Here is a 51,969-nt window from a genome sequence, read left to right as displayed (position 1 = left end):
CACCTGCAATAGTACGGAGTAGTTGTATAGAAGAATGGGGCGATGGTTTGAGTCTTAATAAACATGACGAATTTCCAAGTAAGAAGGCAATTCAGGAGATGGTGGATAGAGCTGCATATTGTGAATGTTATCGTTATGTCACTAAAAAGTCAGATCGAAATCGATTGGTGATAACATGTTCGCAAGCTGACTGCAAATGGGTAATACGAGCTTCAAGGATTGCTGGGACAGAAATTTTCTCAATAAAAAGCTACACGAAGATGCATACATGCTCGCGGACACAACAAAGTGACAGCAACGACAAGAGAAGAGCGTCAGCAGAAGTAGTGGCAAGTTTTTTGAATGAGGAATTCCCAGGAGATGTGCAAACTCCAACTCCAAAAGATATTAAGGCTCTGGTTAAGTCCAAACTTGGTGTCATGATATCCTACTCCACAGCATTGCGTGGAAAGAATTTGGCTTCTTGTGATACACGTGGTAGTCCGGAAGATAGCTACAGGATGATGTATAGCTATTTGTTCATGTTAGAGAAAATGAACACGGGAACAAAAACTAGTGTGAAATTGGATGACTCAGGTAAATTCAAGTACCTCTTCATAGCGTTGGGAGCTTGCATTGAAGGGTTTGCAGTTATGAGAAAAGTGATTGTTGTCGATGCAACATGGCTGAAGAACGGATATGGGGGTGTTCTAATTTTTGCCAAAGCTCAAGATCCTAACCGTCATTGCTATCCACTTGCGTTTGCTGTACTTGATGGAGAGAATCATGCTAGTTGGACCTGGGTTTTTGAGATGCTTAGAAGCGTTATACCAGACTCTTCTGAACTGGTTTTCATGAGTGATAGAAATCCAAGTCTGGTATTTGCAATAGCAAACGTGTACCCTCAGGCTCACCATGGTCATTGTTTATGGCATTTGAAGGAAAATGTTAAAGGGCATGCTTCTAACGTCACCAAAGATGTAGTCGGGCATAGATTCATGGAGTTGGGAAAGATGTACACAATGGCTGATTTCAATGCTGCTTACGAAAGATTTAAGCTAAGGTTCCCTTCAGCTTACACGTATGTGGAGGAGAAAACTGAAAAAGACAAATGGGCAAGGGTTTTTTTCCCACGTGACAGGTACAACTTGGACACAAGAAACAGCGTGGAATCAATGAACAAAGTGTTTAGAGAGGCAAGGAGGTGGGCCTTGATACCAATGCTGGATTGTATCATTAGGACATTCTCTGATTGGTTTAATCAACGTCGGAAGGATGCTGTTTCACAATCATTGGGTACCATGCTAGTGCCTCTGGTTGAGAACTACTTGCACGATCTATGGGTTCTTGCGCGAACGCTACCTGTGCGGGAGCTTAATAGTTATGAGCTAGAGTACGAGGTCAAGGATAGTCATGGGAAGATGTTTTTGACGAACTTGATTGCCAAAACTTGTACTTGCAAGGTGTGGGATTATGAAAAGATTCCTTGTCTGCACGGACTGGCTGCTTATATCTATTACACTAATGAGGTGGATAATGGGGGTGGTAGGAGCCGTGATATCAACATAGTATATCATGAGTTGTGCTCAAAATACTATTGGACGGAACTGTGGGCATTGGCGTATTGCAGGACAATTTATGCTGTGCCAGACATGTCTGTATGGGAAGTCCCGGATCACATCAGGGAGCTGAAGATCATACCTCCGGATCCTATCAAGCGGAAGGGAAGGAAAAGAGTTAATAGACTTCCATCTGGTGGAGAACGCCGTAGGAGGACACAGAACAAAAAGCGGCCTAGGCAAAATTTTGGTTTCAATTGGCTGTTATTTGGAAATGGTTCAAGCCCTTCAGAGCAGAACACGGCCTAACCACAACTTGTTACTCTGTAATTTGTATTTTTTTTGGAAAACTCTGGAAAACTATTTTATCATCTTTGTAAAACTGCATTGTGTTTCGAGTGTGACATTATTATTATGTAGATGGAAACTTGATTCGTTATGACATTTACTATTATGATTACTCTAGTCTGACTAATAATTCAATTAAACATGTTTTTTTCAAAACTTTCTCAAAAATTATGAAAACTCTTACTATCTCCATAATAAACCTTATAGTTTCACTCACACTTTGTGAATGAAGAACATGTCACAAAAGAGATTATCAGGTAATGTTTGTTTCCCAAATATTTGTGCAGTGAACAAGATAAATATCATGTTCAAGTACTAAAATCGAAAGTAAAACAAGAAAACCAAACTGAAAGCACTGGTAACACTGAATAAATTATAAACCACAGAAAGTACAACAATGAGCAAATCTCGTAAAACTAGTATCTTATGTAAAACTAAGAACAAATTTCGGGGAGGGAAATGAAATTACATTGGCGCCAAAACATATGAGGGAAAATAATTATTTTAATTATTTTAACTATTTTCATTTTTTTTCTCTATTTTCTTCCATTTCCCCTCTATGTCACGTCCCATCTCTCTCTCTCTCCACTCCATCCCTCTACTTCTCTCCCTCCTCCCCCTTCTTTACCGAGCCATCTCTCTCTCTCTCTCTCTCTCTCTCTCCACTCCACTCCATCCCTCATTCCTCTCTCTCGATCTCTTTCGGTTTCTCCCATTTCTCTCTGACAGTAATAACTGAAGCATGACTCATCCCGACGAGGAGTACAGTCACATGAAGGCCTTGAAGAGACACAACGACATGCTTGGTTTCGTGGCTGATGCGCAGTACGGCGTCCCGACCAAGTGCCCGTGTGGTGGAGGTATCATTCCCGAGGTATCTCCGTGTAACAAGTTTCCCAATGATTTTGATACGCAACCTGGAAGGAGGTACTTCACCTGCAAAAACTTTGAGGTAATTTTCATGTTGTGCAAAACTGGTAAAACTTGTATAACTAGAACCTGCTAAGCAGGTAAAACTTGCATAACTTGCTAGGAAAACTAGGAAAACTAGGAAAATTAGGAAAACTAGGAAAACTAGGAAAACTAGGAAAACTAGAAAAACTAGAAAAAACTAGGAAAACTAGAAAAACTAGAAAAAACTAGAAAAACTAGAAAACTAGGAAAACTGGTAAAACTGGAAAACTTGAAAAACTTGTATAACTTGTGATAAAACTTGTGCAGAATAATGGTCTCCACTTTCGTACGCCGTGGGTGATCGCGATTCAGGACGAGGTTACTAAGTTAGTAGACCGTGTCAAAGAGATGGCTGAGGAGATTGATCGCCTCAAGGCTCAGCTTTACCAACTCCACCGTCCATGATCCCATCTTGTTGCTCTAAGTTATTGTTGTTCTAAGTTGTTGTTGTTCTATGTCTTATGATGGTACTTTGATCCATGTTGCTACTTTCCTTCTCTATGTGTGTGTCTTATGACTCTATGTGTGTGTCTTATGACTTAAACTATCTATCTAATGTTTATGTGTTTTGTGGTTTACTTCTCTATGCGTGTGTCTTGTGACATTATACTAAAATAACAAGTTTGCAACATCAAACCAAAATCAAGAAAATGATTAACTAAAAGTCGAAAAATGATTAACTAAAGTCACAGACCAAATCTATATTATCATTCAGGACGTGAAAATGATTAACCAAAAGTCGAAACTCTATATAACTAATTGACATGAAAATGATTAACTAAAAGTTTGCAACATCAAACCGAAATAACAAGTTCAAAGTACCATCAAATCAAAATAACAAGTTGAAAGTACCAAAAAGCAAACATATAAAAGACACACAAAATAAGTTCAAAGCACAAGACATTGTGCTCTTAAGATCAAGTCACAACCAACATAGACGCGTCCCCAACTAGAACACATGATCTTCCTAGTTCACCCGGGAGGAAGAAGCAATGTCACCTGCAGATTTAAGACACTCCTTACTTGGAGAACAGACACACATCAATGGCAAAGTGTTCCCATCTCCAACCACATTGAAGACAAAGCTGTCTCCAATGTGGCATTTGTTTTCAGCACAGAACTTTCTCCACCCTTTGATGTAGTAGAAGCCGCCTGATTCGTTAAATCGCATTGACACATTCCACGCCTTTCCCTCTATGTTCACTAGTTTCGCCTTATTGCATTCTTTGTTCAGAGCATTACAACCAGTAGCCCCCACAGGGAGATCCTGCAACAAAAGAACATAAACATATGTGTCAGAACAACATAAAGATGTGTAAGTACACAAAAGAACACTCGTTTCACTCACAAGTTTGTCTTCACGGACATTAGAATCCGTGACCTCAGCCTTAAAACAGTAGTCCCACGAGTAAGAAAACCTAGCCCCTGTTCCTGCTGAAACACAAGAAACAAACAACAACTTCAAAAAACCTCATAAGTAACCTATGCTAGTACGGTGACTTTGAATCACACTTACTATTGTTCTGGTGGTCATGTGCTTCTTCCATTGAGTTGGGATATGTGTACTGGATGTCACAGCAGCTCGGACCAAAGGGAGTGACGTGAAAGACCATGGAACCTTTGAGTTTGAAGATGACAATGTCTCCTATTCGAAGGTCATGTGCCTCAGCGAACTTCTTCCAACCTCGGGTGAGTCGCCTCTCTTCTTGTATCACTTGCCATGTTTGATCCATAGCGTCGGATGTTAGTGTCCATGTGTTCCCATTCGTCTTCCCTTGGATGTGCTTGGAGAAAAATACAATGGGTATTGTCTGCAATCAAGATTTGAGGTAAGTTACACAAACAAGGAAGAAATCAGGTCCTTGCAATCAAGAAAAGGCAATACAGAGAGTGTGTTTACCAAGTGAGTCTGGAATCCAGGAAGCAAAGGTTGGAAGAAATGAGGTTCTTGCGGTTGCACCATCTGCAAACAAGAAACAAAAGCTAGACAAAGTTAGACGCATGTCAAGGAACTTGCTAAAGTCACAGACCAAATCTATATCATTCTATATCATTTTCAGTTTTATTTAACCATTTGCTAAAACCGAAAACTAGCAAATGAACTCAATCAAGCATCATGAACTCCATCGACTGAGCTAGCATAAAATTCTCAATCAAGAATCATGCACTCGATATAACCAAAACTAGCGTCATGAACTCGATCAACAGATCTAATTCATGAACTCAATCAATCAAATACGCTAAGCAAAGCCGTCACTCGATCGATGGACCGAATCTAAAAAACCCTAAGCAACTTAATTAACCATTTGGTGGTGTCGCCATCTAAAAAACCCTAAGCAACACTAAACAAAGCCGACGTTTTCTCCAACCCTAAAGAAATGAACCGACGTTTTGTAGTTTCTTCATAAAAATGGTAAACTCGATCGATGGAGAAACAGAACCGACGAGGAAGACATACCTTCGGTTGTGTCGCTATCGGTGGGATTGGCCGTTGCTGGTCAGGAGTCTCCTCTTCGGTGGGATTGGCCGTCGCTGGTGGGGGTAGCGGGGATCTCCCTCGGTTGTGTCGCCGAAGTGTCGAGAGAGGGAAGGGCTTCCCGAAAATGAGAGGGAATCGGGTCTGGTTTGGGGATTTAAGATAGGGAATTGGTACCATTCGGTTTTTGGAATTTCGGGTCGAAATTAGGGATTGGTTCGTGGTTCAACTCAATTCGGTTATTCCTTTGGTTAAGGTAGGTACAACCGGTAAATACTTCAAATGTTCTAGGGTTAAATGTAATTTCCGGCTTTTTATTTAACTTACCATTTTTGTTTTGTTTTCATGTCTTACGGAGATTAGAGATATAGCTGGGTGGGTATAGGAGATGATGTCCCCTAAATAACGCAAATAAATGACATATATCCATCATATATAGGGATAGGCGTGGATTCGCTCCGACTCACTTGAGCTCATCAGAGCCATTAACTCGAACACATACCCTATGGAGCTCTATGGAGTTCTCAAGGACATCGAGTTTCTATCTGCATCTTTTGATTTTATCTACTTTTCTCACATTTCTAGATCGTGTAACTCTCGAGCTGATTCACTAGCAAAGAATGCTCTGTTATGTGATCCCTCTATCATATACTGAACCTTTTATCTAATATATTGAAGTAGTTGTTCAAAAAAAAAATAGGGATAGGCGTTCGGGTCGGTTCAGATGCTTTGGATTTTCGGATGGAGAGATACATGATCCGTTCGGGTTATTTTATACTTCGGTTCGGACTCGAATTTTTAAGGTTCATGTTCGGGTTATTTCAGATTCGGGTGTAACAAATAATTTTTTTATGTATCCTTGATTTGACCTTATGAGATCAGAAACATTACTGTTATTGCAGTTAAAATATTGAACAACTAGATTTATGATCTTTCTGATTTGTTATTACGTTGAGAAACATGAGCTTGTATTCTTTTTCTTTGTGTAATTTCTATTTGTATTATCTTGAATAGAAAATGGTAAAGAATTCATCTATTCATAAATCAAAATCAAATAGACATCAAAATCAAGCAGAAATCAAACATGGATAATCATGAATGTCTGAGTTCATGCATGTTTAAAGAACAAAGAAAAAATAAATCGCAATCCTACCTGTAATCAAACATAAATCAAAAGCGCAAAATATAGTGATTCATACATGTAATTGGTCATAAAATGAATTTGAATATGTACTGAACATATACATTGAAGAAGGAGAAGACGAAAAGATGAATGAGAATGGAAGATGTAAGTTGAGGGTTAGTAATATATATATTGGGATACTTCGGGTAATTGGTTTGGATATCATATATAATCGATTAGGTATCCGGACTGATTGAATCCTAAACCCGTTTGGGTTTTTTTTTAACTTCGGTTCGGTTTTAAGTTCACGTTTTTCGGGTCGGTTCGGATTCGGGTTTCGGTTAATATGCCTATGCCTAATCATATATATCCTCTCTAGCCGTCTAGTGGATTGCTTGCTGGAATTCCATATGAAAATTGTTGGAAAAAAAAAACGTAACTAGATGCGCCGTGTAAGATCTTGAAGCCATGGTGGACCTCCTAAAGAGAGGTATGACTGTCAGCCGCCTGGTGGTTTAGAACCTGAATTATCTTTAAATAGTTTTGAAATAGAACAATTTTTTATCCAAATGATACGTAATGACGGAACTCGCTCATGCGAAAAGAAGAAACTTCAAGTCCTGGTCGACAATTATAAAGGGAATAATCTGACTATATATAACATTAATTCATGTTTGTGATTGACCATATAAACATTTAACTTATGCTAGATCAATGACAAAATAATAATGAGAAGGAGGACCACAAGATAAAGAGGAGAAGGGGAGTGCATGGAGGCAACGTAAAATCCAACGTAACGACCTCTTCTTTCTCCAATTGTGACCACTCTTTCTCTCTCTCTCTCCTTCAAAATTCGAATGGTCAGTCTCTCTCTCTCTCTCTCTCTTTTCACCCTTCATTATACATGCGGCTACTATTACTAGCATCTCATTTTACACCCACATGTAAAAACATATACATCTTTTCTTTCCTTTTTGCCAACAAACATATGTTTACATAATACTGTATATAGATTTTCAACAACTATCTTACAAACTTTTTTTATCATGTGATATTTTACAAACTTGAGCTGGTTGAATATATCGTTTTGGAAAGATTGTAATTTTGAATTTCAAAAGGATCATGTGATAATTTTTTCGATGTTCATGATCTAATATTTTTTTGTTTCTTTGTTTCTGGGATTAGGATAACTTTCCTTTTTGACAAAGAAAGCTGAAAACATTTATAAATAAAAATAATTGGAAATAAAATGAGCTCAATAAGTTAAATGGGCTGAATATGAGAAAGAAAAGGAAAGAAAAGTTAGAATGGGCTGAACCGAGCCATAATAGAAATCTTGATGGAGGGGTTATTTCCACTTACTATTTGCTTGAATTATACTTTGATTCCTAGTTTCATTTGCAATTAGAGTTTTGGATAGCACAAGCTGCTCTTCGATTCAGATTGATCTAATTTTACTTTGCAACTGAGATCTGGCTCCTACTCCCGATACCAACAGTGTCGGAGGGGGCGGTGCGAGGAAGGATGAAGCCTCCGTCAAGGTCCCGTCCAAGGATCCTAAGAAGAAGGACGACAAAAAGAAAGACGACCTGGTGAGACTTCTTTTGGACTTAATTTCAAATCTGTGGGATCTGCTGCAGTCAGTTATTAGTTTTTAATTGAAGTAAAAGATGTTGTAGAATTAGAGGTCTTTTTTTTTTATTAATTGGCAAGCTATTTGTGATCATGCATGTTTAATGACTCGACTTGCATTTGTAGTCTGAAGAGGACTTGGAATTAAAGCAAAACCTTGAGCTCTATGTCGAGAGGCTTCAGGATCCCAATCCGGACTTGCAGAGGGCTGCTCTTGAAAGCATGAGGTTCAACTTTTAATTACCTTCTTATTTCCTGGGTAGTGTACCCTAACTCTATGTTCTTTTTTTTTTGTCCCATAGGCAGGAGATCCGAGCTTCAACAAGCTCTATGACTTCAGTTCCCAAACCACTAAAGTTTCTCCGTCCCCATTATGGAACTCTTAAAGCCTTTCATCAAACTATGCCTGCTTCTGATCTCAAGGTATGTATCTCATCATACTTTCTTTGTTCCTATTTCTGGTTATGTCTTAAAGTTTGCTTTTTTTTTTCCTGTGTGTTTCAGAAATGCTTGTCCGATATCCTCTCTGTCTTGGCCCTTACCATGTCTGCCGAGGGTCAAAGGGTACGCTTCTAGCTACTGAATGGGCTCAGTAAAACATGTTTTCCATCTTTATATGCCTCTGGATTCCTTTTCATATTTTGAGGCATATTTGAATTGTTCTTCACTTTGTTGTACATTAAATTATCCAGGAGAGCTTAAGTTATAGGTTGATTGGAACAAAGGGTGACATTGGATCCTGGGGTCACGAATATGTTAGGAATTTAGCTGGAGAGATTGTGCAAGAGTATACAAAGCGCCAGGTCAGAAACTAATTTTCCGTGCCATTTCACATATTCTGAGGATAAACCGTTTATATCCTTCTGGTTGTTGGTGTTCTTTAGGAGTGACTATAAGATTTCTTATCCAATGAGAAACCTTGCTTGTATATGATTTATCGACCTGTTTGTTTCATTATCTCAGAGTGAGGAGGCCCCTATTGATGATTTAATGGAGCTTGTCCAGCAAATTGTTGCTTTTCACATGAAGGTGAGTTCCTTACCCTGTTTCTTTTTTGTGTGTCTTTTCGCCCTTGCCGTACATATTTAGGAAGGGAATTTGTAATTAAAGTCTTGGGGCTAGTGCCTTTGTTTTTTTTCTTCTGTCTAATTAATTTCATTTCTATTCCTTGCAGCATAATGCAGAAACTGAAGCTGTTGACCTTCTAATGGATGTTGAGGATCTGGATCTCTTACTCGAGCATGTAGACAAAACAAATTTCAAGAGGACTTGCAATTATCTCACAACTGCAGCAAAGTACTTTTATCATTGTCAACCCTATTCTCTTTATTTTTCTTCACTCTTATTTGTGGTTTTAGACCAGTCATTTTGTCATTTTACTGATCTTCATTTCGGTCAGTCATGTAGAAACAAGTGGCGAGCTTTGCTTAGCTATATTACTCATAAAAGTCTCTTTAACGTCTTATACATTTGAATATTCAGGTACCTTCCTGGACCAGATGACATGTTGGTTCTAGATATTTCCTACATGATCTACATGAAGTTTGAAGAATACCCGAACGCTCTGCAGATTGCAGTATTTCTTGATAACACGCAGGTCGGATTATAATCTTCCTGTGGACCTCTATGTTAAGTATTTCCAAGTATATGTGTCGAATTTTTAAAGTGTTCTTTTTTGATAATTTTTTTTTTGTATTGCAGTATGTTAAACAAGTATTTACATCATGTGCTGATCTGCTGAGGAAGAAGCAGTTCTGCTACATGATTGCTCGACATGTAAGTCCTTAACTTTCTTTACTTTACTATATATAACATTTGCATCTCACTCCTTTGTTGTAAGTATGTTTTAGTTTTGGATATGTTCTCGTATATGCTTTAAGAGTTGGCTGTGTGTTTATTTGATTATATTTAGCTGTTATCGAGCATTATCTAGAGGGAGTTTGATTTTTTTTTTAATTAGCCATGGATGTTGGGCATGTTGCTAGTGTTTTCTCTTGTTTTAGAACTACTTGGTATTGTTTCCCTGTGAAGACGTCATTCTTTAGCCACATGGCCTCCTATTCACTTCTAAGGCAGACACCAAAGAAATGCTGCATCACTGCTTAAAATTTCCATCTATATAGAGTACAATGCCCGACGACACACTTTCTTATACTTTTTTTCTCTTCGTATGCCTTTCTGCAGGGTATAACCTTTGAACTTGACGATGAGATGGTTGCAGATGAAGATGACCGAGAAGCCCTACAGGATATTGTTAACAACACTAAGTTAAGTGAAGGATATCTGACTCTTGCAAGAGATATTGAGGTTATGGAGGCCAAAACGCCTGAAGACATCTACAAGGTAAATCAGTTTTAGTGGATGTCAAGCCTGCTGCTCGTTTATTTAGTTGCAAACTATGTTTTCCTCAGTCTTTGACCTAACTTTTTGAATTCTGTAGGCTCACTTACTTGACGGCAGGGCCAGCTCTGGTGCAAGCGTGGATTCAGCTAGACAGAATTTAGCTGCTACCTTTGTCAATGCATTTGTAAATGCTGGTTTTGGGCAGGTATGGTTGCAGACTGTAATATAACAGAGCTAGTAGCAGACACATCCTTTTAATATATTTTCTTATCGCAGGACAAACTAATGACGGTACCTTCAGACTCAACAACCGGATCTTCTGGAAATTGGCTCTTCAAAAATAAAGAACATGGCAAGATTAGCGCAGCTGCTAGCCTGGTATGCTTTTTCTTACCTGTTGAATTTCTTGACTGTGTTCAGATCATGAAAGTAGAAATTGTAACCTGATCTTGTGTTTCCCTGTCATAGGGTATGATTCAACTGTGGGATGTGGAAGGCGGACTTGCCCAACTTGACAAATACTTTCATAGTAATGATAATCCTATCCTTTCTGGAGCACTTCTGGGAGTTGGGATTGTAAACTGTGGCATTAAAAGCGATTGTGACCCTGTGAGTTGATGATGTCCTGTTTGATTTTACGGAAATCACTAATATTTCCAGCTATTCTTTCATCTTACTCAGCTTTATTTCTCAGGCATTGGCACTTCTTGGAGACTATCTAGACAAAGAGGATTCGTCTGTCAGAATTGGTGCTATCATGGGTCTTGGAATTGCATACGCAGGTTCCCAAAATGACCAGGTCACTGTCATTTTCTTATCTTTCTTATATTACTTGTTGAATGTTTTGCGTGTTCACGAAACATTAACTTGCTCATTGTTTCTATAGATAAGAAGCTAGTTGTCGCTGATACTGAATGATGCGAAAGCACCTCTAGATGTGATTGCATTTGCTTCACTTTCTTTGGGGATGATCTATGTTGGTTCCTGTAATGAAGAAGTAGCACAGTCTATTATATTTGCTTTGATGGATCGAAGTGAGGCAGAACTGGGGGATGCCCTCACGCGTTTCCTGCCCCTTGGTCTTGGACTTCTATACCTGGGAAAACAGGTTGGCAGTGTGTTGTACTTAGTCTCGCTCTTTGTACGTAAACTGTTATTTGCATTTCGTTGACAGCATCAACCTGTTCCGATATCTACCAGGAAAGTGTAGAGGCTACGGCTGAAGTTTCAAAGACATTCAATGAGAAGATTAAAAAGTACTGTGATATGACACTTCTTTCCTGTGCTTATGCTGGGACTGGCAATGTCCTAAAGGTATCATCAAATCGTGTGTGCTGGTGGTTGGATGACATAGTTCATTACTTGCTATTTTAGTTACTGACCTCTCCTTCATATGTCCAGGTCCAAGACCTTCTAGCTCAGTGTGGAGAGCATCTTGAGAAAGGTGACATCCACCAGGGTCCAGCTGTGCTTGGTTTAGCCATGGTTGCTATGTCCGAAGAATTGGGCATTGATATGGAGATTCGGTCTTTGGAGCGAATGCTGCAATACGGAGAACAAAACATTCGGCGTGCTGTGCCTTTGGCCCTTGGCCTCTTGTGTATATCAAATCCAAAGGTGAATACTTTTGTAAATCTAGTTTTATTCCATGGTTGTACAGAGTAATGTTGGATTTAAAATTTTTGTTTTCCACAATTGCAGGTGACTGTAATGGACACATTGAGCCGGCCTAGCCATGACACAGATTCGGAAGTTGCCATGGTGAGTAATCATTTTGTTTGACACAGTGTCCAGTAATTTGATAACATTTGAGAGATGACTAATTTTGTTATCACTGTTACAGGCAGCAATTATATCATTGGGACTGATTGGCGCTGGAACTAATAACGCAAGGCTAGCCGGGATGCTTTGAAACCTATCCAGCTATTATTACAAGGACGCCAGTCTTCTCTTTTGTGTAATGTGTTCCTATAACCTCTCTTTTTTTTTTTATTCCCCGTAAAATAAAACTCTTCTTTTTGAAATTATGGTATACTCAATTGGTAAGTCATTATGCAGGTGCGTATTGCTCAAGGGCTGGTGCACATGGGAAAGGGTCTCTTAACACTCACCCCCTTCCACTCTGAACGATTCTTGCTATCACCGTAAGTTGGCCATTCTCTTTATTTCCATGCTATAGCTCTCGAGTATGGGGATCCCTTACCCTGCTCATGTGAAACTTGTTCATGGCAGAACCGCACTTGCTGGTATAGTGATACTCTTGCATGCATGTCTGGACATGAAGCCAATCATACTCGGGAAATACCATTATGTCCTCTACTTCCTCGTTTTGGCGATGCAAGTGAGTTCAATTTCAGTCCGATGTTTTTATTTATAGGGCTGATGATCTTTTTGATAGAATTGATTTTGATCCAAGTTAAAAAAAAATATTTGTAGCCGAGGATGATGTTGACAGTGGACAAAGACCTGAAGCCACTGTCAGTGCCAGTGAGGGTAGGACAAGCAGTTGATGTGGTTGGACAAGCGGGTCGGCCAAAGACCATAACCGGATTCCAGACACACTCGACACCTGTTCTCTTGGCTGCTGGTGAGAGAGCCGAGCTAGCAACGGACAAGTATGTTCTTCTTCTTCGCTTGTACCCTTTTGTTTTGTTTTGATATGAAAAAGCTTTTGTGTCTAATGATATAATATAAACTGGGATTGTAAATGGGTAAACAGGTACATTCCTCTGTCGCCGATACTAAAAGGATTCATCATTTTAGAGGAGAACGCAGACTACAGAGAAGAGTGAAAAACTCGCAAGACAATAAAGAGAGCTAGCTGCATTCTCACTAGTTTTTCATGTCGTCTATATTCCTTTTTATTTTTGTTTCTTATAAAAAAAAATGTTATATCTCGGTTTGATCTAATTTCAATATCTTTGGATAACACGATATCTTCCGAGTCTGTTTTCTGTTGTACTTGCAAGTCCGCAGATGCCTGAATCAAATCAACTAGATGACCTTTGTGAAAAATCAACAATTTTTTCAAATAAATTGATTTACATTGAAATAGATTTTCTTTGGTGAAACTTAAGATGGAAATGAACTAAATCCAAGGTAAAAAACTGATCCAAAATGTATTTTATAGTAATAATTTTAATGTTGGGTAAAAGTACCGTAAAAGTAGTCTCTACTCACTCTACGCCGGTAATATAAAGAAAGCCAGCTCAGAAGCTATTGCAAATGCGAAGGCTGAGAATATTAAAATGGGCTTTAATATGTAAATGGGCCTTGGTTTCGACGCACGTCTATTGAGATTGACCAGTGACGAGTTATAGGGTTTATCAGAGGCCGTAATCTCTCGATTCTCCAATCTCTGCTTCAAATTCTCTCCCGATGGCCGCCTCCGCCGTCGCCAGATCGATGCTTCGAGCTGCATCGTCTCGGGGAGGCGCCGCTGCTTCCACAGGCCGGTTCGCCTCTCAAGCGAAATCAGTTCCGCCGATGTTTAGAGCCACCGCTAGAAGAAGCTCACTGCTTTCACCTCTCCGGTTAGTCTCCCATTGCTCGATTTGATCTCTTTTCTGACGATTGGACTTTCCGAAGATAGCTAATCACAAGTGAATGAGTAATTTCATATTGTCTGTGTGATCTTGAACCTTGAAAATATTACACACTTGAATGGAATTTTGGAGATCATTTATGAAAATTAACAACTTTTTCCATGTTCGCAGCAGAAATGTCAAAACTTTATTCATGTAAATATTTTTAATGAGAAAACTCCACCGTTTCTTTTTCATCTCTTTATTTTTTGAATTGATTCGATTGGTAGAAATCCTGTGGAGATGAGCTTCTGTGTTGAGTCAATGTTACCATACCACACTGCCACAGCTTCTGCGCTAATGACTTCAATGCTTTCTATCTCTGGACATACCTATGGCTGGCTCTCTGACGGTACTTCTTCCTCTCTTCCTTTCCCTTCCTTTTTTTGTGTGTCTTCTTTTGCTACTAATTTGCTAAATGAGGCCATATACTCTTTGTTTGATCAGTGTTTAGTTTCTTGAGAATTAGTCTCTGGATTTTTTTTTATTAGCCTTTGTGTGCTGTTTTAAGATTGCTGTATGGTTAGATTTGCAATTTAAGAAGCTTCTGTCAGTTTAGAACCTTTTCTGGTTGCCATGTGCGAAAAACTGGATCAATTGTTGTTGTTGTTGTCTTTCTGCTTGACATTTGTAAGGAGATGGCACCTCAATTGGTCTAGTTTTTCTAATGCTGTAGGCTGACTGAAGAATTTTACCAAGACAATGAAGCCAAAGAGATGTGTGTTTCCTGCAATATAACAGTTTTTCAACTTATAGACTAGATAAACCCAACAACGTTCGATTCTGCATTGTGTCTCAAAACCTTCATTTATATCTTCTTCTTAAAATAAAACATGTACTCTTCAATCGTTATTTAACTAGTGTCTTCTTTTCTTCTTGGTTATTATTGCATTTGAGTTAACGAAAGAATCATTAATGGTTGGTCTTATACTCCCAGCTTGCATTGATGATGTGTGATGAGTTAGCCAGAAGAGATCACTGAAGCTACCAGTTTATGTACAAAACTCTACCTTTTCCCCCAAAAAACCTAGGAACTATTAGACCCCTCTTGATTTTCTCCCCTATTTTGGCTCTCACTTTCTTGGAGAGATTGTGTTTCTTTTTTACCCTTTTAAGACGTGTTGTATTTCATTAGACTGGTAACTGATGTTTCGTATAATTTTATCAGCTTGCAAAGAGGACTTTTGATGAAGTCTACAACTTACCCAAATGCGAATCCCAGAGACGGTTTTAAGAGAGTTTAGGCAAATAATAATTGTTGTACTTTTCAAACAGAAATGGTCTCTCTGTCTTTGAATTTTCCATATGAAAGACAGATCTTCAATCTTTTAAATCAGCTCTCTATCATCTCTGTTATATCAACACTTCAACCCAGTTTAAATTGCATCTCTGTTATTAAAGAATCCCCTTATCTTAAATTCTCATGTGAAAGTAACTCAATTGACCTGTCTTCAGTTTTTCCATTGTCAAGACGGATACAATCAAATCTTTCAATTCTCTCTATGATCGCTGCTACATCAGCACAATCTCAAATTTGCATGTCCTCTATGGTAAAATATCCTCCATTTCTATATCATATCAACTAGATATTTGAAAATGCATCTTTATTGAATGTTGTTACAAACAGTTGAAGTTCTTTGATCCTTTAGTTTCTGTAACCTCCATAACTAACACCGGCTCTTCTTGTGGATGCGTCTCTTCTTCTTGCTCATTGTGGTGTCTGAGTTCCCAGAACCGAAGCTAGGAAGGTTCAAGGACTGTCTAGCTTACACTGTTCAGTTGAGCCTTTCGAAAGAGCTGGACGAAGTTGAAAGGATTAACTATAAGTGGAAGAAAAGTCGGATCAATATCTGATAGGATCAGAGTGGATGAATCCATGCTCGATTTTTCTCAAATTCAGCTAATAACTGTTCTCGCCAATTTTACTTAGGCAAAATTTTAATCTTAAGGTTGACTGTCTCAACCGACAAGTTAAACCATTCTGTCTGAATCAAACCATCACTGTATGAATCAGCTCATCCCATTTTGGCCGATAATCTCAACTGTTTTTTCTGATTTCTGACAATTGATGTCCAACTGACTAGCTCAACCACCTTGTCGAATTCGACAATACTTGTACGAATTCCGACCAATGCGGTCAGAAAATTATGTATTGTCTGAATAGCCGTTATAACACTTCTGAAATTTGCGGACTAAACTACTATGGCATGATCCGAGCTTAAGACCTACGGATCGAGCTTTAAATTGCTCAAAAACACTTATGACAGTCAGAGCGGTTTAACTTGTCGGTTGAGACAATCAACCTTAAGATTGAGTTTTTGCTAATTACAATTGGCGGGAACAATGATGGTCTGATTCAGACAGAGCGGTTTAACTTGTCGGTTGAGATACTCAACCTTAAGATTGAGTTTTCGCCTAAGGAAAATTGGTGGGAACAATTATTAGCCAAATTTGAGAAAAGTAGCACTAGCAAGGCATTTGAGCACGGGGTGACAGTTTTTAACTTTTGGCCGAGTGGGAATGAGCGGGAACAGTGATTGGACAGTTTTGCAGGTTGAAACCGACCAACTGCTTCATTTAATAGTCTCTTTGCTTTCGATGTAATTTCGATGATCAAAGATCCAAGAGCATGGGTAAGCTTTTCTATGGAATTGGAAGAGTTTGAAGCTATTAAATGACGGTATCAAGATTTCAAGATCATTTATGTACCAAAGGCCCCCAACAGGAGTACTGACGCTTTGGCAAAGACCACACGAGCTTTTTACAGAGATCTAGTCTTTATTTGTTGTTCTATCCCGGTCTTGATTTTCAGAACATATCTAGTTTGAGTGAAAGGACAACTTTTTGATGATTTTTTTTTTTTTAAAGTCTCTTTGCTTTCTTCTTCATTTCTGTCCCGAAAATCCTAAGGAAAACCGGAGAGAACTTGAAAGAGAGAAACCATTGATCAAAGAGAGAAATAAGAGATTTGTCTAGATCGATCAAGTCAAAGTCAAGTATTGTCATTTGTTGGGTGATTTTTTTTGAACTAAAGAAACCTTTGAGTCTTTAGACTAAAAACTTATATAAACAATATTAGGCATTTTTGCAAATATGACTCAAAACTAAGAGGCAAATGCAAAGTAACCCCATGATTTTTTGAAACTTTCATTTGTCCTATTCACTCCAGAAATTTGAATTATTTACGAAAATGCCATTATTTTTTCCAAAAATACTTGTTTTACTTAATCATCCTTATCTTCCTCTTTTATTTACAACATTTTCAATGTCATCAATACACCAATCACCATGAACAACAAATTTCAAGCTCTAAATGCACCTAAATTAACATCTACATATTCTTATTTCTTACACACACAAACCATTTTTCTTTTACTTACTCTCTCATTTTATTCCAAAATCCTTTTTTTCAAGCTTATTAGAGTTACTCCATTTCACGATTCTGGGTCAAGAACGAGTGGGTAACTTTCATTAAAAAGTTATGTGTGTTTGGAGAAGGTAAACATGAATCTCACCGGATTTAAGAATGATATTTGAATTTTTTCAGATCTATTTCGCGAAGAAGAGTTAAGAAGAATATAAATGTTTGTAATTACATGATTGTCTTTGGTTTAGGATTTGGTAACATATGGTTTAGACTTTAGAATCTTAATTTTTTTTAAGAAAATTAAATTTGACATAGATTTGATTAGTTTTGTATATATTGAACACTTTCTAAGTTTGTCTTTTGTTTAATGAAGTGTCTTTTGCTATTTAGTTAGTTATTTGTTTTTAGGGTGTTGAAAATTTCCTGGGAAGTCTTCTAACATATAATGCATTAGAAGACTTCTGGGAAATATTCTCGGAAGAATAGTAAATTTAGGAATTAGAAGATTTTTTTTGGAAAGTCTTCTAATGGATTTTATGCTAGACTTAATAGATCTTTTCGGATGAATAGTAAATTTACGGTTTAGAAGATTTCATGTAACATTAAAGAAGACTTCTCAGGAAGTCTTTTATAAAAAAGTTAAATTTCTCACAAACTTCGGTCAGTTGCAAAACTAACATGTTTATCCGAATTGTCCTGGTGACCGTGCACTTGCTTCAGTCATTTTATAGGTATAGGTGGATGTAATGTAGTTGTAATTTAACAACAACTTAACGACTAGATAGGGACGACCCGCATTATTAAAAATTACGATGATTTAGGTTCGACCCGTGTTTAGGGATTGTCGTAATTTAGAAGTAACATTACGACGCCATAGAGTCGATTTTCCATTACTTCGAATTAGGGACGACCCGCGTTTATGTGTTATGACGACATAGGGACGACACATGTTTATACCCTAAAACCAAAACTCCAAACTTCTTAAGTTATATATATATATTTTACACTTCTAAGCCCCAAACTACAAAGTCTCATAACTTGTTTTAACATGAAATATATTTTAACATTAATTTCACACATAAGCAAGATAATGAAAACAATAAGTCTAACAATATAATGAAACATAGAGTTGTTACATAATTTAGAAGCGTGATGGAACCTGTGATTCATATTTGGAAGTGTTAGAATCCAAAATTGGAATCATAAATAAACAATAGAGAGGAAACCTTAAAACTTCTCGTTTTATTTCCTTAGCCGAATACTACTTAAAAAGTGGAGCTGGAGAGACACGATGATAAATGGTTGCTATCTTTCTTCTTCTTTCTACAATGACCAGAATATCTAACAAAGTAATTCTTTTTAATTTTTATTTCTTTGTTCTATTTTTGTCTTTTACAAAACATGAACCTTTCTCTTTTATATGGTTCAATGATTGAACGGTTGGTGTAAATTAAATTTGGATTATGAAACTTAAGTTAATGTCTCTTGTAAATATTAGTTGAATTACTTATTATCAAGACTTTGTATTTTGATTTGTGTGTGGTTTACTTAAGACACTCTTACTTTTTCAGAAGTTTATTTTATTTGATGATTTACATTATATATATATATATATGAATATATATATGCTTCCAACATGTACCCGCTTCCTATTTGTTTTTGAAAAAATCGTTTCCGCTTCCACGTATCCCCTTCTGATTCCATGTAATATAGATGTAGACTGGCGTTGTATAATAATCACAATAAACAATTATTTAAATGATAAAAATTAGTAAGAAAACATGTTTTTTAATATTCATGTGTAATCGCATCAATACTGTAAAATAATATCAAATTATGAACATAGAAGAAAATGAATAAAGAAAAACCATTTAATGTTGTTGAAAGACCAAACGCAGAGTTTAGTAAAATCTTCTTAAACTAAAAAGATGCATATGAAACTATTATAAATAGACGTTGATTTCTTCAAAAATTATAAAACAATCATAAGAGAAAAGAGAAAAGATAGGACACAGTTTGATTTTGTAGCCTTGCAGGATCTAAAGAATGGCAAAATGAAATGCGCTAGTGGTGAATGTTATGGTGGTCATCGTATATCCAAAGCAAAAAAATATTGGATTCAATGTTTCCGAAAATGTTCTAAACATTGTGCAGTCACGATGGTAATTGTTTTGAACGTTGCAAAGTCAAATGTGGTGGCTCAAACCCTCCTCATGGTCCAGGAGGACCCTCCCCCTAGTTTTACACGGTACAACTTTTTTCTATTCCTTTGGTCTATAATTCTAGTTTTATTTTGTTGTTGTTTCACATGGGCTGGAATCTGTGTAAGTTCAAAGAAAGAATTAATGATAATAAAAGATTTGACTGAAGATTTGTGATCATTTCTAGCATTTTAACCTTATTTTAAAATTAAATAAAAATACTAATAAATAAATATTTGTAATCTCTGTTTATACATGTGTTATAAGTCCCAAATGTTTTAAAACATATTAAAATTCAGGAAATGAAACAATAATACAAAACTAGTGATTTATACTATGTAAATAATCCTAGTAAAGATGATACCTTAAAAATAAGATGAGTTGGCAAATGTTGGTTGACCTGAACCAACATATAGATATGGTCTTTCATAAAAGCAAGGAAATAAATCATTTTTATTGTTGAACATTTAATACTGTAAAAGCATATCAAAAATTGAACGCATAAAGAATTGAATACAGAAAAAAAAATTAATGATGTGGAAAGACCAAACAAAATCTCGGCAAAAATCTACTCAAATTTAGAATGATGCATGCAGAAGTATTATAAATAGAGGTTAATTTCTTGAAAATTTATATAAAATCAAAAGATAAAAATAAGGGAGAAAAAAATAGGACAAAGTTAATATTTAGGATCTAAAAATGGCTAAATGGACTGCGGTGGTAGTAGTGATAATGATGTTCGTGTCTGTTATGGTGGTCACCGTAGAATCAAACAAAGCAACTGGTTGGATGCGTTGTTTCCGCAGATGTTCTGTACCTTGTGAAGATCAGGATGGTAACTGTTTTGAATGTTGTAAAATCAAATGTGGTGGTCCAAACCCTCCTCATGGTCCAGGAGGACCGCCTTCTCATAGTTTCCGACGGTAAAGATCTTTCTATTCCTTTCATATACACTTCTAAATTTATGTATTATTGTTTCACACGATAAATTCTAACTTATATATGGTTTGTTTGCACAAATAGAACTTCATACGGGATGGCATATGTGGACGTTTGCAAAAAGAAAGAATGATAAGGGATGTTTTCTGGAAGAATTGTGATCATTTGATTATTATTACTATAATATAAAAAAAACAATTAGGAGAATTCTACTTTATCTCATATTTGATATTCATTTTCAAATTTAATTTTAAATGATAGCAACTTTTATAAATATCTTAAATTTTATTATAAAAAAGACAAAACTAACCCTTCTAAATCATTTATAAATTTTTAAAAATATTTATATAAGTGTATAAATTCAATCCTACCTCTTAAATACTAAACCTACACAACAATCACTAAACCATAAACCCAAATGTTAAAATATTTTTTATTGAGTGTAGTTTTGAAAACTGGTATTCAACTTAGTGTATTTCAAACAGTTTATCTTTAATTAATATGTTCTTTTAATCTGTTTTACACTTGATAAATTTATTATTTGATGTTAGTAATTTAATTAACCATGATATATATATATATATATATATATTATCTCAATAAAAAGGTAAATTAATATTTATTTATAATAATATTTAATATTAATTACGTAATAATTCAAATTTAAAAGTTTATAAAAAACTATGACAGTAAAAGTATATATTTACATTTAAAAGGATAATATCTTTTATTGAAATGCAACTTTAGAAACTATATAAGAGTATCTTTTAGTTATTTTGTGACCAAATTTAAAATAATGGAAATAACCTTAATGAGATTCTATGCATATTATAAAATTTCAGTTGCATTTTATAATATATCACGTATTATTAAGATTATTTTCAAAATTGTGCTTATATTTTAGTGGTATAGATGTTTATATCCAACATTATTATCATTTCTCAGTTAGTCATAGCCCAACATTTTACCTGGATCCAAAAACTTGAATCGGAACTAATCTGAAACCAAATAGAAAATTTACAAGTACCTAGTTAGGTTCACAATACCTTTGCCTGAATGAACCGGAGCCGCAAAAGCCAACATGGATAGAACCGACTCAAATAGATCCGATTTGAATATACCTGATTTTATACCCGACCATAAAACATAAATCCAATACTATGACTCTTTGTGTTCTATTTTATATTTTAATTTATGATTTGGTTGTAATATTTTTTGTTTGCAATATTTATTATTATTTTGTAACATTTTTAGGTAATATAAAATTTTAAATTTCAAACATAGAGTTTAAAAATGTTTAATTTCAATTATGAATAGTTTATTGTGGTTATTTTAGAAAAAAAAAGATGAATATGATGGATTTCAACTAAATTTTGATAAATTTTGAGTATTTTTGAGTCTTTTTGGTATTAAATATATGAACCTGACCTGTAATAGATCCAAAATTATTGGTATTTTACAAGTATTAATTATAAACTCGAACTTGTCTGAACCCGAACCGAAAATTTCTAAATAGTTAGTTTAGTCCTAATGTCTATGATCCGAAAGATCCAAACCCAAAAGAAACCAATCCGAATGCGATTCAAAGACCTGGATACCCATGCGTAGTTAGTCAGTTTATGTATCTGTGTTCGTGGGATGTCAGAAAAAAAAAGTTTGTCTTCATGGCTACGTGTACAGACTACAGATACCCTTAAGTCTGTCAGGTGCATCCTCGATCATATGAGCTTCCACTCCGATAGTTATCCTCATCTAGTTTTGTAGCCTCTCCCCCCGCCCTCAAAATGAAATCCATTGAATCGCATAGAAACACAAGGTTCTTGTTTCTTGGTTTTCTTTTGCTTCACCTGGTAGAAACACAACGTCTCTGGCGAGTATCACACAGAAATCAATGTCTTCACTGATGTTCTCCACCAATGACAGCTCCAGTTTTGTTAACAGAACGTGAAACTGTTAATATGGGTGTATTAACTATTCATAGTTCGAGTACTTGTGAATTACATATAAGTACTTTCAAATATTTAAGAACTATTTATTAAATAACAAGATATGAGCCCGTTGCGTTGCAACGGGTTTTGTCCGATGTTTTAATTTAATAAAAACCATAAAATAATAAATTATTTTATTATTTTATTATGATTGTTTTAACATATGGTGTTTGAGATTTATTTTATAATTAAAAATTATTTTCACACATAAGTTCAAGTTAATATTTGTATTTTATAATTATGGTGCATAGATGAGTTGTTATAAACTTTATAGAGTAAAGATTAGAGAAAATACTAAACATAAACATTTAAACTGAACACAGTCTGAAATAAGAAATGAAAAGTAAAAAAGAAATGAAAGTTAAATACACCAATCAAATCAATGACAACATTATACATGTTCTTATGTACTAATTTAATGTTTTATTAAATAAGTCTTTAAAATTTAATTTTGCTATGATTTTTTAAAAAAGGAAAACATTCTATTTTATAAATCTCCTTTTTATTTACAATAAAAACTAAAATTAAATACTATTTAACAATTTTGTTTAAGATTTTAGAAAATGTTAGTTACTATCATATAAACTATTACAATTATCTTCTCTTTAGAATTTTAGAAAAAAATATATTGCTATCAAATAATTGTTTTTAGTTATTAGTAAACACTTTTAAAATTGCTATTTTAACAATTCGTATCAATACTAATTCTACACTTCTTTTGTTAATTAAATAATTTTTAATATCATGTTCATCATCAAACACTCTCTTAAAAATAATATCAAATAAATTTTTACAATTTTTCCTTCGGTTAGGACTTAAAAATATTATACAAATTTATTTTGTTTAGGATTTTTTTAATAAAAAGGAAAAAAACTACCAAATATTCTATTACAGTTTTGTAGAAATTTAGAAAAGGAAATTAAAACTACATAATCTCTTACAATCATATTTTGTCTAGGATTTAAAAACATAAAATTTCTATCAAAAAAGTATTTCCAGTTAATATTAACTATTTTAATGTTGCAATTTTCAAAATTCGTATTTTTCAATATCATTAATATTTATAGAATTTTTCTTTTTAATTCAATAATTTTTAATATCATGTTTATCATTAAAATTTTGAAGTAAAAATTACTATTAAATAAAATTTTACAATTCTCTCTGGTCACGATTTAAAAAAATTCTTAATTGGTTAAGATTAGAAAATAATTTTCTTTTAGAAATCTCATTTATTTAAGATTTTAGGAAAAAACAATTATTTTCACATAATAGAAGTTTTTATTGAAACATTCACAATCTAATTTTTTAATTGACACATATATTTGAAGTTAATTTTGGTTTATATTTTTTAACACAAAATTATTAAAAATTAAAGTTAGTAAATTATAGTAAAATAAGATTACTTTTACGTTTTTTATTTTATTTAGACTTTAAAAAGGAAATTAATCATTTTATTTCTTTTAGATTTTATACAATTATTTTATTTTTAATATAAAAATTCTGTTTAATTATTTATATATTTTTCCTTATACATACAAACACATATTTATCATATTCACACATATTCATATAAGAAAATAGCATCAAAATTAAAAGTTATGCTAGCCTTATAAGATGTAATAAAGATAATAAAAAGTTGTGTATGTAAATACTATTGTGTTTTTTAAAAGTAATATGTGAAAGCTTAAACCTAAATATAGATGTGAAATATTTGTAGCTATTTTTGTCTTAATTTTCTAACATAGAATTATCTATTAAAAAAAGTAAGTTATTTACTTATAAGAAAATAATAATAGTACGTTTACAATTTTCTTTTAATTATGCTTCGAAAAAAGTATTATTATTTATTTTAAAGTTATTTTTTCTTCATGTTTTTACTAAATAATTTATTGTACTTGTAGGATTTTACAATTGGTTTTTGTTTAACATTTTTTTCTTAAAAGTTAATGTTTATCTTTTATAATTCTCTATCTTTCATATCTTTTAAGTCAAAAATTATAATGAAAAATAATAATAATAATAATGATAATAATAATAATATTTATAATAAAGTTTTAAGAAAAATCATTTATTATTATTTTAGTATATTTTTTTTGATTATGATATAGTTTAACACATATCACATTTTTAAATATATAACTATTATGTGTCACAATCATGTTAATTAGCAATTTTGATGAACCAGGCTCAATATAATCTTTTATAATTATATTTTCATTAAAATTTTAGAAAAGAAAAATTATATTAAATAAATTGTTTTCAAATGTATTTTTTTAGGATTTTGAAAAAGGAAAATTTCTATAAACATTACTACTAAATATTTTCTAAAAATCGTTTTTAGTGTTAAATATTTTTTAAAAGTAGTTTTTTCAAAATTCATTTTATTGTTTTATTATATATATTTTTAATCATTATATATTTAAACACATGTCACAATATTAGTAGAAATATTATTATCAAATAATCTTTTGATTAGGATTTTAACAAAAGGGAAATTACTATTAAATAATATATATAATAAGATTTTTAATTAAATTGGTTTTTGTTAATATCTTAGTGTGTATATATATAATATGAGATAGATTAACACATGTCACAATCGTAAATATATAATTTTTATTTGTTACGATCATGTTAATTAATAACTTTGAAAAACAAAACCTTATATAATAAATATTATATATATTTTTAATCATTATATATTTAAACAACTGTCAAAATATTAGAAAGAAAATTATTAGTAAATAATATTTTGCAATTATCTTTTGATTAGGATATTAAAAAAGAAAAATTACTATTAAATAATATATATAATTAGATTTTTAATAATATTCAATATTTTTGTTAATACCTTAGTATATATATTTTTTATTATGAGATATATTAACACATGTCACAATGTTAAATATATAATTGTTAAGTGTCGCGATCATGTTAATTATCAACTTTGAAGAACCAAGTTTTATATTACTAGATATTTACTAGAAAAGAAAATGAGAGTTTATTTTGTGTACTTTACTAAGACACAGAGTTAAAAATAAAGGAAATATTTGTGCATATTATAAATATAAAAAAAAGAATGAAAAGATGAATCTCTGGATATAACGATATCATATCTTTTTCACAACAACAATTTTTTTTTGTCTCGTAGCTAATTATTTTTCCTACTTGTTATTTATTTTGTATTTGCAAGTATTTAAATTCTATTAATTAGTGCCCAATTTGACAACTACTAGTACTTGAAAAATAGGGTACAGAGCGAATAATAAGGAGTAAATAATTGTGGCCCTAGACACTGGATCCTTGATGCTATTTGAAAAGTTTACAAGAGTTTTTATTTGGTTTGAAATTTAGTTTAGATAATAAAACAGAAGGGAATGGAAAGGCATGATAGATATATCACAAGAACATCCCCTGGCACATTGAACGTACAATCACACGGCTTGGGGGCGTGTACAATCCATGTAATATCCACTATCCCGACACTATGACTCATTTTAAACGCTTGAAGGTGACTCAGTTTCTGTAACTGTCTTCTTGGTATGGCGTGTACAGAAACCCTTGAGTCTCTCAAGTGCATCCTCAAGCATATGAGCTTCCACTCCGATAGTTATCCTCATCCAGTTCTTCAACCCCAGAGCCTCTCCTGCAAATGAAATCTATTATTAGAATCAAATCCCATATCGAGATTCATGTTATTTAGCTTTACCTGGTAGAAACACGAGGTTTTCCTCTCTGGCCAGCTTCACGCAAAAATCAATGTCATCCTTGATGTCATCCAACAATGACAGCTCAAGCTTCGTCTGCAGTAAGTGAAAGTGTTAATATGGAGAATGCTTTTATCTATTAATCAGGTTCTAAAGTCTTACCAATAGATAAGTGCAAGACTCGGGTTTCTTGGGACAGACGACGCAGGGGATATCCTTGAGCCTATCACACACCAAATCGACATTATGTTTGAGTATCTTGTTCTTCTTTGCAAAGAAGTTTTTATCCACTTTCTCCAGGATCTCAGGAAGTGCAGCCTGTCAAAAAGAAAAACATAATATTCATGAATTCAAGGACGACTAGTTAACTTAACAACCAAGCCATCCCATTAGTAGCAGCAAGACACAAACCTGAATGATAGTGGAAGGGTCAGGAGTTATGTCTAGACTCTGCTTGATGGACTGAACCACCTTGGTGGACTCGAAAACGCCCTCGGGATCATTCAAGGCGATCCAGCCAATCTTCCATCCAGGGACAACCCAACCTTTGGATATGCCTCCCAGGGTCAAGACAGGGACGATGGATGCGAACTTGGCCATGGGAACGAAAGGGTTGTCTCCGAATATAGTCTGGTCGTACACTTCGTCTGTGATCACCATTATCCCCAGCTTCCGAGCCGTCTCTGCCACCTATAAAATAAAATAAAATAAAATAAAAATGTTCAAGCTTTTAATTAGCTGCGTGGAAAGGACTCAAAGATTCAAGCTTTACCTTGTGGAGATGGTCGTGAGAGTAGACGTTTCCACATGGGTTGTTTGGGTTGATCACAACAATGGCCACAGTGTTCTCGTCTGCAACGGCTTCGACGCCTTCGAGATCGATCTCCCATTCTCTGTCGGGGAGAAGATCGAACTTGCGGATCTCGAGACCACTGTAGACAGCGCGAGCGTCGTAGTGAGGGAAACCGGGACGTGGGAGCAATATGTTTGCGTTTGGTCGAGCCAGCGATTCGAACACCAGCTCTATCCCTTGGTTGCATCCAGCGGTCAGGAAGATGTCGTCCGGCGTTAGTTTGTTCGGAAGATCTCGGTTCAGATAATCGGCGACGGCTCTGTTCCCACAAAAAACAAAAATAGTTCACATCGATCTAATGCATTTAAAAGGAAAAGCTATGGAGTCTATTTATAAGAAAACTAAAATTATAGGGTCTGAAAAGTCAATTTCAAAATTATACAGTACACGACAGTGTTGTTGTGTTCTGTCTGAGTGGGTAGAGTCAGTAGTAGATAAGCTGAAGCTCGAATCGGATCAAAATTGATTCAAAATGGAAGATCGAGAATAATAATATAATTAAATACCTTCTGGCCGGGAGAATTCCAGCTCCGGGACAGTAAGAATTGCTTTTGCCGGAGCGGAGGACGTTGACGACGGCGTCTTCGGCCTCGATACAGGTGCGGAAGCAAGGATAGACAGAAGGATCTCCGTGGCCGAGGGGCAAGACAGTCTTATTGACGTCTTTGCTGCAGTTGTCGAAGAGCATGTAAATAACACCTCTCAGCGTTACGGTCGCGGCTTTCGCGGCCTTATCAGCTCCACCGAACCGCCAAACAGTACCGTGGCCATTCTGCGTTTGCGTTTTGGCCACTTTCTCAGTTCGAAACGCGGGAACCGCAAGGTTGGCGTGTGCTTCTTCTTCGCTCATCTTCTCTATTCCTTTGTGCTTGTGTTCGGTTGGTTTGTGACTGGCCTCTATAAGAAGACCCAAAAATAAAATTAAATTAAATTAAAATGCGGAAGAAAAACTGTAACTGATGAAATTTCAAAGGGCTGGGAATGTTGAATACGGACTTATATCAAAGGTTGAATTGTGGAACGTGTTTATAAAATCTTGGTGAGACCTAACAGCTTAACCCAAACAAAAACCACGTGCCTAAAACAAATAAATCAATCGGCAATCGATATTGTTGTAGAGTTTGTACTTGGGCCTGGCCTTGTTGGTAAGTTAAACCAAACCCAGTAATGAACCGGGAATTTGACGGGTTCAGTTCATTTTCAAATACGTTTTTTTTTTGCTCAACTTTGAATATCATATATATGAAAGAAGCTTACAATAGGAATTATTGAAACTAGAGTTTGTTTGGCAAGGCAAAAACAGAGAAAAAACATGCCAACAATCGAAGAGTTACACAGGGTGATATTAGTTGGTTAAACCAACCAAACTACCATCAGGTTCTTGAAGTACTTTCTGGTCTTGCGAGCAGAGATTGTATTTCTCACAGTTCTGTCCACAATCTTAAAGAGTTCAGAAGCAGTTAACATCTGGTTCCTGAAGACTCTATTGTTCCTTTCAGTCCAAAGGTTGTAGATGATGACCTGGACCGCAATGCCACGTAATGTTCGCATAGACTGATTAGGAGCCAGTGACGGCCAATTCAACATCTGCGCCCATGAGTCAAACATTGGTGACGTTGGAAACAGTTTTTGGAGCATCCTTCTCCAAATATCCTTGCTAAAAGGACACTCGATGAAGAGATGGTCCCTTGATTCATCTGAAAGCGAACAGAGACAACATGAAGTAGGTGTGAGCATTCCCCATGCTGCCAGTCTGTTACGCGTCGGTAGTCTGTCATGTACAGCAACCCACATGTGGAAGGCATGCTTTGGTGTGTTACCTTTGAACCATACCGCCTTGAACCAACTTCTGGTTGGTTGTTTTTCTCTGATAATCCTCCATGTTTTAGCTGAGGAGAAATACTCAGATTTCACCCCTTCGATTGTCCATGAGTAGAAGTCGGCTTCGAGTTCACCCGAGGGAACCGGAACAGTGGTCAGATAGGCATGAAGAACCACTTCCATCTCTGATCTAGGTGAAGGGAGATTCCATACATTACCTCTTGTAGCCTTCAATACTTTGGCTTGAAGGGGAATTCGCAGAGCTCGAGGTCCCGCAGGACCAAGCACATCTATCAAGGGTCCCAACGACGTCCAGGTATCGAACCAAAAACTTGCTTTGCTTCCATTAAGGACAGTACAACTGATGAAAGGTCTAGCAAGCTGTCTGAGCTTAAGAAGGGACTTCCAATGCCATGAATCCTTTGCATGGTCTGATAAAGACCAGAAACTCTCGCTGCAGAGATGGTGGTGTTTGTGCCACGCTACCCATAGCGATCCTCCCTCTGCAAAAAGGAGCCAGAAAAGGCGTAGGCATAGAGTCTTGTTCCATGTTTCGTAGCGACGTAGACCAAGACCACCTTCACGTTTCGGCAGACAACAAGCAGCCCAAGAGATCTTTGTGAATGCAGGACTTTCAATTTGGCCTGACCATAGGAACTTTGAGCAAAGAGATTCAATCTTTTTGATACACCCCTTTGGTAGAATGAAAGTTGTCATCCAGAAAACCACAGTTCCAGAGATGACAGATTTTATAAGAACCAATCTTCCTGCGAAGGAAAGATTTCTCGCCGACCACGCATTAAAGCTTCTGGAGATTTGGTCTAGTAACATGGAGTATTCAGATATTCTCAGCCTACGGTGCATCAGCGGAAGACCCAGATACCGTATAGGCAGCAAACCAATGGGGAATCCATAACTCATGGTGGTGATAGTGTCTTGAGGGCTGAGGCCAGCAATGAAGAGCTCTGATTTATTCTGATTAATTTCAAGCCCAGACCAAGTCGCAAAGTCGTCGAGAGTTTCAGAGATACCATGAAGCGAGGAGGAACTGCCGTCATAGAAAACCATCACATCGTCTGCGAACATTAGATGCGAGATGTCCACCGGTTCCGCATTAGGATGATACTGAATGTACCCCGAGTCATAGCGAGACTTAAGAAGTCGAGAGAACACCTCCATTACCAAAACAAAGAGGTAAGGTGATAGGGGATCACCTTGCCTCAGTCCTCGCGTACTTTTAAAATATCCACCTGATTCTCCATTTACACAGATCGTGAAAGAGGCTGAGGTAATGCATTCAGAGATCCAGTTCACAAATCGCAGAGGCATTCCCAGAGCCTGAAGAGACGCAATTACGAAGTTCCATCTTATAGAGTCAAATGCTTTACGGAGATCTACCTTTAGCATGGCGCGGGAAGATATATTTTTCCGTTTGTAACCTTGGACTAGCTCCGTAGCAAGCAAAACGTTCTCAGTCAAGAGCCTACCAGGCATGAACGCTGATTGGGCATGTGAGATAACTGGTATAAGAGCCTCCTTCAGTCTGCCCGTTAACAGTCGAGAGATGAATTTATATAAGGTGTTGAGGCAAGATATCGGTCGAAAGTCACCTATCGTTGAAGCATTCCTGATTTTTGGGATGAGTACCAGCATTGTTGAGTTCCACTGTCTCAATAGCTTGCCTTCCCTGAAGAATTCTTTGACAGCAGATATGATCTCCGGACCTATAATTGACCAGCAGCCAATAAAGAATTCTGAAGAAAATCCATCCGGACCACATGATTTGTTCCGTGGCAAGGAGAAGAAGGCATCTTTTATTTCTTGTTCTGAGAAATCCTCTTGCAGTTTTTTCCTCTGGTTGTCTGAGCAGTTGTAGTTCAGCAGTAGAGAGATATCTTGGGGATCAAAAGACGGCTGCGTGGCAGAGGTACCAAGAAATTCCGTGAAATGAGCAAGACAGTGAGCATGGATAGCATCTCGAGTTTCGAATCTTTCACCAGACGGCCCAAGCAGAAGGTGGATATGGTTCTGTGAGCGCCTTGTTGCCATCAGTTTGTGGAAATAATGAGAGCCACAGTCACCAACTTGCAGCCATGATATATTTGTCCTCTGAAATAAGAATGCTTGCTCCGCTTTAAGGAGGATACCGAGCTTTCTTTGGGCATCAGCCTCTGCTTCCGCTATCGCCGGCGTCGGGTCTGAAAGGAGGTTATGCTGAATCAGGTTTAGATTGGCTTGAGCTTCTTCTGCCCGCTTCTCCAGGTTGGAGTAGCGGTCTCTGTTGAAATATCTTATCGGGTTTTTAAGAGCTTTAAGCTTTTTAGAGACTCGAAACATTTCAGATCCGACGATATTAGTTGAGAACCAAAGCCAGGCGATCATAGGTAGGAGTTCACTGTCCAGGAGAAGGAAGTTGAAGAACCTGAAGGGGATGCGATGTTTGACCTTGTCAGATTGAAGAATAACCGACATAGATGCATGATCTGAGAATTGTTGAGGTCCAAAGACTCCACGGGAAGAAGGGAAATGAACATGCCATTGATCATTCACCAGAATGCGGTCGAGCTTCTTTCCTATTGGGTTTGCTTTCTGACTGTTCCACCAGGAGAAAGTAGGGCCAGTGTAGTTGAGATCCGATAAAGCATTGTCTGCTAAACATTCCTGAAACTCCCTGGTTTTTCTATCAACATTGAGAGTAGGAGGGCTAGAATGCTCGTCCGGCTTAAGCACTTGGTTGAAGTCACCCAATAGAACCCATGCTTTCCCATGTACCTCAGAGTGGGTAGATATGTCTGATATCTCAGACCAAAGCTCTTTTCTTATATCTTCATCATTTGAGGCATAGATTGAAGATACAATAACTGGATGTAGGTAGTCCGGATGCTTGACGAGGCAAGTGATCATCTGAAGAGATTTGTGTATGATCGAGACTCGAAGTGTAGGATGCCATAAGATCCAGATTTTTCCCAAGTCAGAAAACTCATAGTTTCCTGCAAAACCCCAACCAGGGAGAAGAGTAGTAATAAACTTATTCTGCTTTGTCCGCTGTACATGTGTCTCAAGAAGACACCCAAAAGACGGTCTATGCTGGTTGAACCATTTTTTAAAAACCCGTACGGTGGCCGACCTTATTAAAACCACGTACATTCCAGCCAAAAAAGTCTGTACACATATATATTACTTGATTTTGGGGCCCCTGCCCCTTTCCTTCTTCTTCTGTCGTGAAGAAACTACATCTTGGAAACCAGAGTCATCGCTAAACTGTGAGTCGGATGAGTCCACGTCCGAGGAATCCGATTCCGCCGGTGAGGTTTCTGAGTTTGCGTGTTCTGGAGGATGGTGATCACGAGCAACCACGTTGCGGGTTCCAGGGGTTATACTAGTTTCTCCTTTCTCCATTTTTTTAAAAGAAGCTTTAGATTTCTTCACAGATGGAGGCTGAGTATGATTTGCCTCCTGTGACGATTCCTTGGCTTCTTTAGAGGGAGTCGCAAATCTCTGATTGTTAGCTGGCTGAGATGATGACTTGCCTTTTGCCCGAGTACAATCAGATTGGAGATGACCAGTTGATTTGCAAAATTTACACGTGATTGGAGCTTTCTTGCAACGCTTCAATGAGTGGCCAACTTCTTTACAGAACGAGCACACCGGAGGCATCCAAGGGCTTGACACCCGAATCCGCCTTATCTCTCCTGATTCGAATCTGGCGTTCACCGCTTCAGGTAATGGCACTCTAGGGTCTATAATGGTAAAGACTTTGGCCACCTCAAGGTTGGTTTTATTTGCCGTGTGGGGGTGGAGGAATTTGGGGTCTCCAACCTGACTAGCAATGTGCTCAAGAGCTTCTTCGTTGAAGAATTGTAGCGGAACATCACGAAGTTCCAACCAAATTGGAGCCGAAGTTAGCTCAGGCTTTACTGGAACAATCCCTGGCTCCCATTTTGCGACAAACACTGTTTGTCCTTCTATTTGCCACAGACACTGCTTCAGAACATGAGCACGAGTAGAGGCATTCGGGATTCTGAGGAGGAAAGCAAAGCCTTCCATTTTAGAGACGGTGATGTCTCGGAATTGCTTACTCCAGATTCCATTTACTATCGTCTGGATAGTGCCTTGAGATGGTGGGTCTGAGTAGAACTGGCCTATGATGAAGCTTTCCCAGGACCTTATGTTCTTTTCAATTACAGAGTTGGGTATAGTAACACAAGTTTCACCAGAAGGAAGCATGAAGCTTTCACCCTTTTTCTGCAGCTTCTTAGTGTTTCCTTTGAATAAACCCGTCCAGGAGTCCTTCTTTGTGAAATTCTGGGTTCCTTGTTCTCCTCCTATTGCAGGTGGAGAAGTAGAAGCCATTTGGGGTCCAGTTGGCTCGGGTTCCCATGTTTTATCAGGGAGTGGAGCTTCCTTCGCAGGTACGATTTTGGGATTGAGAGGGGAAATCTCGCCCTCCTCCTTGTCGTCACTGGTATGGTTGGTTGCTGGGTCAGTCACCGTAAGGACCTTCGCAGTTTCCACTGTAGCTACAGTGGTTGTTTTTTCAGATCCAGAACTCTGGCCTGAGATCGGGTCCTGGAGCTTGCTCTCAGAAGCCGTATTTTGTGAGGCGGATACCTCCGAAGAACTCTGAATATCTTTAGTGGAACCAGTTGCTTTAGCTGCATCAGCTTCAGTCGACACTGGAACTTCAACAACTAAAGGGAGCTTTGGAGGAGAAGACCTGTTACGAGCCTTGCTCTTCCCCATGGTAGCGGAGCCTGACTTAACGGACGATGACTGAAGCCGGAGCCGCGAATGACGCCGGTAAATGACTGAGAACGCTGTCACCTTGGAAACTAGGGATTTGGAACAGTGTTTTCAAATACGTTTTGACACCAATTTGGAACCAAAATTTCCACGAGTCAAGGTTCAACAACTAACTTTAAAATGTGTTTTGATATCATAAGAGAAAAATATGACGCTCAAGCCTCAAGATGAAGCTAATTATCTAATTCATGTTGAAATACTCAACTGTATTCTGTTTTGGCTACTAAAAATCCCAAATGATTCCATCAGACGTTTATAACTGCAATTTGTGTTGCCTAAGCAACTTTCACCATTTAGGACTGCTTAAACTCAAAACAATAATAATACCATAAAGATCCATTATTATTTTCAATCCTTTTTTTGGCTCTCCACCGGAAATCGCTTTTCCTTTTTTAAAACTCTGTCCCTTGTCGTGAGTGTGTCTCTTTTTACTGGCATTAATTTGCTACAGTATCTTTGGTTATTTACTTTTCCTCGCTCTTTGTTATTATTGACTTTTCACCTTCCTTCCTTTTTTTTTCTTTGTAATGATATGGATTTTGTCACTAACTTTTTTTTTCCGTCGAAATGTTTTAATATTAAAAACGGACCAAGCCCAGTACCAAATAACAAACATACAAAAGCCCAAAAGAACCAAAAGGGCAGCACTCACTTCTCAATTGGGCTAAACCCTCCGGCCCAACTTGAGGAAAACCCTAGACACTTCACGCGATTGACTTCGGCCGCCTCACAGATAAGCCTCTCTGATGCTTGGACACGTGTTGCCATCCTCGCCGTCGAGGGTACACGTGTTGCGAGGGCACCGCGTCTCTACCGCTTCTCGTTTTCACCGGAGATCCAAACAAACTGATCTTCCGACCACCCCGGAACTCAAAAGCTCCGTCAATAATCTCCTCAACCATCTTTGGGCCTCTAAAACCGGAGAGAATCAATCGCCGAGGCGAGATCTCATCCACCACCGTTCACCGCAGACTCCCAAGAAGAAGCATCGCATGCATCGTCACCCTTTCCGCCGGAGAACTTCCCTCTCCTCCGACGAACCCACAACCAGCCGAATCATAACAAAACCAAGATAAAAAATTAAACCCTAAAAGACTAGAGACCTAAAGCCGGCGACGCAAGGCTGTGGAAGCCTTCACCCCCCGGAGACCAGAGCCGATGACGGCGGAACTGAAGAAGCTTCCCCGCCACGGAGACAAAGGGCCGGCGGCGACAGATCTGTGATAGCCTCCATCTCCCGGAAATATTACTCGATCTACTAAAGTCTTAACCCCGCCATCTTTTCCGCAACCGCGTCGTGACTCCAGGACCAGAACCGCGCCGGATGGTAGCTGACCAGAGCCCAGACAGGCGGAAACCAGAGGAGACGAGGAGAAGGCAAGACACTTATCATTATTTCTAAAAGAAAACGGGTTTCGGCGGCGGCACGGACGCTCACGCGCCGGCCGACCGCCGTTTCCCTCTGAGTTTTTACTTTTCTCTCTCTTTTCTCTCTCGTTCCCCACGAAACTTTTATGTTGTCACTAACTTTCACCTTCCTTCCTTTTCTTTCCCGTTTAATTTCAAAATTTATTTTCTTCTGCTCCACGTGGAAAAGACATTACACTCTCCTATGTTTATCATGATGGTACACAGCATACCATTTCAAGCAGCAGCACAATACTTCGAGTGACTAAGGTCAGTCAAGAAGTCTTCTTTAAACCAAAATGCGCAATGTGACCTTGTTGGGATAGTGAAATCCCGTGTCCAACTCTATATTATCCGATTAGTACGATATTGTCCACTTTGGACCTAATTGGCAAGCCCGCATGGATTTACTTTTGGTTTCCATTCCAAAAGGCCTCGTACTATTAGAGTTGGACATCTCTTTATATATTAGACACTCTTTGTCTAATTCTCCAATGTGGGATTTAGTTTGTTATCTCACATTCTCCCCCTCAAACTAAGGATCACATTCATCTCGTGTCTCACAACTGATCTCCAGAATCTTCTGACTCGATACCTGCTACATACCTCTCATTCCTAACTCATAGGATACCCATTCATCATTCAAAGGGTATTTCGGTCTTTTTTGCAGATTTCTCGTCAACCGCTCTGATACCAATTGTTGGGATAGTGAAATCCCGTGTCCAACTCTATATTATCCGATTAGTATGATATTGTCCACTTTGGACCTAATTGGCAAGCCCGCATGGATTTACTTTTGGTTTCCATCTCAAAAGGCTTCGTACTATTAGAGTTGGACATCTCTTTATATATTAGACACTCTTTGTCTAATTCTCCAATGCGGGATTTAGTTTGTTATCTCACAGACCTTTTGTATTGTGTGTTTTCAAAATTTCTTTCATGATCTTATGTTTTTTGTTTACATATAAAAAGAAAAAGAAGAGTTTGTGTTATCTTATATATCAGAAAAATCATGTTGCATCTTTGATATTAGCATTCTTAGCAAAAAAAACATACTAGGATTACATATTTAAATCTAGGTCAATCAATATGTTAAAAAAGCTTATTTTCAATAGAGTAATCACAAGCATGCTCCGTTCACTCCCTAGCAGCTCTGAGAGGAACCCTAAGGGTTTGAACTGATGCGCCTACTTGAACGTTAACCACCACCTCGTCGTGCTCCTTCAGTGTCTCTGGCAGCTTTTGGTTCGCGCAATGTGGGGCCTTGCAACCACATGAGTCACCGCACCGGATCTTGGCCGAGAGGCAGTGACACTTGGATGTCATGCACTTCGACTTCCGAGTGCATGTGCACCCCACAATGTCCTCAAAGTTGTCTCCATAATACACACCCACCAGCTTTTGCAGCTCATGCTTCTTTACCTCTCCATCGAACTGAAAACAAATACAAAGAGTGTGGTTCAAGCTCATAATGTTCACAAAAATCTTAATTAAAACACACGTCAAAATAAATTTTGACTGATTTTTATGAAATTGCTAAACATTGTAAATTTTGACTTATTTTATAAGCATATACTAAATTTTTATTGCTAATCTGAGTTCTATCTAAATTTGGAAAATTGCTAAACATTGTAAATTTTGATTGATTTTTATAAGCATATACTAAATTTTATCGACCAGAAATTGTACCGATCTTTTCTTACCTCTCTAGCTAGATTATTTCATAGAAATTAAAAGGGCTAAAATAAACTAATTTGTAATCAAATGAACGAGAACAAATATTTTCTCCAAATAGGATTTTTCCTAACTATGAAAATTTTCTTAGAAGAAAAAAAAAATAACATGTAGAAAAAAGTGTTTACCCATTCAATTTTTCTTTAACTTTTGTTTGAAATCCATAGAGATCAACTCAATTCACATCCTATTAATTATTCTTATGAGGGTTTGGATGATTGAATTTATAAAGTTAGAGGTTTTAAAGTATTTTATGAGATTCAGTGAATTACATCAAAATAACAACTAAAAACCTTCAAACTTTGGAATTTACTTTTTCTCGTCTGAATTCTATTAAATTCCATCGAAATTCAAATATTATAAAAGCCATTGTAAGATTGAATAATATTGGAGTTTAGTGGATATTTGAAATCTGTAAATTAAATGCTACTGAAATTAATAGAATTTATAAAATTCACAATAGAATAATAGTGGGGATTGTATTGAATTCTCTATTCTTTCAAATTATATTAAAGTCTTCAATTGAATTATCCTTCTCTAGTTGGAATTTTTAATTCTCTTTTGTTATTTTCTTTTTCTTTTGTTGATTTTGAAAGATAATGCACAAAATTACATGGTTGTTTCGAAACTTGAATACACAACACTATATTGACAAAAAAACAATAACGTTTTTTTAACAGCAAAAAACAAAAAAAATTAGAAATTAAATTTTAATTTTTAGCAATGACATGAAATTCCTTTAAACTTTTAGTAACTACATCACAATTTTGGATTAATAGTGTTTGTATCCCTAGATACTGCTGAAATGATTTTCTTGGACTATATTTTGAACCAAACTATATCTGCTTTGGCCATTTGAAAACCTAAATGATTGTATTAGACGTTTATAACCGCAATTTGTGTTGCCTAAGCCACTTTCATCCAATATGGTTCTCCAAACAAAAGTTGAATGAACCTTCCTCTCAAGAGAGGCCAAGAACCTAGACAAAGCTGGATCATGGTTTGGTGGTGTTGCTTGAGCCAAGACTAATCATGCCGTGTTGGTAGAAATAATATAAACCTCAAAAGATGTTAAGAGGTAAATGATTGTTTGTATATTGAAGAGTCCAAGGGGTTTTGCTGAGAGAATGACCAAAAGAGCCAAATGAATATTGAAATATTTACTCTCTCAGACACTTTTCCAGTTTCTAATTACACTAAAGGTCACATTGGACTTGCTACACACTTTTTTGCTGTGTAAAGACATTGACACCCCTTAACTAAACAACTTACTCATGACGGACAAAAAAAAACACCCTTAACTAAATAACTCTTCTTCCCCACTAGACCTCTATCTTCTCTAGCTTCAAAATAACTTTCTCAATTCCAATCCCAAATTAAACAACGGATGATAGATGTGCCGAAAAATTTGCCTACGAATATCAAATGGGTTGCCTACGGATGTTGTGGTCACCAAAAAATTTGCTCAACGTACGTCGTTTCTCTCCGTTTTATCCTCGGCGATCCTCCCTGATGTATCTGCAAATCTGAGTCCACTGTCATCTGGGTCACCAAGATTATTATAAGCTTTTCCATCTTCTTAATTGCATCTCTATTTCCATCAATAATCGAATATATTTTGTAATTAGCCCTCTTTGTAATTTGTTTTCATATTCTCCCTTTTTTGTATCATTATTTGAAATTTAAAACATATATATAAGAATCAAACAAGTTAAGAAAAAGAAAACAAATTATTTGTAAGAGTCTTTGTTAATGAAATAGTTATGGACAAGATACTTGTGGACAAGAGAATTATGTTAACTTTTTTATAAAGAAGTTATGCAATTGGCTATTTGTGTTTCAAGTTTTTGTACAATCAAGTGGAAACTCAAGTATGAAATGTCTTAGACTTTGTGATCTTACGAACCATGTCTGAGAGCATGTGTACTAATTCAAGGATATCTGAAAACTTTCCTATCATCTATAATACTCATGGATGGGTGATTTGTGGACAGTGTTTTATGGATGAATGTATAGTGGATAGGATTCTCGTGGTTAGTGTGTCGTGGATGGTGTCTCATGAATATGTATGTGAGTATATCATGGATGAATGTATTGTGGAGAGTATAAACATAGCCGAAGAGAAACAAATTACTCACAACACCAAATATTTAAAAACAGGATAATCAGAATACAAAACTTTTATAATCGACGCTGAATGTATTTAAATGATGTTATGAGCGTATGAATCTTATTCAAGAAATACTTTCTCCGTCCACATATTGCTCCAGTAAATATTAAGAGAATGAATGATGTGGCATTACTTGTTCTACTATAGTTTGACTGAAGAAGAACTTGCTAGAGTTCATGAATACAACTTTGACCATCCAGATGAGTCTGTCTTTCATAAATTGTACGCAATGCCACCTAATTAACTCATTTGTGTCCATCAAATGACGTCCACATAATGCATATAAACTGTGTCCAGTAAATTAATTGCATTTACTACGAATGCATCCACAACATTAATTGTCCATGAACCTAACCACCAGTGACTGATCCACCACGGACACATCCACGACATTCCACTATGTTAACTAAAGTTAAATTTTTAATATAAATATAAATATACACATGGATATCAAAATAAAATGAAAAAAAATCGTATTTTTGACATATATACTTATATATATATATACATATTTGAGAATTAGAAACTGATTATGGATCAAATATGTTGGGGTATGAAAAGTTGATTTATTGTTAAAAAATAAAAAATTATGTAGAGAAATACATCAAACAGCAAACCTCAGAATAAACGTCACAGCTGGAACCAACTCTCCAAACTAAGTTATGTAATGGTTGCTTCTCTAAAACATATCAAGGTCATTTTTGTCACAAATTTACACAGCCGTACAACTAAAGTGTTCTAAGATCAGAATGTGTCTTCACGCGTAAAGAGAATTCATAATGTGTCCTTTTATGTAACCTTCTCATGAATATTGCACTAAAGAGATTGGATTGGAGATTATTACACAATTCATTCTTACAAAAATACGTCTTCTACAGATTCTATCCCTGTTTTGTATTCTTCTAATCTCTTCCCAAAGCCTGAAACCAAAGAAGCACCCCAAATGCATCTTTCAGTTTCCAGAGACATCATCCAAAAAGACATGAACAAAACAAACCAGATTAGTCAATCCACAGAACCAATAGCTCTGAGATTTCAACTGTTACCTGCAATTAATGTGGGTGAAGTTAATAGATGACTCCCTAGGGAAACCGAAGCAGAGATGATCCTCTTAAGTCTTAAGCTGGAGGAAGTGTGCGACGACATGTTGGGCACTCCATCTTTATGTCCATCCATCTCTGTAAGCATCCCGAGTGGAATAAATGCTCACACGGCGTTACCATGCAATCATTGGTGCGCCTCCTGAGATCAATTGTGGCCATGCATATCACGCAGTCCCTGCTTCTGTTTACATCATGATCTAATCTTCTGTAGTAGTTGTATTTATCAGGTAGCATCTGCCAAGCAAACACACATGAGCTCTTGATTTATTAGTAAAAAAAAAACTCTAAGAAACTTACTATTGATCAAGTAAAAAGAAGATATCAGAATCACCAACACACCTTCCGTGGAACAAAGCAACGGGACCCAAAATAATGCTGAAGAAGAAGAACGGCAGCTTGAAACCCGGTGAATGCGCACAGGCCTACACACCAGGCATTGCTGGGCTCTACACGCATGAAGTTCTTGGGGCATCCAAATACATACAACGGTATGGCAAGCCGTGTAACCGTCATCCCCAAGATATAATAAGGGTGCAGAGGCTTTCTAGAATCACGAACAACGTTTGCAACTATCTGCGGAATCCAAAACGAGTACATGAGAAGGAGGATCCACCGCATGTAGTTGTGGAGCTCATACATTATCAATATCCCTCCAAGAAGGATTCCATCTGTTGAAAACCATCATCAAACATTCTGTGAGAATTCGAAGCATTTACTTGATGAACAAAAATGAAAGACAATAAACTAAAATACTTACAGAAACGGCTGTAGAGAAAGGAGAGCTCACGCCTCATTGTCTCCCAGCCCTCACCGCTGTTTGAAGGCCTGGTTGCTTTCCATATGGCCAGAAGATATCTCATCTCAAATATCGAGAACACTACGAATTTGAAGAACGCTGCTGTTGCAAACGCGTTAAATAATGATTCTGCATACGAAGAAGTGAGTGAAGTCTTTGTCTTACAGGATGACTAAGAAAAGTATGAAAAGGTTTCATTGATATATATATACACGTACGTACCAACTAAGATCCCGGCTGTAAGATGTAAAAGGCATAGATAAGAATCCATAATAGCTTGCTGCCCGATCATGACAATGGAGACCTTTGCAGCACCCTTGTATTCAAGAAGAGTTATCCCAGTGTGTGTTAGGCATCATTATCTTCCTTTAAAATGGATCAGATCAAGTTAACAAACATGAGAATCTTACAGATTGTGTGTTACTGTGCTCCATTTGCCGGATCAACAAAAGAACCTGGAGGAAGGAGACCTAAGAACAATAACAAGTCAAGGAACCCACTAAAACTGCTACGGTGTTTGTCATTCTGTGATGGATTGGACAAAAGGATACAAAAGTGACCATCAGTGTATAGTTGACAGCTTTGTTGTAGTAGACTTCAACGTTGATTGAGGTTGCATTGAGCAACAAGGGGGAGAAACAATCTCCGTCGTCATCTACTGCAGGACTTTCCATCAATCCTTCAATGTGAAAATAATCTTTGTCCCCACCTAAACAAAATTTAAGTAAACTTCTAAATTTAACCAAGAAGGCAAGAACTCAGCAGGCAGCATCATCATTTCATTGTCTAAAGTAGAGCATACTACATACTGTTTTGAGTAGAAGAGGCTCGGGATATCTGAGCTGCTATTTCGATATTACAATGCTTCTCCATCTCATGTATTGGAGCTGGAAAAAACACAATGACAATTCGAAGGTGAGAGATGTAGCACATATGAGATGGATACACAGTTAGTTGCTACTACTCACAAGCCTTTTGTTTCGACATTATTCTGTCTCTTGGAGATTCTTGAAGTACTTGAGAGGAAAAAATGCCGAGCTGTACGACCAACACAACTAGTAAGCTCGCCAGAGATATATATGAATAAAGATAAACAAAGGAATCAGGTGGGAAAGTGGATGATTAATTTACCAGATGATAGGGGTTGGAGAGAAGATAATCGTCTTCGAGGCCTGAATCACCATTCTTTCCGCTGAAATGTACAAAACCTTGTTGATATAGAATCTTTAAAAAAAAATCGCAATTAGAGTAATCAAAAACAGATGTTATAGGAAGAGACCTGTTAGCAACAAGACGGAGCTGACGGAAGGGCCAGATATAAACACCTTCGACTTTAATTTGGGCACCGCCAACATTGTGTTCATTGTCAAAAACGTCATGGAAAACAACAGCACCCTGTCCCCGCTCAAAGTTAATAACTGATATATATAAAAAGAAGAAAGAAGAAGTAGTGACCTGAACATAGTGGACACCAGTAATCTTAGTAGGACTAGTGACTAACTCGATGACAGAGTTGCCATTTTGATTACGGAAGTCAGGGAACTTGGAAGAGCTATTTACAGTATCTTGAAACTTCCAGGTGCCTGCACATATGAGAGATTGGTGATATCCAAATTCGAAGAAGAGATGATGCGTTGTGGGAAAGCAGAAAGCAAAACCTCTGTAAGTTCCTGTTATATTCCAAGGGGAAAATGGTCCGCTGCTTACTTCTTTTTTACCAAAGAGCCACTTGCAACATATATATATCATTACCAAACACATATATGAGGATCGGGAGGTCATAAGACTATAAGCTTTTATACAAAAAAAAAGAAAAAGGAGAAACCTGATCGCCCCAGGAGGATCGAGAGGTGTCTCTGATGGGTCTGAGTCCATTGGCTTGTTGCGTAACCAGAATCGATAATAAGCACAACAGAAACCCTAATCCCATATTCGACTTCTTCATAAGGCAATGATGATTATTTTTTAAAAAAAAATTACAATCAAAAATGCATATATATCATAAAAAGAAGAACAGAGAGAGAGAGAGAGAAAAAAACGGAAGTTGCTTCAAGTGAAGTCAAACCAACCGAAATCGGAACGAAAGTGAGAGCCCAGCAAACTGATAGTTTGAGAGACGAAAGAAGAAGAAGAACCAACTTGATTTTGATGCTTCTTCTAACCACAACAAACAAATTAGAGATTAAATTTTCTTTATTTATCTGTTGTTCGTCTCCACACCAAACCTAGCAGCAACTAGACACATTAACAACACTTATTTAGGACTTCTGCTCAGATTCCAACTCCCCCATTTCGTATGATCGAGATCAATCATACATACAGCTTCAATTTGACTTTTGACATATTCAACCAATTAATTAAAATATAAAATTAAAAAAAAAGAGAGAGAGAAACCCAGGCAGGTGTGGTGAGAAGGTGAGGTCGTTCGAGATTCTCTCTATCCGACTCTCTGATTCCACCCTCCTTCCTTCCTTCTCACGATAGTTTAATTTCTTTTCTTTTTTTATATAACAAAGGAAAATGGGAACAAGGTCAGCCAACAGAAACTAGAAACTTGGAAACACGAGTTACTTTCACTCTCTCCTTCTCTTCTCTCTTCTCTCTTTTTCTTTCTTTTTAAATCTTACTAGGTGACCGGTCCGCACCCTGTGCGGACATAAAAAAAATTTAAAATATAAAATATATATTATATAGTTTTTAGAAATAACAGATTTTACAACATAGTACCACCGTCTTTGGGAGAATTCATCAGTCATGAAAAAAAGCTGGTAGTCAATATTTAAGATGAACGAGAGGGAACACAGTAACGGCAGTATGAAGAGACATATATTATGTGTATATATAATTGCAACGTCACAAAATATTTTGTGTGTTTAAGAAGATACTTTCATTAAAAAAAATGGAATAAATAGTGTATAGTTTTAGAAGTAACAGATTTTATATTATCATTAATTAGAATTGTATTGTATATGTGTCGTAATTCTTTATTTAGGTGAATAATATTATTTTCCATAAATAATAAACAAACATTTATGTAGACATATTAAAAGAAAATATAAGAAAATCAAAATATTATCCATAAATAATATAAATTATGAAGTACATTTCTCGATAAAGAAAGCAAATTCAATTAGAAACGTGCAAAAAATTAAATAAATTTTGTAAGCAATTTGACGGGTTAACATTATTTGATAGATTTATAAATTTCTAAATTTTATTGAATATGAAATAATATTAAATTGACATACCGTCATCGGTCTCCTAACTCATCACAACCCATCTCGCAAATACAAAAAATAAATAATTGTAACAGTTTATATATTTTAAAAATTTTATTTGAAAAAAAGTAGATTAAAATTACGTACAGTGACTACGGAATATTCTGAAAAATTTGTTTGTAGACAACATTCAATGTTTTTTTCTTCGGCTTCCCTTCTTTACCAGCTATTAAGATTTTTAATCCAGATCTCGACTTAACTCTTGAAAGTGCAACTTTGCCTTGCATTTTGTAAGCATTTTATAAATTATTTTAAAATTATGATAAATTTATTCTTTAAACAACGATAAATAATTTAAAAATAATATTGATAAACATTTTTGGATTTTGTAATATTTAAAATAGTTATTATATAATTATATTTGAACACAGTTCATCAAGTAGAGGATAAAACTATTATAATTATCTTATATAAAATTTCGTTCATTTTATTTTATAGGTTATAAATATTAAAAGTAATAAATAAAACATTATTAGTCTTTCAATAATTTCGAGAATAGTTTCCATAAATTATTATTTGTAATATTCGTTAGATTATATGGCAAGTGATGTTAAACGTCAATAAGTTAAACAATTATTCCATATTTGGAAAACATATATATATATATATATATATATATATATATATATATATATATATATATATATAACAATGACAAATTAAATGGTAGAGTATGTAAACACCTGTTTTCTACCAGCGTGAGTTAGAACACCGCCGTATTTAAGAATCATAAGGGCCTCTACAGGTCTTTATTCTTCGCCTTCACCATCCCACTTCAGCGGCTTCAGTTGAACCTTCTTGTATATCCCTGAGAAATTTTCTCTCTGCACAATTCCAAAAGGTTCTCTGCTGTGAGAAAATGACCTCATGAATTAAATAAAAAATGCATAATGCTAGCTTACTTATAAGATAGTATATTCAACAAAAAAAATAATATAAGATAGTATTACTAAATGATACTATGTAATACTTTCCCGGACAATATTCAACAAACAAAGAGAAAGTACTAAAGAACCTCTTCAAGAACTGCTTTAACTTGGCGAAGCTTCTCAGCATGTTCAATCAAGGTTTTCTGGATCACTATCACTCTCACGACCTGGTCTACATATAAAAAAAGGAAGACTATATTGTCGTTACCAGTATTCAACACATGGAAAAGATAGACCAGACATGTTTTTTGGAGACAAGACACAAAGAGTTGAGTTCAGGGTTCTAAAGATGAGGAGCCTTTGCGTCTAAACACATTTTTCTTAGCACACAAGCAACATTGTCGTAATACCTTAATAGTATGAGAGGAGAGATTTGTGAATAATACTTTAAAGAATGAAAAGAGAATGTTTGTATTTTAAGACCTTGGGTGTCTCCTATATATATACAGTCGATTTATTCTCATATTAATGATTTTAATATTTTGCACAATAAATAATAAAATCGTTTAAAGAAAGATATTAAATGTGTATTGTCAAAAAATGATTTGCATATGATATGATTTTAACTTGCGCAAGTAATCCATATTAGAAAGGTAAGTTATTAAAAACAAACAATCTAATTAGAAACATTAAAATATTTTGTAAGCAATATAATAAATATGATATCAACATGCGCAAGTTTACCGTTTGAATAATAAGGAAAGTTTTTAATATTTGTCTTAATTCTAAATCTTGCCCAAGGGTAAACTAAATCGATAAAATTTAATGATTTCAACTTGCGCAAGTAATTCATATTGTGAATAAGTGATTTGCATATTTAATGATTTCAACTTGCGCAAGTAATCTATATCAGAAAGGTAAGTTATTAAAAACAAAATTTGTCAATAAGTTATTTGCATATTTAATGATTTCAACTTGCGCAAGTAATCCATATTAGAAAGGTAAGTTATTAAAAATAAACAACCTATTTAGTAGGGGTGGACACTTTACCCGATATCCGAAGTGGCACCCGAACCCGATCCGAAAAATCCGAACTGAAATCCGAACCGAAGTAGCAAAATACCTGAACGGATATTGAATAAGGAGAGGTTGGATACCCGAACTCGAATGGATATCTGAAGATAATCGAACATATGTATAATTAACCTTATATCTCTAGTTTACATCTCTCATTTTATATAAAATATTTATATTGATACTACACATACTTTAAGTTCATATGATATACATACAATTACGAAAAAATGATTTGCTACTCACTTAAAATGCATGTCAAGTTTTTTATTTAAAAAATTAACAAAAAGTTACATCCGAAATTTAAAAAAATTAACTAAATTAATATCTTTTTAGTTTTAAAATGTTATGTCCAAATCTATTAACTATTCAATCTATTAAAAATAAAAAATTAGTTAACTGAAAGTTATATTTTTAAATATAAGAAACTTGAGAAATGAAATTTTAATTTTTTTTTCAAAATCTAAATATCCAAACCAGATCTAAAATAACTGAATCCGAACTAAAAATACCCGAACCCGACCCGAAGTACAGAAATACCCGAACGGGTTCTACACCTCTATACCGAAATACCCGAAAATCTGAAATACATGACCCGAACCCGAACGGATACCCAAAGCTAAACTAAATCGATAATTATTATCTCCTAGCTATATATGGGCTTAACGAAATCGACAATAGTTTTGGGCTTGTCTACATAAGCGATTGATTAAAATAAATGAAAAAGAAAAATTCAAAAAAACCAGCCAATAGAATTATAACGTTTTTCCTGAGAAGCTCTATATGAGTGCCATCTCAGCAGAAATCACTAAAGTGACTTCTCTTTTAATGTATAGGGGGATATCTTCTTGTTCCAAGAAAATATATAATTAGTTGTTAATTAAACCGAGATCTATGCATAATGCATACTAGACCCTGAGCGCGGGTATGAATTTTCGGTTTTTGGTTATTTATTTAACTAAATGATGTATTTGTAATATTTGATGTATTATATTCACCAACTAAATATTTTTTTGGCATCTTAAACCATCTGTTTACGATAAATATTCAATATCATATAAAAAATTGAACAAATGGACGTAATTAGAGAATTGTAGACGATATATAAAAACAATGGTTATTAATGTAAAATATGAAAAAAATATTATATTATAACTTAGTATGGCATAAAAGATTATAAATCAATTATACATGTTTAAAGGAAATACAATGATTTTTAAACTTCTATGAAAAATTTAACATATAAAAAGGGCGATGAATTAGTCATCAATTTGTAAATAATTTCATAATTTTATTAATAATAAATTATTTATAATTTTTGTTTTTCGTCAAGATAATTATTAAATGTCAATAACATTAATTTTAACCGTATTATGAAAACTCATGTTGTAACCGTTTTTTCTGGGAAGTGTAACAAAAACAAAATTACCTTTAACTCTTCGTTTTGTTTAAGTTATGTGTCGGTAAAAGATTAAAAAAAATCTCTCTATCTTTTTCAATGTTCAATTTGAAGCTTATTATGCGAAAATCATACGCAAATATAGGCAATTGGTTGGAATCTTTATATCTTTATATTCTTACAAATTTTAAATTTATTGTTTTCTCTTCTGCAAGTAAATCAATTACCAAAGTAATAGATCAATTGGTTGGAATCAAATCTATTCTTATAAATTATGGTATTTAATAGGTACATTAAAAATACGACATTGAAGATATTTTGTTTTGATTAATAAAAGATATTGGATTTTGAGTTTGTATTTATTGATTTGTTTTTTTATAAAGCTTAGAAAATCAATAGGATGATTGGTTGGTTGATACATCCTATAAAGAAAACGAAAACTATAGATGGTTTGAATATTGTACATCGATAGATATGCATGATGTAAGTTGACTATATAAAATTTGAGCATGATCATTTCAAACTAAAGTATAGTTAGGTTATATGCATGTTATATTGTAGTTAATATATTTAAAATATTACATATGTCCAGTGATTCACGTTTTTGTAAAAATAAAATTCAAGTTCATTATTGGGTTGTACTCGTCCGTAATAAGTTACGTTAAATATGATGTATTTTTAGGTTTATTTAGTGACATTAAGTTTAAATTTGATTAAGAAAAACTCATTAATTTAACTGGAAAAGACAAATATTAAAATAGGTAGGTTCATTTAATGACATTGAGTTTATATTTGAATAAGGAAAACACATTAATCTAACTGAAAAAAACAAACATTAAAATAGGAAATTCAATTTAATTCTTAGTAGCATGAAAATGTAATTATCTTTAAAAACTAAGAAGTATTTTCTAATGGGTACTTCTATTTTAATAATAGAGATGATGCACATTCAAATCTATGTCAACTTTATAACATTCATACGTTGACCATAAATAAATATATATATATATATATAACCAACTTTTTTACTTCTCTCTTACATTTACAAAAAACATCAAGTAATGGTGATGGTGATAATACCACATAAATTTCAATTTAATTTGCCAAATTAATTACAAATTCATGAATCTCATCAGTTTCGTTTAATACTGGATTTTCAAAACTGATGCTGACATATATATATATGGAAATCATTAGTCTGACCGGCTAGTTAATTAAAGCCATTTGACTGGTTTAGTCCACTGGATCAATATTTTATATCTGCCACAGTTACTTTAACGATCAATATTAAACCTTTTTACTCAAGACTTTGAAATTACTGAGTCAAATATTCCATATATATGGAGTAAACAATGAATGGCTTATGTAATTATGTTACCATAAATATATTTGAATCATTCACTCTCCATAACTTTCTCAATCTGCTTGGTTCTTTAATCATGAGTTGTATGAAACTCTTTTATCATCATCATCATCATCATCATCATCATATCGTGACAATCTCACCTGCTTTTTTCCAGTGTTGATACTATCTCATGTCAACAGGTAAAATGTGTTCATAAAAAAAAGGAGCTTTCAGATGTGGTTCACCACAAGAAGCTACCATCACTTTACACTTGGTTTTGTAACTTATAACTTATATATTTAGTAATATAGCATAGGAAATGTGCTTATGAAGGTGAACTTAAAAAAAAAAATCCGTTCTACAAAAGTTGTAGAAAAGTAACAATGGTTTCTCTTTATAATAGATTTATCATTCATTAAAAAAAATGTGCTTATGAAGGTGAATGAGGTCTGGATGTGAACCATAGGGTTCTTCAAGCCTCGAGATATATAAGCTATGATACATTGAAGAAGAACAAACCAGAGATAATTAAGCGACATGTTAAATAGGATAACCCACCCATACTGAGAACGCTGTGATGGACTGACGTCCCTTTAACTTGTTACCGGGGATTCGTAAACCGGCAACATATCCCAGAGAGAAGAGTAAATCTCATAAAGAAACGGTTATCCTTTTCACCTACAATATGTAATGTAATGGATTGATGAATAAAAAATATTGGTAGTTTCACGGTCAATTTCTATTGTCATAACGTACAACTGATAAAATGTTATGGTACTTATGAGACTGTTTTTGTATGAATAAGAGATTTAAAATTTGAATAATTAATCTATTGGCTACATATCATTAACTTTTTTTCTAGAAAATAATGAATATAACTTTTATACATTCCGGGGTTCAAAAAAATCTATAGTATTCCTGTAAAATCTTAATCATTCCTATCTATGAAAGAAATCTCAATGCTTCATGCATGTTGCACGATGACTTGAACGTTTTTTTCATCACGCAAGAGCCAACGTTATTGAGACTTCCGGTTAACTCCAAATAGGGAACGCAGAACTAATGTAACTCTCCTCTCACTTCCTCTAATCAAATAAATTAATAATTACAAGTCATCAATAGTACTTGCGTCACACACATATCACACGACTGTTACAGCGGCAGAACGGCCCATCCCGGTAGACAGACCATCGTAGTTCAGCATGGAAATCCTAGGCTTCACCAGCGGCACCCAATTCTCCGGTTCAGTGGTCTCCGAGACCACGACCGCTTCTAAGGAGCTCGATCTATCGCACGTGCCAAGCCACTTGGCTTGCATGTACTTGTGTTTTCTCCAGGGTCCCATATGCATTTTCTTGTCTCTCAAGCATTTCTTCCCGGCGATGCACAATATCTTGATCAGGGATCTGAGCCTCTCGGTTTTTCCGACGTAAACCTCCGGCAATCGGCTGATAAGCCTTTTGTACTCTTCACCACCTTTTGCAATCTCGAACTCTGCCCTGAATGATAACTCAATCACCACTCGCATCTCGCCTTTCTTCGAATCAGACCGGTCCAAGATCTCTATGTATTCGTGTTCCCCTGATTTTTAGATAAAAACACGAGTCAGTCTTAATTAATGTTGTTAAGTCACTCAAAGATAAATTTCATATAATAAAATATAATCCGTTGAACGACAAAATCCGATACTAAAGTAACAAGTCAACGAATAGGTCTGGAAAAATATCTATTCGTGTTCTTGTGGACATAATATTTGTCAATTTTTCTAACAGAAGAAAAAACAAACAAAAATATTTTATTTTAGATATTTGCATCGACGTGATCTTTGAGGAGTGAAGATAAAGATGGCTTATTTAGCAAAAAAAAAAAAAGAAGATAAAGATGGTTGAACAGTTCAGAGCCACGCACTAGGTAATATGATTATAATAATGAGTAAAAAGATAATGTGTCCTAACCAACCTGCAGGGATGTCTTGAGAGCTTCTCCACTTGGATTTGGAGATGACGCAGTCGTAGCCGGCCACATCTCGAAGGTGTCTAGAGATTTCACCACGTAAGCAGCTCCGGCAACCGCCAGCAACGGGTCGTCGGCAGACACAATAAAGACCCTTTGATTTAACTTCTTTCAGTGCTTCCTTTGTCGCTTGTCTAATCTTTGTCTCAATTGAACTTGTCCTATACAGTGTCCCCTACACAATCCCAAACAACTTTAGACCCCCGAATAAACCGGCTAACTAAAAATTGTGATTTTGAACTTTTTGAAAGAAGAAAAAAAAAGTACCTGAAGAAGTTTTTCTTGTTCCTGCCAGAAAGCTTTGTTTACTTCAGGATTGCAATTGCTATTGTCGTCAACATCGTCTATATCTCCACCACCGTTGAGGTTACCGGAGTCCGGGAAGTCTTCCGGTGACTGGTTTCCTTCGTCGAGGAAACCGAATAGAACGTCGTCGGAGCTAGCCATTCCATCGAGAAATCTCACGATGTCATCAGAATTTTGACGATCCATCGGTTTTAAAAATTCAAAGAAAGGGGGAAAAAATAAATGTTTTTTTTTTGTTTTTATTTTTGAGAGAAAAGTGAAGAGAGTTTATATAGCAGTGGGGAAGGGCGGAGATGGGACCGGTCTGAAATCAGCGAAGCAGGTACAAGGCGCCGCGAAAGAGAGGATTGGTTGTGACGTGTCGAACTTTGATAGGAGGATGTGTCAGATCTCGGGGATGAATGATTTGCTCAAGACAGCTAGTTCCTATGTCAGCATGACTAATCTCGTGAGCTTCTTCACAACATATTCGGATATACTCTGATCATATTCTAATAATAAAAAGATTCCCTTCTAGCAAAAAAGGATAACCAAAAATGACTTTTATCACCCAAAAAACAAAAAGATTTGTTTTACTCATTCTAGAATATCGGGCGAAAACTCCAATTTAACAGTGAAAATATATAAAGTTTAAAAAAAAAAAAAAAAAATATAAAGTTTTCCCTTACATTTTTAGCCCTCCGTTTAATGTCTCTTACTCTTCGTATAAATGTTTATCGGTAAATATAAAGATATACTAAATTATGGCCAACACAACCGTGTCAGTATTTTCTTTAGTTTTTATATTGTCCAAATTTA

The 51,969-nt window shown here is 35.7% G+C and overlaps 7 protein-coding genes and 1 pseudogene across 15 annotated transcripts in view; 3 read left to right on the top strand and 5 right to left on the bottom strand.

Annotated features, from left to right (window-relative positions):
• Nucleotides 1-3,418, top strand: part of LOC106357549 (protein FAR1-RELATED SEQUENCE 8-like) — a 3,759-nt gene extending 341 nt beyond the window's left edge. The window contains exons 1-2 of the mRNA XM_022688554.2: nt 1-2,838; nt 3,108-3,418. The exon at nt 1-2,838 is cut by the window's left edge and continues 341 nt beyond it. Coding sequence (XP_022544275.2) covers nt 99-1,847 — 1,749 coding nt within the window. The 5' untranslated portion in view covers nt 1-98 and the 3' untranslated portion in view covers nt 1,848-2,838; nt 3,108-3,418. The remainder of the gene's footprint in view (nt 2,839-3,107) is intronic.
• A 157-nt stretch (nt 3,419-3,575) lies between these two features.
• On the bottom strand, nt 3,576-8,026 carry LOC106357551 (B3 domain-containing protein REM7-like). 2 transcript variants are annotated; one of them, XM_013797229.3, is made up of 5 exons: nt 5,299-8,026; nt 4,741-4,803; nt 4,357-4,651; nt 4,189-4,274; nt 3,576-4,107 (listed from the first exon to the last, which is right to left on the bottom strand). In XM_013797229.3, exons 1-5 carry the CDS (start codon nt 5,494-5,496, stop codon nt 3,808-3,810), a joined length of 942 nt encoding a protein of 313 aa, XP_013652683.2. In that variant the 5' UTR covers nt 5,497-8,026; the 3' UTR covers nt 3,576-3,807. The 2 variants fall into 2 exon arrangements, with proteins under 2 accessions (XP_013652683.2, XP_048593074.1); XM_048737117.1 differs by having other exon boundaries at nt 3,576-4,274.
• Nucleotides 6,586-13,348, top strand: LOC106354910 (annotated as a pseudogene).
• A 340-nt stretch (nt 13,349-13,688) lies between these two features.
• On the top strand, nt 13,689-15,401 carry LOC106357547 (protein NUCLEAR FUSION DEFECTIVE 6, mitochondrial). 5 transcript variants are annotated; one of them, XR_002653100.2, is made up of 5 exons: nt 13,689-13,947; nt 14,229-14,350; nt 14,675-14,716; nt 14,936-14,994; nt 15,167-15,401. XR_002653100.2 is itself a non-coding variant. In XM_013797222.3 (4 exons), exons 1-3 carry the CDS (start codon nt 13,793-13,795, stop codon nt 14,953-14,955), a joined length of 297 nt encoding a protein of 98 aa, XP_013652676.1. In that variant the 5' UTR covers nt 13,689-13,792; the 3' UTR covers nt 14,956-14,994; nt 15,167-15,401. The 5 variants fall into 5 exon arrangements, 4 of the variants coding, with proteins under 4 accessions (XP_013652676.1, XP_022544270.1, XP_013652675.1 ...); XM_013797222.3 differs by lacking the exon at nt 14,675-14,716; XM_022688549.2 differs by lacking the exon at nt 15,167-15,401 and having other exon boundaries at nt 14,936-15,159.
• A 10,358-nt stretch (nt 15,402-25,759) lies between these two features.
• LOC106357545 (S-alkyl-thiohydroximate lyase SUR1) lies at nt 25,760-28,043 on the bottom strand. Of its 2 annotated transcripts, XR_007315055.1 has the most exons (7): nt 27,560-28,033; nt 26,973-27,312; nt 26,612-26,890; nt 26,363-26,518; nt 26,203-26,296; nt 25,900-26,139; nt 25,760-25,847 (listed from the first exon to the last, which is right to left on the bottom strand). XR_007315055.1 is itself a non-coding variant. In XM_048737116.1 (6 exons), the coding sequence occupies exons 1-6, from the start codon at nt 27,901-27,903 to the stop codon at nt 25,991-25,993; spliced, it is 1,362 nt and encodes a 453-aa protein (XP_048593073.1). In that variant the 5' UTR covers nt 27,904-28,043; the 3' UTR covers nt 25,760-25,990. The 2 variants fall into 2 exon arrangements, 1 of the variants encoding a protein (XP_048593073.1); XM_048737116.1 differs by having other exon boundaries at nt 25,760-26,139; nt 27,560-28,043.
• A 363-nt stretch (nt 28,044-28,406) lies between these two features.
• Nucleotides 28,407-33,617, bottom strand: LOC106354909. Its single transcript, XM_013794950.1, has 2 exons — nt 32,120-33,617; nt 28,407-31,864 (listed from the first exon to the last, which is right to left on the bottom strand). Exons 1-2 carry the CDS (start codon nt 33,615-33,617, stop codon nt 28,407-28,409), a joined length of 4,956 nt encoding a protein of 1,651 aa, XP_013650404.1.
• A 6,008-nt stretch (nt 33,618-39,625) lies between these two features.
• Nucleotides 39,626-43,470, bottom strand: LOC106357544 (transmembrane E3 ubiquitin-protein ligase FLY2). 3 transcript variants are annotated; one of them, XM_013797215.3, is made up of 14 exons: nt 42,713-43,470; nt 42,546-42,615; nt 42,343-42,470; nt 42,167-42,282; nt 42,019-42,079; nt 41,856-41,925; nt 41,697-41,774; nt 41,439-41,596; nt 41,298-41,357; nt 41,110-41,203; nt 40,849-41,016; nt 40,431-40,759; nt 40,035-40,325; nt 39,626-39,937 (listed from the first exon to the last, which is right to left on the bottom strand). In XM_013797215.3, exons 1-13 carry the CDS (start codon nt 42,830-42,832, stop codon nt 40,107-40,109), a joined length of 1,671 nt encoding a protein of 556 aa, XP_013652669.1. In that variant the 5' UTR covers nt 42,833-43,470; the 3' UTR covers nt 39,626-39,937; nt 40,035-40,106. The 3 variants fall into 3 exon arrangements, with proteins under 3 accessions (XP_013652669.1, XP_013652668.1, XP_048593072.1); XM_013797214.3 differs by having other exon boundaries at nt 39,626-39,908; XM_048737115.1 differs by lacking the exon at nt 39,626-39,937 and having other exon boundaries at nt 40,083-40,325; nt 40,389-40,759.
• Nucleotides 43,471-49,667: 6,197 nt separating this feature from the next.
• Nucleotides 49,668-51,680, bottom strand: LOC106354908. The gene is made up of 3 exons (XM_048737114.1): nt 51,133-51,680; nt 50,812-51,040; nt 49,668-50,433 (listed from the first exon to the last, which is right to left on the bottom strand). The coding sequence occupies exons 1-3, from the start codon at nt 51,355-51,357 to the stop codon at nt 49,994-49,996; spliced, it is 894 nt and encodes a 297-aa protein (XP_048593071.1). The 5' UTR covers nt 51,358-51,680; the 3' UTR covers nt 49,668-49,993.
• Between the last annotated feature and the right edge of the window lie 289 nt (nt 51,681-51,969).

This window comes from Brassica napus, chromosome A7 (assembly GCF_020379485.1).
Source record: "Brassica napus cultivar Da-Ae chromosome A7, Da-Ae, whole genome shotgun sequence".
Lineage (NCBI taxonomy): Eukaryota > Viridiplantae > Streptophyta > Magnoliopsida > Brassicales > Brassicaceae > Brassica > Brassica napus.
This window is presented reverse-complemented; position numbering and strand designations above follow the sequence as displayed.

Excerpts from the sequence above, each read along its gene's own strand:
- LOC106357551 (XM_048737117.1), bottom strand. The coding sequence starts at position 5,496 with ATGGTACCAATTCCCTATCTTAAATCCCCAAACCAGACCCGATTCCCT. Across the intron at positions 4,652-4,740 it reads CTGGATTCCAGACTCACTTG|ACAATACCCATTGTATTTTT; the intron begins GTAAACACACTC and ends TCTTGATTGCAG. Across the intron at positions 4,275-4,356 it reads ACATGACCACCAGAACAATA|CAGGAACAGGGGCTAGGTTT; the intron begins GTAAGTGTGATT and ends CTTGTGTTTCAG.
- LOC106357547 (XM_013797221.3), top strand. The coding sequence starts at position 13,793 with ATGGCCGCCTCCGCCGTCGCCAGATCGATGCTTCGAGCTGCATCGTCT. Across the intron at positions 13,948-14,228 it reads TCACTGCTTTCACCTCTCCG|AAATCCTGTGGAGATGAGCT; the intron begins GTTAGTCTCCCA and ends TTCGATTGGTAG. Across the intron at positions 14,351-15,166 it reads CTATGGCTGGCTCTCTGACG|CTTGCAAAGAGGACTTTTGA; the intron begins GTACTTCTTCCT and ends TAATTTTATCAG.
- LOC106357545 (XM_048737116.1), bottom strand. The coding sequence starts at position 27,903 with ATGAGCGAAGAAGAAGCACACGCCAACCTTGCGGTTCCCGCGTTTCGA. Across the intron at positions 27,313-27,559 it reads GGAATTCTCCCGGCCAGAAG|AGCCGTCGCCGATTATCTGA; the intron begins GTATTTAATTAT and ends TTGTGGGAACAG. Across the intron at positions 26,519-26,611 it reads ACCCTTCCACTATCATTCAG|GCTGCACTTCCTGAGATCCT; the intron begins GTTTGTGTCTTG and ends TCTTTTTGACAG.
- LOC106354909 (XM_013794950.1), bottom strand. The coding sequence starts at position 33,617 with ATGGGGAAGAGCAAGGCTCGTAACAGGTCTTCTCCTCCAAAGCTCCCT. Across the intron at positions 31,865-32,119 it reads ACAGTTTAGCGATGACTCTG|GAAACTATGAGTTTTCTGAC; the intron begins GTTTCCAAGATG and ends GGGGTTTTGCAG.
- LOC106357544 (XM_013797215.3), bottom strand. The coding sequence starts at position 42,832 with ATGAAGAAGTCGAATATGGGATTAGGGTTTCTGTTGTGCTTATTATCG. Across the intron at positions 41,204-41,297 it reads AGCACAGTAACACACAATCT|GGTGCTGCAAAGGTCTCCAT; the intron begins GTAAGATTCTCA and ends CTTGAATACAAG. Across the intron at positions 41,017-41,109 it reads TACAGCCGGGATCTTAGTTG|AATCATTATTTAACGCGTTT; the intron begins GTACGTACGTGT and ends CTTCGTATGCAG.
- LOC106354908 (XM_048737114.1), bottom strand. The coding sequence starts at position 51,357 with ATGGATCGTCAAAATTCTGATGACATCGTGAGATTTCTCGATGGAATG. Across the intron at positions 51,041-51,132 it reads AACAAGAAAAACTTCTTCAG|GGGACACTGTATAGGACAAG; the intron begins GTACTTTTTTTT and ends GGGATTGTGTAG. Across the intron at positions 50,434-50,811 it reads CTCTCAAGACATCCCTGCAG|GGGAACACGAATACATAGAG; the intron begins GTTGGTTAGGAC and ends TCTAAAAATCAG.